This window comes from Pithys albifrons, chromosome 3, assembly GCF_047495875.1.
Source record: "Pithys albifrons albifrons isolate INPA30051 chromosome 3, PitAlb_v1, whole genome shotgun sequence".
In the NCBI taxonomy this organism is placed as follows: domain Eukaryota; kingdom Metazoa; phylum Chordata; class Aves; order Passeriformes; family Thamnophilidae; genus Pithys; species Pithys albifrons.
Window position 1 is genome coordinate 49,128,902 of NC_092460.1, and position 61,136 is coordinate 49,190,037.

General features: G+C 51.9%; 6 protein-coding genes across 7 annotated transcripts; 4 read left to right on the forward strand and 2 right to left on the reverse strand.

The window, feature by feature from the left end:
• Positions 1-1,929: 1,929 nt before the first annotated feature.
• LOC139670261 (urotensin-2 receptor-like) lies at positions 1,930-4,723 on the reverse strand. Its single transcript, XM_071551748.1, has one exon. It carries the CDS (start codon positions 3,074-3,076, stop codon positions 2,282-2,284), a length of 795 nt encoding a protein of 264 aa, XP_071407849.1. The 5' UTR covers positions 3,077-4,723; the 3' UTR covers positions 1,930-2,281.
• Positions 4,724-4,813: 90 nt separating this feature from the next.
• LOC139670262 (arf-GAP with dual PH domain-containing protein 1-like) lies at positions 4,814-14,712 on the reverse strand. Its single transcript, XM_071551749.1, has 11 exons — positions 14,469-14,712; positions 13,366-13,496; positions 12,591-12,682; positions 12,415-12,497; positions 11,602-11,714; positions 9,897-10,043; positions 8,035-8,118; positions 7,634-7,696; positions 7,054-7,125; positions 6,329-6,560; positions 4,814-6,242 (listed from the first exon to the last, which is right to left on the reverse strand). Exons 1-11 carry the CDS (start codon positions 14,557-14,559, stop codon positions 6,214-6,216), a joined length of 1,137 nt encoding a protein of 378 aa, XP_071407850.1. The 5' UTR covers positions 14,560-14,712; the 3' UTR covers positions 4,814-6,213.
• Positions 14,713-15,758: 1,046 nt separating this feature from the next.
• NOL12 (nucleolar protein 12) lies at positions 15,759-19,199 on the forward strand. Of its 2 annotated transcripts, none has more exons than XM_071549857.1 (6): positions 15,759-15,894; positions 15,986-16,091; positions 16,187-16,235; positions 16,683-16,825; positions 17,735-17,841; positions 18,451-19,199. In XM_071549857.1, the coding sequence occupies exons 1-6, from the start codon at positions 15,818-15,820 to the stop codon at positions 18,605-18,607; spliced, it is 639 nt and encodes a 212-aa protein (XP_071405958.1). In that variant the 5' UTR covers positions 15,759-15,817; the 3' UTR covers positions 18,608-19,199. The 2 variants fall into 2 exon arrangements, with proteins under 2 accessions (XP_071405958.1, XP_071405957.1); XM_071549856.1 differs by having other exon boundaries at positions 15,760-15,894; positions 16,683-16,858.
• A 12,176-nt stretch (positions 19,200-31,375) lies between these two features.
• TRIOBP (TRIO and F-actin binding protein) lies at positions 31,376-46,038 on the forward strand. The gene is made up of 14 exons (XM_071551750.1): positions 31,376-31,615; positions 35,333-35,389; positions 35,744-35,812; positions 36,265-36,354; positions 37,204-37,313; positions 37,755-38,319; positions 38,933-39,043; positions 41,052-41,199; positions 41,625-41,736; positions 42,207-42,366; positions 42,709-42,822; positions 43,132-43,218; positions 44,207-44,370; positions 45,078-46,038. Exons 1-13 carry the CDS (start codon positions 31,610-31,612, stop codon positions 44,366-44,368), a joined length of 1,791 nt encoding a protein of 596 aa, XP_071407851.1. The 5' UTR covers positions 31,376-31,609; the 3' UTR covers positions 44,369-44,370; positions 45,078-46,038.
• A 5,278-nt stretch (positions 46,039-51,316) lies between these two features.
• H1-0 (H1.0 linker histone) lies at positions 51,317-52,294 on the forward strand. The gene has a single exon (XM_071549858.1). It carries the CDS (start codon positions 51,536-51,538, stop codon positions 52,103-52,105), a length of 570 nt encoding a protein of 189 aa, XP_071405959.1. The 5' UTR covers positions 51,317-51,535; the 3' UTR covers positions 52,106-52,294.
• A 1,393-nt stretch (positions 52,295-53,687) lies between these two features.
• Positions 53,688-59,231, forward strand: GCAT (glycine C-acetyltransferase). The gene is made up of 9 exons (XM_071551751.1): positions 53,688-53,934; positions 54,023-54,153; positions 54,747-54,848; positions 55,358-55,504; positions 55,807-55,961; positions 57,284-57,366; positions 57,727-57,898; positions 58,319-58,440; positions 58,878-59,231. The coding sequence occupies exons 1-9, from the start codon at positions 53,733-53,735 to the stop codon at positions 59,027-59,029; spliced, it is 1,266 nt and encodes a 421-aa protein (XP_071407852.1). The 5' UTR covers positions 53,688-53,732; the 3' UTR covers positions 59,030-59,231.
• The last annotated feature ends 1,905 nt before the right edge of the window (positions 59,232-61,136 follow it).

A 61,136-nucleotide genomic window follows, 5' to 3' on the forward strand; every position in this document is an offset into this window, starting at 1 on the left:
TACCTAAATAAAACCAGCTAATTAAATCTATGCTAGGTAAGCCTGGGAGGGCATGGAGTGAGGGAAAGGTCCTCAGTTGTACTAACTTTGGCTGTACCCATCTGAAGAGGCTGGTCCAACCCATGACAGAGCTCTGCTAGGTTGCCTTGGCACATCATGCTACTCCATGGAGACAGCAGAAGAAAAGGCTGCCTTGCTGGGTGTGGCAGGGTGTATAGAGGACTCTCCATCCAAATCCTTCCTTCCAATAACTGCAGAAGCACAAATAGTGTTGTGTTGTGGCACTTGTGGGCAGTACCCTGGAGGGGTCTGGTTTTATTCTGCCCTATGTGTACGTCTGTCCAGAGCTAGGAGAGGTAGCAATGTCCAGCTGGGTTAGGAGATGCTAAGGATGTGTGCACCATGCTTTTGTTACCCATTCCCTCACATTAGCCTAGATGAGCCAGAGCACTTCTCAGTCTAAACGGCAGCTAGACTCAGGAATGTGAGATGATGAGGCATGTTTGATGTTACTGCATAGCTGCCTCAGGGGCTCTTCTAGTCTAATGCTACCTTGACAACAATGATTACTGCTGTTGAGCATGCTGTGCTTGGTGGGCATGGGAAAGGTGGGATCTGCCCTTTTCAAGGTGCACAGCAGTTACCAGGTAGGTCTGGGACAAAAAGCCCAATCTTTGGGTCCTCACTAACAGGCTTGGCCATGAACAACAAAGAACACTAAAAATTTGGTGTCCTACAAGACTCCCTGCAGAAATTGCTGGGGCAATTTCTCCCATTAAATTGCTGCAGAGTAACTGGAGAACAGAAATTCTCTCCTACAGCAGCACCTCCTGTTCTTACTTCATAATTCATGAGGCTCTGTGAGATCCTGTGTCCTGTGTAGGTACTCAAGCAGAGGCAGTCTGGTTTGCTAGGAATTGTGGGGCTGAGTAGGAAGGGAGAAATAAGATGAGAGGCAGAAACACTTGGAGCGTACAAGCAACTTGAGGTTTTGCAGCTGGATCTCTCTCAGAGCTCCATGTTGCCCAAAGCCAGCCTGCTCTGAATGATCACATCACACTCTTTAGGGCTACATCTGTAATAGCACCCATGACATCTCACGTTGCCACCCAGTGCAGAGGCATGGCTTAGGGACTCTTCTCACAGGATGATATGGATGAGGCCACCCATTCTGGAGAAGAGAGTTTAGCTGCATGGAAGTGAGCCACACTAGGCTAGATGGCCTCAAGACAAGAGACCTGGCCCAGTTTACATAGTGGTGTTGATACAGTCTGGTATACTGCGTTACTTTTGGTAGACCACAGCAGGGCCATAGTGCTGGTGAAGCCACCATGAGCTGTGATGATGGACACAGCATGGAGCTCTCTCTTTGCAGTTTCCTCTTCTGGGCTGATCTTAAAAGCTAAGCAAATATGCTGACCTCCCTGAGCTGTGCTTCGTGGAAATCTCTTAAATGCACTTGGCAGTCTTTCTTTAGAAACACTCTTCAAAGATTTTTTTGTAAAGGGTGCATGAAGAAAGCTGAGTGGTAGCTTTACCACAGGCATATGAACCTTAGTCAGGTCTGCTAGCGTGGCTGCTTCTTAAAGTGACTCACTACTCTTGTGAAATCTATGACTCACTGTTGTCCTGACTTTGTTATGGCTTGGCCCGTTGCTAAGGAGGATGTAAGGGGTGGCACGGGTTCCCCAGCTGTATAATTTAGATGTGTCAAAGCTGACTGCTCCCTTCCACCCACTCCCCTGCCTTGTGCAAGGTGGAGGCTGGTGTGTGAGGGCTGAAGGACCTGTGAGGATGGAGTCAAGGTCCCCAAGACAAGCATTCTCCCCCTCCCCCCAGCTGAGCAGGATGAGCATCCATGCAAAGGGGAAGACACTGCAACAATGAAGGAAGACACTGCATGCTGGCATGGAAAGTCATGCACTTTTATTTCTCAAACTGAACCCAAAGGTTGATAGATGTTCCCAACCTGGGGCACTGCTCAGCCCTCGCTTTCTCTCAGAGATCCTGACAGCTCCCTGAAAGCCAGGGGGAGGCTGTGGCTTCCTGCAGCCTGCTGGGACGGTGCTGTGGGCTGTGCCATGACCATGCCACCATGGCCAGGACACCGGCGGCAGCCGCTGGTGAGCAGGGTGTAGAGGAAGGGGTTGACACAGCTGTTGCCATAGGCCAGGCAGGTGACACCAAAGTTGAGGTAGGCTTGGGCAGTGGGGCCGATGCCCATCCCATCCCGCTGGTACAGCCCAGCCAGCTGCCAGGCCCAGAAGGGGAGGAAACAGGCTCAGTAGGCCACCACGATGGCAGAGATCCTGGAGAGGAGCCGCCGGGAGGGGGCCCGGCCAGCCACCGGCAGCCCCAGCGCCCATGCTGAGGACTGGTACACTTGGGCCACGCGGGTGTAGACAATTCCCAGCACCACACCGGGTGCCAGGACGCTGGTGGTGAACAGCACTGTCAGATAGAGCCGGAATGCTGCTGGAGTCCAGGTGGGGGTGCAGATGCGCTTGTGGGGGACGTCCCCCTCCCGCAGCTGTGTCATCACCATCATGGGGGCCGTAAGCAGGAGCGAGAGGAACCAGAGGACAGCACTGGCCAGTTTGCGGTAAGCATTGCTGACCCTCCTGGCCTGCAGTGGCCTGGCCACTGCCCAGTACCTCTCCAGGCTCATGGCGGTCAGGAGGAAGATGCTGGCATGCATGGTGAGGAGGTCCAGGCTGAGCAAAAGCCTGCAGCCCACATCCCCGAAGAACCAGTCATGGGCAATGTAGGTGCAAACCACAAAGGGGATGGTGGAGAGGTACAGGAGGTCAGCCAAGGCGAGGTTGATCACGTAGACCCCCAAGGAACCTGCTGAGTAGCCCACCACCCTGCCAGAGGCCACTGCCACTGTGTAGATGTTCCCCACCATCCCAGTGAGGCACATGACCAGCAGCACTGCACCCAGTGGTCCTGTGACTGGGCTGTCCCCTCCCAGGACGCTACTGTCCTCACCCCCACCACTGCTTTCCTCCAAGAAACTGCCACCCTTAGAATCCTCTCCAGGCCTTGCGCCGATGAAGGAAGGATTGTAAGACATCTTTGTTAAGGTAAGCAGGAGCAAGTAGAGCTCTGAGAGACCTGTTCCTTCCTCCCTCACTGTGTGGGACAAATCTAGACTTAACAGCAAAGCAGCCAAGGGAAGAATGGCAAGAGTTCATCAGACATAGAGAGGATGAAATCTATTTCTCACCTCCAACCGCCCAGTCCATTTTGCTGATCTTGTCCATCACAAGCTCTGTCCGGTTGTTTCCTTTAACCAACAAAAGGACAAGAAAGGGACACTGCCTTCCCCTTCAAGACCAACAGGTGCAAGACAACCTCTGCCAGCCAGAAGGAAATGTCTCTTCTCTTCATCAACTCCTCAATTGTTGCTTCTCCAGTGTTTGTTGGACCCACAGAAATCAGCAGACTTGGTGAACAAATGGATTTCTGCTCCCACGTCTGTGTCGTCTCAGCTCAGACAGGCTCTGGAGAAGCGATCTCTGCCCCCTGAAACAGCCCCTCGAGAGTTGCCTTGACCACTGCATGGAGGAATGTGTCTGACTCACAGGTTCACACACCGGTGTGAATGCAGTCCCAGTTTATACTGGGCTTTTAGCCACTAGCAAAGGAGCCCTGCTGGCTCCCTTGTCTCTCTGGCAGACATGATTTCTTCCCCTATATTTTTCTTTCCCTGCACCTTTCTCCTGCTTCCTCTTCCTTCTTGTTCCTGTTTCCCTTACTTTTTCCCATTTCCCCTTGCATACTTGTCCTCATTTGAGAGAGGAGATAACTGAAAGACAAGACTCTGTAATGTGGCAAGGATGGGGAGAAAGCATCATGTTGTGGCTTTAGAAGGGAAACAAGGGCCAGCCCTGGAAGTGCAATAGGCGGGGAGCAGCCACACCAGCCCTTAGCCAACCCAGGCTGAGAGAGTCTGTCCCCAACTCCTTCCGAAGGACATCAGGGCCCTTTGAGGTGTAGACATTGCATGTAGTCCCCAGTTTGCAAGAAGGTCCATCAGATGGTAGGACATCTCACATTTTCTGTCCTGGCCCTGTTTCACCTTTGCTCTCCAGTCAACAGTATGCTCCTAAAAACTCAAAGGGCTGGGTATTTTAGACCCAGTCTTTCCTCCCTCTCCACGAAGACCATCCTCCTTCTCTAAGCTTTCCCCTCCTTTCCCCCCAGCCCTTGGACCTGCTGCCTCCCCTCAGGGCAGGGAACAGAACCACATTAAGTAGGCACCATCACCCTATGCTACCCTGCTCTCTCCTTGGCCACATCTGGGCCTCCTGTCTCAGAGAAGACACGGTGCAACAGAATTTGCAGAGCAAGGACAGATGCCCCATACTAAATGTGCTCTGTTGCTAGTTCATAGGGCTTCTCAGACCACTCCACCCATACTCTTTTGCACCCTAGTGGCTGAGTCAAATGCCTCTGCTCATCTTCATCAGCAATAACTCAGCAGCAAACAGGAAAATGAAGCATCCCATCAGTACTCCCCTCACTGAGCAATTGTCTTTAGTTTTTAGGGAAGTCATGCTCCAGACTCAGAGAGATCAGCAAGCTGCAGTGAAAATACACTGTTAGGTGGATATTTCCATTGCGTCATGGCAGCAGGATGAGTGAAGTTCCTTCTCATCCAGGAGGCTGGTGCTCTCAACAGATTGTGGCAGTCAGAGCACAGAGAGGCATCCCCAGAGAAGAAGATGGGGACCATGACTTTGCCCATTTGGCTCTGATGGGAATAATCACAGTCCACATGCCCCGGAAAATACAAAGAATAGCTATGGCTCTTTGCACTAATTGTTTGTTCTTTTTCCTGAGAAACCACTTCATACCTTAGCAGTTAGGTTAACTAGTTTTGGAAATTAAAAAAAAATTAAAATGGGATTTTTTCACTTATTTCTTTAGGAGTTAACTAAAAATACTGGTTGTCTCATTCATTCTAGTTAGCTCCCCTTAATACATGAGACACCTTCACTCACACTGCCTGTGTAAAACTGCAAACACATCAAACACTACAGTCACCAGCAGAACTCAGCTGATCCTTCCAGTATGTGAAACACAGCTCTCCCAGGGGAGCTTTAAGAGATGAGTTTAATACATGACTCACAGGGTGATTTAGTGTTTTGGGCTAACTGCTATATACACTTTCCCTGTTATACTGCTGCATAAAATTATATGTATGTATGATATACAAGATAAACCTATGTAATGTGTGCGTCAGAATGAAAGTGCCAGGCCCTTGACATACAGGGAACAAGGGAGCAGAGATCCATGCATTACTATATTCAGACATCAACCCCTAGGCTCTGCTAGAGACAGACTCTGAACTCTATACATGCTACAAGTTGCTTTCTGCAGGAGCCAACCTCTCTCCATTGGTTTGACTAGAGACTCAAGTTGGACAGCTGAACTTCAGTGGCACGAATATCCCTCAGTTATCTTCCACAGGCAGTATTCCATCTCCCATCACTTTGTTATGTACACACATACATTATCCACACCCTCAAATGTATAGTCACACGTTATTTTTGAGACAATCTCTAAATCTCCTCTGTAGCAATCAGAGGAAGGTCTGCACACACATGTGGTCTGAGGAACCTTTTAAGCCCATACACAGTAGAGGGAAACTGGCCTCACATTTGGCTGTTAGGTTACATCTTTTAAGTGACCTTTCTCAACTACAGCTCTAATTGATCAAATATCTAGATGTTTCACATCTCTGTCACCAGCAGAGATAACATTTCTTTTAAAGGAACAGGCTCTCTTAGTCCAACAGCCCCTGCAATCCACTGGAGTGCCTGGCTCCATCCAGGCTGCTGATTTTTGCATAAGGTAGGTGGCTGATTGCAGTTTCATGCAGGAGTGATGATAGGTCCCATGTCCAACACAGTAAGTGCCAAAGTTTTCAAGGCCTAATTGACAGACAAGACCTGCCAGCATCCAGTCAGATCACAGCAATTTAACGGGGACAGGTTGTACTGAGGATTCAGACTCAGAAGGTCTTGCACTTGAAAGGAAGCAGCTTAACTGGGCCCTCAACACAAGTGGACATTCTATGGGGACAAAAGTGCTTCAAATGGTGCTTCAACAGCACTGTGTTTCTCTGATGTGAGTCTCATCTCCTCTTCTGACAGCCACAGGACCAGGTAGAGTTGAGTCACAGTGAGGTTCCTGTATGGCTTCCTAGGACTTAAACTTGAAGTAGGCTTCAACTGTAGTAAAGGAAAAAAGGCAGTGAATTAGGGCAATACTCCACTGGAGTGTTAGGAGGTGAAGGAAACAGCATCCAGGCACTTACTTGCATATTCCTGTGGTGTCATGGCCTGGTTGATGACACTAGCGAAGGCTTTGATCCACTCCAGTTGGTCAGTCTCTGTCTCACAGGTGAAGAGGTATTCCCGGTCAGGGGTGACAATGGTGATGCCATAGTGCCAAGAAAAGTTGCCTTGTGTCCCTGAAGGCAATCCCTTCTGGACACTGTATCCATTCTCTCTGCTGCCCACAAATACCTCACCCTTAGCAAATGCATCCTGCACATAAGGAGGGAAAGACAGTGATTTATGGAATCCCAAAAGAACCAGGGAATAATTACAATGCACCTAAGAACAGGAGGAGAGTGTGTGAGGACCAAGGATATGAGGGACCAGCAAAAAGCTTTGGAGGTGGTCAGGGGGATTCAGAGGAGCTCTATGCTCAAAAGACAGTAGTGAAAAGGAAAATTTAAGTGCATAGATCTAGAGAGGTATGAGAGAGGAACTGGTGCTCCTGCCTCTCCATGTCACCCCTCCATCAACACCTTTACACTGCAGCCCTCCCTGTTCCCCTTTTTTGCAGGCTGCAAAACAAACACAGAAAGCATGTGATGACCTAAATGGCATGGAAAGGGGAAAACCTGAGGTCCCTCCAGAGCAGCTGGCAAACCTGTGAGCCACTCTTACTGCAGAGCAAAGACTCTGGTTGCACTTTGACCCTGCCCTCAGCACCGTTGCCTGCAGCTGCCCAGCGGTCAGATCTCCCTCTCACCAAAGGATCCTTGAAGTACATGAGCCTGCGATGATCCAGCGTGAACCAGCGCTTCTTAAAAGCCTCTCTCTGCTGTGAAGGGAAGAGATGACATATGTAAGGGGACAGTGCCCTCTGCTGTGAGCAGCACGAATGGATACCCAAAATTCATCCCAATCACTTAAAGCAAGCCCCTGCCTCAACAGCAACCTCCTCCTCACCCTCTCTGAGCTGAGAGTGGGGGTCAGTATCGGATTTTTCAGTCCCAACTTCTGTCCCCAATTCTTGGACTTTGGTGAAGGACCCCGGAGTTGAGACAGGGGAAATCTAGACACTAAATACCTGTAAGATCATGCACACACAGACACATGCAGAGAGATCTGTCACTCTGGGAGAAAACAGGGACTCTGACTTCATCTACCTTCACATGTGTCCTTCCCCTACTTTAATTCTCCCCTCCCTTGGTGCACACACACCGTTCTTATGGGTTTCTAAAGAATCAGGGGGAATGGGGAAACAGTAGGGGGAAAATATTGAAGTTGGGAAAGCCAGCGGCTCTCTGGCAGGTCCCTGTTAGAGTTTTTCTGGCACAGCAGCTCACCTTGGGACCAGTCTTCTCCATGTATCCCTCCTTCAAGAAGTTTCTCGTCAGACGATTTTTAATCTGACAAAAAGGCAGGAGTAACATTCACTTAGCTGTGCTTTGCTATTCATTCCCCCCTGCCCTTCTAATTCAGTCACCTTGCCCCAAATTCAGTCACCTTCTAAATTTTTATTTCCCAAACTGTCTAGCCAGGAGTCACTTCTGCTTCCAAAATGCCCAGAAACAGCAGAAAGCAATTGTTTTCTGACCACCACAGGCCCTTTTAAACATACATTCTCATCCTTCTATCTAAACTCTGCAGTTTCCACTTCTGTACCTGGGCTTATAATAGTAACTAATGAGTTCTTTTGTCACATAAGCAGTGGGAGACTCAGCACTGAGCTCTAGCGTTGTCTTACCTCATTATCACTGGCAATAGGAAATGCTACCTTCAGATAATGGAACTGCACAGAGCGAATGGCGTTGAACCAGTCCACTACCTCCTGAGAATGGAAAAGCACAGGACAGAAAACTTAGCCAGAGCAACAGTGAGTAATCTAATTTCACCCAGCTCCACCCAGCCCTATGTTAACAATACATGCAGTCATCTCTCCCTTCCCAGCACTCTCAGCATCTCCCTCACAGGCACACAGCCAGCACAGAATCACAGAATATGCTGAGTTGGAAGGCACCCACAAGGATCATTGAGTCCAATCCTTAGCTCTGCACAGGACCATCCCTAAGAGTCACACCATGTTCTTGAGAGTACTGTCCAAATGCTTCTTGAACTCTGTCAGGCTTGGTGCTGTGACCACTTCCATGGGGAGCCTGTTCCAGCATCCAACCACTTTCTGGATGAAGAACCTCTTTCTAATTTCTAACCTAAATCTCACCTGACACAACTTCAGGCCATTTCCTTGCATTTTGTCACTGGTCACCACAGAGAAGAGATTAGTGTCTACCCTTTCCCTCACAAGGAAATTGTAGACTGCAATGAGGTCTTCCCTCAGTTTCCTTTTCTCCAGGCTGAACAGACCAAGTGACTTCAGCGGTTCCTCATATGGGTTCCCCTCAAGGCCCTTCACCATCTTCGTTGCCCTCCTTTAGACACTCTGTAACTGCTTAATATCTTTTTTATATTGCAAAACTGCACACAATATTCAAGATGAGGCCACCTCAGTGCAGCGCAGAGTGGGACAATCCCCTCCCTTGACTGGTTGGTGATGCTTTGCCTGATGGCCCCCAGGACACAGTTGGCTCTCCTGGATGCCAGGGCACTGCTGACTCGTATTCAACTTGCCATCAACCAGAACCTGCAGGTCCCTTTCCACAGCAGTGCTTTCCAGCATCTCACTCCCCAGTCTGTCTGTACATCCAGGGTTGCCCCATTCCAGGTGCAGAATCTGACACTTTCCCTTGTTGAATTTCATATGGTTGGTGATTGCCCAGTCCTCTGCTTTGTCAAGGTTTCTCTGCAGGGCCTCTCTGCCTTCAAGGGAGGCAACAGCTCCTCCCAGTTTTGTGTCACCAGCAAACTTGCTTAGTATCCCTTCCAGTCCTGTGTCCAAGTCATTTATGAAGATGTTGAAGAGCACAGGGCTGAGGACAGAGCCCTGTTGAACCCCACTAGTGACAAGGTACCAGTCTGATGTTACCCCATTCACTATTACCCTCTGTGCTCAGCCCATGAGCCAATTGCTCACCCACCACATGATGTGTTTATCCAGCTTTGTGCTGGACATTTTGTCCAGAACTGTCCTGTGAGAGACAGTATGGAAAGCTTTACTGAAATCCACAAAGATTACATCAGTTGGCTTCCCTTGATCAACCAGGTGGGTTACCTTGTCATAGAAAGAAATCAGGTTTGATAAGCAGGACTTTCTTCTCATGAAGTCATGCTGGCTGTGACCAATGACTGTATTGTCTTTCAGGTATTTCTCAATACCTCCCAAAATAATCTTCACCACAACTTTACTAGGCACTGAAGTGAGACTGACAGGCCTGGAGCACAGCTGACCCATTCCCCACATACACAGGCAGCACATCACATGTTCTACAGCAGCTCCTCCCACACAAACTGACTCAGCCAGTGCTCCTGCGCTGCTCCCTGCAGCAAAACTCTCCCACAGATGCAAAAACACAGAGCCAGAACCCCCACCCTGTTACCTACAGCAACTCATACTCACATACCCCATCCTACCCATGCTTCATACTATTTAATATCAGCAGCTTCTCAAAGCACTTCAATGGCTTTGCAGTGTTTGATGCTAAAACCAGATACCTTTCCACTTTCATGGTAGACAAATATATTCCGTGTCTTGTTGTCTTTGAGATAGGTGATCTGCAGGCCATTGGGGTTCCCAATCTTCTCTGGCTGGAATGTAGCATTGATGACATCTATTTTAACATTAATTTTGGGTTCTTTGGCCTGAAAACAGAATGGCATTGATCATGCATGAGCCATCTAGAAGGAAGGAGACCTGAGCTACTGAGTAAGTGGGGTAAGACAGGGTCAGAGGATCTTAAGATGTAATGACTGACCCTTCCCAACAAAATGTATCCCACACTCCCTTCACTGTGTGTGTGTGTGGTGTGCTTACGACCAAACAGTGGCCCAACACATCCAATTTAGATTTGAGTTGCGCCTACTCTGGCAGTGCCAGTGAAACACTGGAAGTGCATCTGACTTTAAACCTGAGCCAGTTTAAAGGCTAATTGACCTCAAAAGGAAAGAGCCTACTTCTTGAATCATAGAATCATAAAACCACTTGGGTCGCAAGCGGCCTTTTTGACCACCTAGTCTGACCTCCCTGCAATGAGCAGGGAACTCTTCAACTAGATCAGGTTTCCCAGAGCCCCATCCAATCTGATCTTGAACTTTTTCAGGAATGGGGCATCCACCGCCTCTCTGAACAATCTGTTCCAGTGTTTCACCACTGTTATTGTAGAAGAATTCTTCCTTTATATCTAGTTTAAATATAGTTTAAAACCATTGTCTTTGTCCTATCACAACAGGCCTGTCCCTATCTTTCTCATAAATCCCCTTTAATACTGAAAGGCCACATTAAGGTCCCCCCAGAACCTTCTCTTCTTCAGGCTAACCCCAACACTCCCAGCCTGTTTTCACAGAATTGTTCCAGCCGCTTCATCATTTTTGTGGCCCTCTTCTGGACCTGCTCCAAGAGGTCCATAACCTGTGCTGAGCACCCCAGAGCTGGATGTAGTATTCCAGATGGGGTTTCATAAAGGTGGAGTAGAAGGGGAAAATCACCTCCCTTTACCTGTCTTTGATACAGCCCAGGATACAGCTGGCTTCTGAGCTGCAAATGCACATTGATGGCTCACGTCCACATTTTCATCCACCGTTATTTCCACATCCTTCTCCTCAGGGTTGTTCTCAATCCCCTCATCCTCCAGCTGGTATTGATACCAGTGGTTGCCCAAGGCAGGTACAGGACCTTGCACTCAGCCTTGTTAAAACTCTTTGTTAAACCATATCAGCCCACTCCTCGAGCTTGTCCCGATCCCTCTGGATGGCACCTCCTGCTCCTCCCTACCCTGAGCCATTCCCTGCCTTGTGACTGCATATTAGCACTTGCCCCACTTATTTCAGGGAGATGAACAAGCAGAAAAGTAACCTTCCTCAAAACTAACCAGAGTACAGGGTTTTGCCAACTTGGCTCACAACAGAGTGAGATTGGTTCCAGGGATGGTGCAGGATTACACATCCAGGCAAATGGATAGGGATGAAGTGAAAGGTCAGTCCTTTTCTCAGCAGTGAGGGAAGCACAAAGGCAAAACATGAGGAAAGTGTCCCCCTGAGAGTAGAAAGGGGACCCCTCTTCTCTGTGATGTTTCTGTTATCATCTCTGGGCTGGGACGAGCAAGGCAACCTCAGAAACATGCGTAGGAAGTCAGAATATCACTGTGACCCTGCTGGTCTGGGTGAAGTACTCACTGAAGTGGGAGTTGACCACCATACTCACATCCTGCTTGGTGAAATACTTCAGACATCCCTCTCTCTCAGACAAGAGGAACTTGCGGGGTAGGAACTGCCCGTTGTCCCGACCTCTCTTCCAGAGGATGCCCTCCTTCACGCCTAGGAGCAGAAAAGCCACTTTTAATAGCAACCCCTCATGAGCACTGTAGGCATCAGAGAGATGCACACAGTCAGGGATCCCCTCCAAGATAAAGCACATGATGGACTATTGCTAAGAACAAACACTTGAGAAGTGTCACCTCTGACTTACAACTGAAGATGGTGGTGTTCCTGTGTTTGCAGCAACCACACACTCACCAAAAGATATTCCCAGATTATTCCCACCTCCTAATCCTGCTCCCACTGCTGCCTCTGAGTGCATGAAAGCTGTCTCCTGTGAACACCAAAGTCCTGGCCCATGCAGACTCTGGTGTGGGACCAGAACTCTTCTCACTTGACTTTGCAGGTCTTTGGGCTCCAGTGCCCTTTGTCACAGCAGTGGCAGTGACATTTCAAAGAGAACACCCATAGAGGGGGTTGCATGCAGCAGGACAGAAATTCATTACTGCAGAGGTCTGTCTCCACCAGGACATCAAATGCCTTTGAAAGACTGCAGCTGGTAATACCAGGCTTGGACACAACTGGTGGCAGTGCCAGCCTATGCTGCCCACAATTTAATCCCCCCAAAATATTGCCCTGTGAGTACCAGTTGGGTTCTCAGGAATACTTGTGGGATTTGCAACACTGACACTTCATGATGCTCCAAAGTTTCCAGCAATGACAACAGGCAGGATATTCTGATGCTGCGCTCTGCTCTTACCATCAGAATATGGCAGCTGTTTTCCCGGCTCAGTAAATTCTTTGCGTTCGTATTTGGCCCGTATCCACTGTTCTCTCAGCACTCTATGGAGAGAGGTGACAGGTAACTCAGAAACTAGCTAGAGGAACTGCCAAAGAATTGCTCTTCCCCCTTTTCCTCTGTATGCAGCAACTTACTGGCAGTCATTGTAGGCTGGCTGGTAATAGTAAATAGGGATGTGAGCTTCATATGTGGCTTTAGTCACAGCATTCCCATTCTTGGCCAGAAACTGCAGAGTTAGACAGAGAGTTAGTGGTGCCTTGCCTTTGATGCAGACTCAAGTTGGATCTTTTTCTCTCCTGATCCACTACAGGGCTAGATGCACATCAAGCTCTAACAGAGCATTCTCTTTCCCCATCATTGCAACATCCCAGCAGTCTGGCTACAGGAAGGTGGGTCTCAAAGGTCTCATCTACTCTCAGACGTTACACTGATTGCACCTGAATCAGCAGCATGCCATAAATGTCATTTTCATGGGGCTGGGTGCACACATATTCAGTGGATTTGCTGCCATGCCCTACATCTCCTGGAGAGTTTAACAACAGCTCTGCAAAGACATCTGGGAGGACATTCCAAACCTCTTTGGTCTTTTTCCAGCAGCAAGATACAGACTATTTTCTTTGAATCTCCAGAAAATATTTTTAGTCCTCTGAAGATTAGTGACTTAAGGGAACTGTAACAGGGAGAAGTCAAGTTTCCATAAATGCCATTGTATCTGGAAACTCTCTTCAGAGAATGGAGTTGCCCATGATCTTCCCCTAACTGAATATCGGGAGCATGAGTAGAAAAGGGACAGATCAAATCAGATTAGATGTCCAACCCTGTGAGGCCAAAGAGCTAATTTTCCCAAGACACTTAGTGTATAGTGTAAACCTAACCCACCTGACATACCAATGAGAATAAAGACCTCACCTGCACCTGAGCATCATCCCAGTGGTCCATCTTCAGGGATTTGACTTTGCTGATGCTAGGGATGTTGCGGTGAATTCCTGAACAGCTGAGGCATATGAAAACACCCAAAGTAGAGGATGCCCAGTCAGGATCTGAGAGTATAAAAAAGAGTATGACTAGAAGTGGTGAATTTCCCTGGGATATATGCCTCACCTGAGAATGTTGTCCTGAGAAACAGAGAATGGGGTGACCACAGTTTCTTCTGAGCTGATTAACACGCAAGGTACAGATGCCAGTCAGGAAAATACACAGCTATTGATTCCTCATTCTCCCTGTTTCAAACACTTTGTCTGAATCTTTATTAACTTATATCTTGAAGAACTTTGTGTAAAGGTTCACCCAAGATGAAAATTAAACCACCTCTGGGAGAAGTCTCCAGGAGATGTTTAGTGCATCACAGCAAATCCCCAACAATATTTAGCTCATGAAGTGGAAAACAACCTTGAATCTAAATTTTTCCTGGAAGAATTTAATAAGATAAAATGGTACTATTTAGTCCAGTCTTAATTTGGCTTGGATGGTACACTCCATGTGCCCCTTTTGGGTGCATAATGATGGGTGGGTTTAGCAGCACTTGTAGGACCTCAAACTGGGTACCCTTTTGCAAGGGCAAGCCCTTCACTAAATGAAATCTCCTAGGCAACTGTGGCAGATTGTCATTCAGAGCTGAGTCATGGAGGAGACAATGCCCTCCTGAATCATGCCTTCTTTCTGAAGCAGTTAGGATTTCACTGGGAGCTTTCCTGTCAGGTCCTGACTGGGCATGACCTTGATTTGTAGTTGAGATCTAACATGACTACAACCCACAGTGCTGCAGCTATGCAGACCCTGCTTATCTGGCACTCCCACATCCCTGTCCTTCTTCCCACCAGTGCTGTGGCAGCATCTCCTTCCTGCTCCCTTGCCAGCACACCTTCAGGGAAAGGCAAGGAATATCCAGAGCAATGCCTGCCCTTCCTCTCCACCCTAGGCTCCTGTGCAGTTCAGATAGCACCAAACAGCTGCTAGAGACAGTCCCAGCTCCTTGCTTCCGACTCTTCCTCCAGCATCCCTCGAGGACTCACCTGGCTTCCCGCAGTCTGCGCACAAAGAGTTTTCTGGTCTTTTCCACACCTCCTTCAGGGTCCTCATGCTCCGCTCGTTTCCTTCAGCCATCACCTCCAAATGGTATCCCTCCAGGCAGGGCAGGACAGTGCCAGGAGGGCAGCTGCCTGTGCCTTGTGCACCTGCAGGCCAATCCAGTGGGTTGCCCAAGGGAGAAGGAGACACCAGAGAGACAAGCTCTGGCAGATGGAAGGAAGAGGGGAAGGCAAGAAAAGCCCGAAGGTTAATGGAAAGGATACAGCGGCCCGTCGGTGCACCTGAGCCAGCTGCACACAGGCAGGGCCAAAGAGGTTGGAGGCTGAAGTGCACCCAGACTCGGAGTGAGGAGGAGGAGACCTGCCCCATGGGCGTGGAGGGAAGTGCAGCTATTAACCACAGAACTGGTTTTTCCGCATTTCTGCTGGTGAAAGGACAGGCCAGGAAAAGAGCACAAGCAGCAAGGCAGCTGATAAAAGAGAGCTGGCCCTGGACAAGCAGCTGCCAGGCGGTGACAGGACTTTTGTCAGGACTTGCATCAGGACTCATCACACTCTGTGGGCTGGGGGAGTTGGCTTTGGCTGCCCCTGCAGCACTTCAGGAGCTTCCACCAAAGTCATCTGGCTACCACACAGACATTAGACCCATTTTAAAATCAGTAACAGGGGGGCAATAAAGATTCGAGAGTTCAGTCACAGTCACTCTCAGCCATCAGCCAAGAACATGGCAGTTTTGATGCTCCCCAACTCATGCCAGCACCTCTCACTACCACTACAAAAACCACGGCTGTCCAGCCAGGTCCTACATCTTGAACACTTGGTGTCAAAGCTGAGACTCGTCCCACAACTCCCTTGCCCAGCTAAGAGGAGCAGCACAAGCATCACTAACACCAAGCAATGACAATAGTTTGAAATAAACACTCAGAGCTTTATTGGAGGAACTTCAGTTGAAGAACTGCCAATTTTAACAATTTGGAGAAGTGACCTTTATTGAAGAGATGTAATCCTCTCAGGAGTGGCGGAACGAGTCTCCGGGTGTGAGATCGGGTGCTGCACTGGCATGTCCGCACACGGCAGTGCCAGAAAATCTTCTGGCAGGAGGGAGCTGAAGAGGAATGGAGCTGGAAGCTCCCATGCTTAAAGCAAGCCCCTGTCCACCCCAGGAGGGGATGCTACAGCAAGGTCAGCCTCCTGCCACGTCCCTGACCCTGGGTTCTCTCCCTCTCTCCCGCCCGAGCCGGGGGTGAGCGGGCAGGGCAAGGCAAGGGCCGCCTCTCGGCCCCGCGGCGGCGGAAGGGGCGGGCGACGGCGGCAGCAGCAGCGTGGGTACCGCCATGGGCCGCAAGAAGAAGAAGGGTCCGGGTGGCCGTGAGGGCCGGCTGGTGGTGACTTTCGACGAGGAGAGGCGGAGGTGAGGCCAGGCGGGCCGGGGGAGGGCAGGGGGGCAGGAGGGTATCCCCCGGTCGCTAAAAGCTGGGGACGCTCCATCTTGCCGGCTGTAGGGAGTACCTGACCGGCTTCCACAAGCGGAAGGTGGAACGGAGGAAGGCGGCGCTGGAGGAGATCAAACGGAAGCTGAAGGAGGAGCAGAGGAAGATGAAAGAGGAGGTGGGAGAAGGGTCGTGTCCCCCGGGCCATGGCGAGCTGGGAACGGGGCAGGAGGGGCGGCAGAGGCGCGGCAGTGACCTGTTTCCATTCCTCAGCGGCACCAGGAGTACCTGAAGATGCTGAGCGAGAGGGAGGAGGCGCTTGGTACGTGCTGGGCCCGGGGGTGGGAAGGGAGAGGCGTGCCTGTGGTCCCACAGCCTTGGCTGGGTGATAAGGGCTGGGGAAAGGGGAGCTCTCACATTGTCCCGCAACAACAGCTACTCGCTCCTCCCATTGTCCCCCTGGGAAACCGGGTGGCGACTGAGTGGTGACCCCACAGCCCTCTGGCCCTGGGGCAGACAGGAGGTCAGTTGGGTTGTACAGAAGGGAAGGAGGCAGGAGGACATCCCCAAGGTGTCATCCAGGTCGCCTCAGCAGGGAGAAGGACCTTGACTTACACGCTTGTAGTGCTGGTGTTCAAGCCCCTCTGCCCTTTAGCCTTCTCGCGAAGGCTGCGTGTCACCCCTCCCCAGCATGGCACAGCAGGAGCAAGTGAGTGTGTCTTGTGAAAAGTTGGGCACTTTGCAGTGCAGGATTTCTTTGTCTCCTCAGATGAGGCTGATGAACTGGAGCACTTGGTGACGTCTCGGGCAGAATCTGTGAACATCGACCACCCAAACCACATTGTAACAGTGACTACCATCAGCGACCTTGACCTCTCTGGGGCACGCCAGCTGGGACTGACCGCTCCTGTGGTAAAGCCTCTTGCTACCTCGCTCATTGATCAGGTATAAACATTCTAGGGGCTGGCGAGTGCTCCCTGAATATGCCCAAAGACTTGCAGCTGACTGGGAACAGGAATGAAAAGGGAAACTCATAGCTTTCATATTTTTCCACAATTTATGTTGGACCTCTAACGAGGAGGAAATGTCCTGTGTGAATAGTTCACTTAAAACTTCCCTGAAATACTTTACTTGTCCCAATGACCTTGATTAAATGAAAGGTGTCACAGGACCGGATGGCAACAGTGTAGTACTTTAAAAGCCCTTACAACACAAGCAGCAAGATTTCAGACTTTGCTGCATGAGCTGTCCTTCACCTCTTTCCTTTGTCCTGTCCACAAAAATTACTGTTAGCATGAGAAGGGATTTCTCTCTCCATGAGCCTATGCTTGGACCACAAATAAGGAAACCGTTTAGTTCTGGTTGTGGTCACTTTTATTCTCAAAATACATTGTAACTGAGATCTTATATTGGTTTTGTAGAAACTCTCAAGTGCTTGTTGACTTGATCTCTTCTAATCTTCATGACTTGTGGCTGAATTTGGGTTCTTTGGAGAAGTGTCTGTTAACCTTTTGCATTTGTAAGGTCACCTTCTAATCTGCAAATCCCCTTGATTACTGATAGTAATTTAAGAAAAAAGCTGAGATCTTTGGTTCATAATTTGGACTTCAATTGTATGGCCATTAAGATCATGCTGAAGTTTTTTGCTCTTAGGGTGGATTTCTGTAGATCACTGGTTGTCCCTTTCCAAGGGACTGTGATAAGAAACCATGAGACTTGGACAGCAAGGGATGTGGAGAACTAAAAAGTCTTCATCTGGGACAGGATGAAATCAAGAAGGCAACAGACATGCCAGAATCACAAACCTGCTTTCTTTTTAAGGGAAAAAGTGATGGATCAGAGGAAGAGAAAGAGAAGGGGGAAGAGGTGGTGAACAAGCCTGTAATAGCCATGCCCAAGAAGTCCAGAAACCCTTTCCTGTCTGAAAAGTATGTATAGATTGATTCAGGCCTTTGCTGTTAGTCTGGAAGCTGATTCAGAGGATGTTTCCGGATCCGTGCGGGCGGGGCGGGGGGTTGCTTTGCGTTCGCCGCGGGCAGGAGCCAGCAGGGGCCGCTGGCGGAGCACGGGCTGCCCGGACACTCCGGCCCCGTCCCAGGGGCTCTGGTGATAGCGGCTCCCAGGGGCTCTGGTGATAGCGGCGGGAGGACGGTGGGCTTCGTCCTCGCCTCTTTATCTAGTCCTTCATCTCGGCACCTACTGCAGGGTGCAGAGCTTATTTCTAGGGATAAAGGTCAATATTTAAAGCTTTGGCGTTCTTCACATTTTTCAGTATCCAGGTTTTACAACTACTCTGGGGATGTGGAGAATTACTTAACTCTATAGTGTCTGGGTAGTCCACTGCTCATAAAATTAATTTTGGTTGTTACTGCACTTGGAGATTTGCAGGTTTCATGCAAAGCTTGGAGTTCCTCTGGGGCTTGCCATGGTTGGTATCCACTCCTGCTAGGCTACACAGGGCTCTTCTGCTGTTGTCGTGTCACCTTGTTTCTGCAGAGTTTAGAACCCAGACATTTTTCTCTTTCTGCCCTGCACAGAATCTCTTCTCTTACTGCCACACTGCACACGCACAGCCAGAAAAAGACAAAAAGAAAGAGATCCCAACGCAAGAAAATCCAGAAGTCCAGCACAGGGCGAACCACCAAGACTCAGCGACGGAGGCTGACAGGCAAAATGGGCCGTGACCAAGATTAACAGAGAAACTAGTGTCCAGACCACCAGCTGGGACAGTGCTCCACATCTGGCCTGCTGCTCTTTGGGGCCATGTCGTTTGGGGCAAGCACCTTGTTTACTTGGCGCTCTGACCAGCAGTGAGCCCAGTTCAGCCTTTCTTAAGCCTCCTGAGCACTGGCTAGGGTGACTAGACACTACCCATTTATTTCTACAGTGATCTCCAGCTAAGTGTCTGGGTGTCACAGAGTCTCTCAAAAACTTCTGCTCAAGGTTGCATTTGCTATTTGGTGTAACCCTTCTATTGTTGGGCCTCCCCTTTCAGAGCTGATACTTGGCTTTGTCAAAGAAGAGGATCTGGGCCAGAGTGTAACAGCCACATCATCAGGACAGTGTACGAGACTTGGAAGAGCTCTGCTTCCACTCCTGCATCAGTGCCCTGGAATTTCTGCTGTGCAGTAAATCCCTTTTCCATAGAGACATGGTGTCATCTTGTCTTGTGTGTTTCTTCACTAGTGCCACAACCTGAATGCAGGGGTATTTTTTCTTTTGTACCTGTGCCAGGTGAAATTTGGTAACTTTGTGAATAAATCTGAAGTCATTTTGCTAAGAAAAAGACTCATTTGTGACTTACTTGAAGCATAACAGGAGCTGTGCTCATGTCAGTACCATCTGGAAAGAGAGGGAGCTAATTCCTGATGCTTAAAGGATATTGAAATCCACTGGTGCTTGGAAGATGGAATAGCTGGGAGCTATTTCTGTGGTAACATAGAGCCAACCAGAGCAGGAATGGCTCATTCCATTGTCTGCTGAATATGCCGATCTTAACTATGATAGCTCAGAGGAGTATGAAATGCCCTAATGCCCTTGCTGTGTGTGGGTGGCCCTGTCAGGGGTGGGAGTGGTAGAGGCTGCCCTTGCTCTTTACCTCAGGGCTGCTGCAGTTATTAGCAGCTAACTGCCTTTTTTCTTAGGACTTCAGTGTATGTTTTTTAGTGTGGTTGCCTTTGGCAGGGGCGAAAAAAATTTTATGTGGCTGGGATTGAGGAATACTGATGGCAAAACTGTGAGTGAATCCTTCGAGGAGAGTGGGCCCAGTCTGCATGCTGGACTCTGTCCTGGAGTATCCATAGGAAATGGCCATTCTGTCTTTGTCAGCCAGGCCTCCTTCCATGCCATATGTGTACTGGCAAGGAAATGACAAAAGGAAGAAAAGGCCTGTGTGTCCAAAACCCACACCAAAAAAATCTGCAACCCAGCAAAGGGCAAGTAAATAGATTCCTTATGCCAGAAATAGGAGGGAAAAGAATAAACCAGGGCCTGAGGCTTCATGGAAGAACATCAGAATAGTGTTGATGGCCACCAGCCGCTAAAGTGAATGGCACCATCCTCATGTATCTCGGTCCTTTCTTAGAGTGTGCATGCACAGATTCTTCAATGTGTTGAGGAGGGTACGATCTCAGCACTGACAGCAGTGATGCAATTTCTGCTAAAGGGATGGTTCTGGAGGGAATTGAGTGACTTGTGCTCATGGTAAGGAATGGGATCCTTTTGCACCTGCCTTTCCCTTCTGAGAAAGGTAAATGCTGGGGAAGTAGACACTTATCCCATGTGCCACTAGTGCCTTGTGTGCTTAGATTCTGAGTCCCATCCTGGGATGAGTTCTAGGGCACCAGTGCCGAATAACCCTGGTCACATCAGTAAAAGTGTGTGTGGTTTCCTTGCCTCCAAAACAGTTCTCAAACGCTGCCTTAAAGGCCACTCCAAAAAGGTCATGGGGTTTAATGCATGACCTTATTTATCTACTTGTCTTACTTGGGGTCTCAATGTGTTGTTTGGTTTGAGAGGGATAGAGGAGGGAAGCCAAGAGGATTGCAGCTCAAAGCTATAGGACAGAGTGTGCCACCTGTGGTCAGGATTGTACTGCAGCTTTCCCTTCTCTCCAGGACGCAGTGCCTTTGTGGAGTGACCATGGACAGAAGGTGACTTGCACTTCCCCATCCAAATATTTTGCTCTGGAGCTTGAATGGTCACTGTAAAGCAAATGCACCATCCCTTTGTGAAATCTGCTGAATTGTGGAATATGGGTCAGTTGCCTTCCCCAGCCTGTAGACAGCCTGGCATGGTAGTTGGGACAGAGCTGGATGACCTCATTGTAATCCTGATTGGATGTTAAGAGTGACCTCAGCAGCACTTCAGTTTTGGTCATTTTGCTGCCAGGTGATCTAGAAGAATCTCACTTCTAGTTTGCTGTTTCCCTGGCCCTAATAACATTTTTCTCAAGTGTCACCTGAAATCTCCAATGGCCTCTTCCATCCTCTGAAAGCTTCCAGTTCCTGCTGGAACATGAGTTTTCAAATTAAAAAAAAAATAGGCATATGGTAAAACAGAGAACAGAACTGTTAAATCCTATACAGCTTGTTCACTGCACTATTGATTTCTCCATTTGATTGATTAAAGCTTTATTTTGGAATGTAAATTACTAACTCAGCCCTAGCCAGCTGTCTTTGTTATGCACAGGGTCTGCAGTCGGGCTACCCCAGGCTATGTTGAATCAAGGATATGAATTCCCACACTCAAATTAGTGACTTAAGTTTTTGCCAGACACATCATAGTTTATACCAGACTCTGGCTTAAAATTCTTGTTTGATGCTTTACATTGTTTTCAAGATGGATTCGAGTGTTTAGAGTTCCCCTCACCCCACCCCCAACTGCTCATAAACAAGTTCAAGCCATTCAGGAGAAGGCCACTTTCAAATGTAAGGTATTCGCAAAAATCAACATGCTAATGCAGCTTCTGCTCCATAAAGGAAAAGCAGGGACCAGTAGCTCCCTGTGAAATCCCTTTTCCACAGGCTTTTCATGCCTGTCTCTGCAGCTGGGTCAGCTCGGGCACCTGCACGTTACTGTGTGTGTGCCCCAGGCGTGTACAGAGATGCAAGGCTTTGATGTGGGCTGCCACGCTGGGGTTTCCATGCATGATGGCTTTCACCGGCTAGACTGTGATTCCACACACATGCGCACACAAAAATATAATTGGGATTACAGTGGATCAAAACTAGACTGAGAGCCAAAAAGGTCAGATGGGGAAAAATTGGAGCACAGCAAAAGGAAGAATGTTTGCAGCCTGTGCATGAGCTGTGTGATAATCGGTGCACTGTATTTATTGCTTTTGTAGCTTATCAAGCGCAAGGCCGTATGCAGTACATGCTGCTGCTTCCAGCATTGTATTCCAGAAATGAACTCGAGGAAAAAAGTTACTGGGAGAGTGACAAGAACTTTTGGGGACTAAGGGAGCTGAAAAACAGGTTGTTTGGGGAAAATATGTTTGAAGAGTGGATTGCAAACCGCTTTCAATTAGTAAACAAAAAGTGAAATTGAATTCTTTTGTAACACTTGCCAGGGTCAGGAAGAGAAGGAATTTGAATTGTAGGAGCAATGGAGAACTTTAAAGATGTTCTACTAGAAATAGCAAGGGTCAGGCAGGGCTTGTGCTTGTCAAGTAAAGTCCAGGTTAGACAAACCTCTCTGGGCACTGCCGTAGGTATAGGCATGACCTCCTGTTGGAGCTGTGCTGGGAACACGGTGGCATTTGCCTCTCTCAGTACTTGCGGATGAGTCCGCTGCTTTGGCACCTGTTTCAGGTTCGGGCTAATGAACTGCGGGGGAGCAGTGGGGCAGACCCTCGGCAGGCGGTGGGGCGGTCCCTGGGGAGCTGCAGCCGAGAGGAAGGGCAGGTGGGAGCCCGAGGTATGAGGGCGGGGGGCTGAGTCCCCGGGCCCAGCCTCCCCCCAGCCCCGGCCGGGTCGATCTCCCGCCCGCTGCCACCAACACGTGCGTGCCCGCACCCGTGGGCGCCATAGCCGCGCGCCTCCGCCGGCCACTCAGAGGCCGGTATGCAAATCCCTGTTCGGCCGCAGCCAATGAGAGGGAAGGGGGTGTGGCCTCGCTCCCCGCGGTTCCCACGGCGAGCTGCACTGAGGGGGGAGTTCGGCGGGCGGCGAGGTGCTGGGAGCCATAGGGAAGCTGAGGTACTGGGCGCACTGGGAGGCGTGGGAGCTCTGAGCATGGCTGACTGCGTGCGGGTATGCATGCATGCCAGAGGCCCTGCAGATCACAGCATTATCCTGGCAGTAGGCCCCAAGGGATGTGGGGAGCAATGATTTGCCCATCAGGCACTGGGGTAGCAGGGACTTCAGCCACGGCTGGCAGTCCTTGGGCAGGGGAGGGAAGCAAGGATGGGGTGTTTCCTACTGCATCCCTGGCAGAGGAGTGCTTAGGCTCCTATCTTTCATTTTGTGTGAGCAAGTCAAGAAAGCTTGCCCCAGTGTGAGGAGGGAGGCTGCAAGGCTGGCACTAGAGCAATTTGCTGTATTGCCAACGAGTCCACCGAGAAACAAAAGTTATAACTTGATATCGCCATTGACGGTTGGCCCTGGTTGTTTTGGGGAGCAGCCACAGGCTTGCTCAGCTGCTCTGTCCGTATTTAGGGCAGCCAGTAGTGGCATGTTCACATCAGGGATGCTGAACTGATTTCTTTCTGTTGGTGCCTCCTCTTCGCAATTTAGGCAGTCCTCCCAGCACAGATCACACCTTCAGATCCAAGGGCTCACTCTCAAACCCTGCAGAACAGAAGAGGTGATGGTGGGCAGTACGCTTTTGAAAAAACAGGACAGATTTGTGGAGCCCAGCTGTTGTGCTGTCAATGTTTGTTGCTCTTCAGTTTTGTAATCATCTGTCCTAAAAGTCTCAGAAATTTTCATGGGCTCAACAAGTTTAGAAAGAGTCTTAGTAAGTTTCCAAGTTTCCTAAGCTGTTTATAGCCATCCCTTTTTGAGCAACATAGTTAAGAAAAAAGGTTTTCTTTTTATGCCCTCTAACAGAGCTTGAAGAAAGAAAAGTTCCATCAAACAAAACAGTAGGACATGCATATCATTCCCTCTGTTCACAAGGACTCCCAGATTGGGGGGTATCAGCAGTCATTTCAGGGTGCAGTGCAGTGCCCTCCACTAAAAGCAGTCCCTGCTTGAACACACCCTTTTATTATCTATAAGGATCATACTGATCACCTTGTACCTGGGTACTTTTTGATTCCAGTATTGACAGCTGAGAGCAGGAAACTTCAGTCTGGGAATAACATTCCTGCTTTTACAGGAGCTTGAGGCTGGAGGACCCTAAGCTGTGGTCTTCTGCTGCTCTTCCTTCCTCCTTTTCCTCCTGGCTTCCCTCTACCAGCAGGCTAGCAACCAAAAATCTTCATCCCTGCTATGGAACAATGTCTGGTTCAGTGGATGACGTGCCCTGCATGAACTTTGAAGCCAACATATTTGCAAGGAGCCTGTGTCAGCACTGTTTCCGAGCAGCAGGGGCTCACCAGCATGCTGTCCAGGTGAGCTACTCCATCCCACCTGGAGGCTATGGATGCTTCATTAATGGCCCCTTTGTTCTGGGACTCCACCTGCTTTTGGAGAGATGGAAATCCCTAAGACAAAGGCTCAGATGAGATTTCTAGATGTCCTGGGGGAAAACTGCATGGGGAGAGAGTCTTTCCAGGCACAGGAATCCCTCTTTAACTGTGCCTAGACTAAAGCTGGGAGCCACCTTGGCAGAGAAGGTCTGGACATTGGGCAGAAGGGGCTTAATAGACCCTGGAAGGGAAAGCAGGGGTGTCACAGATGCAAAGCTATAAGTAGAGGAGACTGGCAGAGCAGGGACCCACCCTGGATTAATCTCTGCTTGATGCCTGCTGGCATTTACAGCTTTCCTCACCTTAAATATGGTCCTGGTCGATTTCCCTGTGGCCTCCAGCTGTTGGCTTGGCGCCAGGGCTGAATTCTGTCCCTAGGGCAGCTGCAGCTAGCTCTTCCCTGAAGGGTAGGCAGGAGAGGGATGAATCTGAAGGGACTTTGGCCTCTAGATACCTGGACCAACACAGTTCTTTAGGACAGGACTGGACACACAAGCTACTGTCTCTGACTGGGCGACAGCTGGTTTCATGTTCACAGAGGGTTTCGTGTTGTTTGCTGTCCTCCAGGAGCAACTGGCCAGGGATGATGAAATAGTAATGAACCTCCCTCTCTCTTTCTCGCCCTCTCCCTCTCTTCTCCTGGCCCTGGGCCCTCTAAGGTTACCTCAGCTCTTCACCCGCTATCTGCTCAGAGCTGTCACCTCTGAGTGAATCCCAGTGCGGGCAAGATGCTGGAGGGAAGGCAGTGCAGACAGCTGACTCCCCAGAGCCTCCCCCACTGCTGCTTATAAGCCCCACAGATAACAGGGCCAGGGAGGATGCTGAGACGCCTGCAAGCCTTGACAGAGGCAGAGGCTGGGACTACAGCATTTTCTGCAAAAATTTTCCTTCCTCTTGGTTCTGTTGCCTCTTCCTGAGCTGTCTGGTGGTGAGGGAGAGCAGCTGCCAGCAGCGTCAACATCAACATGGGAGTACAGTTTCCCTGAGCCCTTATGCAGTCTCTGGGATGTCTGCAGCATTCAGCATCAAACAGAAGCATGCTGGGCCTCTCTGGCCTCTTGAAATAGGAAAAAAATCTCAACGGTGGGCTGGATGAGATATAAAGAGCCCTGGAGGGAGGCCAGGTTGTTCTCAGAGAAGGTAGAAGAAGCAGGCATTTCTGAAGGGCAGCCTTCATCCTCATCCTTGCCACGCTAACAGCATCACTGCGACCCCTTCCTCCTCACAGGAGCATGCTGCGGAGGTCTCAGGGCACAATGCCTGCAACGCAGACCCAGGAGAGCTCTGGGATGCCCTTCATATTTTAGCCCCACAGTGTGAGGTGTACGTATGCATGGGCCCAGCGGAGGGGACAGAGCGGTGAGTACCAGCCGGGAGCCATGCTGCTCCAACCAGCCCCTTCTGTGTGAATGATGGAGGAGGGGGAGTGGGAAGCCAGGCAGTGGGAAATCAGATGCCTTCTCCCTATGCTCTGCACACTGGTGCCTGGGAAAAAGGACTGAGAAACCCCCATGTCATGCTCTCTAACCGTTCCTCTTGGCTGTCCCAGAAGAGGATGGGAGGCCCTTGAAAGAGTCTCCTTCATTCCCTCCAGAGCAATGCTGGTGATCCCAGGCTGGGCTCTGCCACCTTCTGCCCATCCAGTAGAGAATGAGCCAGTGTGGCTTGGGCTGCCAGTGCTGCCACCCACCCCTGAGCTCTGTAGGCTCTGCTGACCACCAGCTGTCCTCTCTCCCTGCCCCACAGCTGGCACGAGAGCAGGCGGTATCCCCCACTCAGCCCCGGAGCTGAGGGCGAGCACAGAGAAACTGGCACCGACCCTAGCGCCTGTGCTGAAGCCAACTCCACGCTTGCCAGGGTGAGATGGGGATCTCTTGTGGTTTGGGTTATTCTGGTCTCTCCAGCCCCCTTGGCCGTTCAATGCCACTTCTGCTGGACACATTCAGAGGGTTCCTGGGCACACAGGTTGAATTTGCCCCTCTGGCTCTCCTACCTTGGGCAGATACAAAAAGAAGCCCATCCTGTACAGGGAGTTGGATTTGATGGTCCTTATGGGTCCCTTGCAACTTGAGGTACTTTATGATTCTAAGGTTCTGAGATGCAAGGGGGGATCACCTGAGACTCTTAGTCCCCACAAAGGAGACTCTCGCCCTAAAGAGCACATGAGATTCACTCTTGGATTCCCTCATGTGAACTTTACTATATTGTTTCTTGCCATTGTTAGTCTGGGGACATCTTACACTCATGCAGCTCCTCTTCTGGTTCCTTTTTACCAGTAATTTTGAGCTGAACAGGTTGTAACTTCTCATATATGCTCTTGCATCCTTCAAACCCACAAAAGCTACTGATCCCCATCGCAGAGATCTGCCCTATTTTGTTTCCCAGGAAGGGGAAATGACCCAGTTGTGGGACAACAGTTTGAAATCAGGCAAACGGGACATGATGAGCTACATGGACCATAAGGAGGAGGTGTGGTCACGAGCCCCACAGTCAGACAGACCCAGGTGGGCTCAGCCCATTTCCTCTGGATCCTGGGTGAGAACTGAAGCTCAGGGCCTTAGGAAAGAAATCTGCCCACTGAAAGCAGGTACTCCCGTTTGCTCTGATGTGAGATCCTAGTTCTGGTTTGTTTTCTATCCAGGGGTCTCTGAAGTTCATGGCAGATCTCTATGTACATTTGGCATCTCTTTATCCAGTTCTGGTCCCAGAAGGTGTTCAACACCTCCATGGGCACCACGTGAGAGTCCATCTCTGTGTGTGCTGACCATGAACCATGGGTCTCACATGTGTTCTCTGTCTGCATGGTTTGGCATGCTCTTGGCTTGCAGTGCTGTGACCCAGCACTCCCACCCTGCCTGGAGGGAGTCTGGGTTTTATTTCTCCCCTCCTGGACCATTTCTAGCTCTCCTCCGAAGACCTGCTTTGCCGTGGACGTGGTGGCATCCCGTGTTGCTCGTGCCTCCCCCAGTAACAGCCTTCTCCCCGTCCCAGAGCACCGTCCTGCTAGCCAGAAGCCTGAGGAAATCTGGCCGAAATACCGGAAAACCGACCCTCCCTGGGCATCCACCCTGCCGCGTGCCCCAGCAGGCTCCCTGCCGACCCGCAGTGACACTTTGGGTGGCAGTGGACACCTTGCTGGGTCTCGGGTACGGGAGTCCCGTGGGCACTCTGGCAGTGGGGGCACAGAGGGGCGGCACGGGCTGGAGAGGCAGGAGTACACAGTGCTGGCAGACCTGCCCAAGCCCAAGCGCCTCAGCCAGCGGGATGCTGTTGACCGCTACAGTTCCCGGACACTCAGCCCTGGCCGAGTGGAGGTGGAGAGGATATTTGGCTGCGAACGCAGGTGAGAAGCAACTGGAATCCACAGTGATCAGAGGTGGGAGATTGTTCCTCTATGCTGTCAGGAGGCCCCCATTTCCAAATCATCATGCCTTGGAGGAAGAGCAGGGCTAGGTGGCAAAGATCAGCTTTCAGCTGTGCTTACATTTCCCTTGAAGCAAGGATTGGGTTTAGGCTCAGCAGTATCCAACCTGGGGAGCTCCCCCATTGTGGCAGGTAGCTGAGGGCATTGGAAAGGTGGAATGAAGCAGCACTGCTGGAAAGGAGCAGTCCACCTTCCTCAGCCCCACAGCCACCTTCTGGAAACTGCAGGATGTGCTGCAAAGCAAGGCTCCCCATGGAAAGAGAGAAGGAAAGAGGTGTTTCCCAGTCCCGGCGTCAGTGGTTCTGCAGGGATCCAGCATCTACTGTAGGAGCTGCTTAGGAAAGGATGCAGGATGCCAAGAAGCACCCAGTAGCTGGTTAGGTCTTGCCTGGAGAAGCTCCAGTGTTGGTGACACGAGGCAGGAGGAGGGGACATAAGCAGGGACTGGGGAAGTCCTGGGCAGGTGGGTGGGATGTGAAGGACCAGATGGAGGAAATCTTGAATAATAGTCTGAATAAAACATGGGTGAGGCAGCAGGATATGAAAGCTGAGATGGTTGAAATGGTCAGGACAGGGAGGCCTTACAGCACACGGTATTTGGGACGGATGGAGGTGTGTGGTGCCAGGCTAGGGTGTAACAGGGTCTGCAGGGGCTCTGCCTCCAAGCTGAGCAAGGTGGCAGCTGGACAAACTGTGTGTGTTCACAGGAAATCAGAGACACTGGAAGCCTTCCAAGCTCTGGAGGAGGGCCGTGTGGACCGGCTTGATGGCAAGACACCAGTGCCACCCAGCAAAGGCCACCTAGTTCGGAGGCAGTCCAGCCCCAGCCTGCACAGGGAGGTGAGGTTTGGCTGCATGACAGAACCTCATACCAACTCCAAGCTGGGTTCCTTTCTCCAGCCACATTTTCCTCTACTTCTGCCACATGCTTCTCTCTTTCATTCCCCTGCTCCACCTTTCCCTCTAATCACAGCCCTCCCTCTCTCATGGACTGGGACCCTCAGCTCTTAAATTGCAGAAGCGCTTTCACCGTTTAGGTGCAAGAGGCTTCTTTTGAGTATGAGATGGCTCCATGCACAGTGATGCAATTCCTCTCTGGGCAAGCATTTAACCAAACTACCTCTTAGCCCTAATCGCGTCTTGTTCTGCTCATCAGCATTCTTTTTCAAGAGGACTCTATACTCTCTCTCTCCCTCATGACTAGAGTCAGCGAGTCTCCTGGCACTTCGAGCAGCGCAGCAGAAACCCCAGGGAGTCCCTGCGCTCCTCCAGCCCAGTTCGTCACTCCGAGAAGGCCAGCAGGAACAGGGGGGACTCCCCGCGCCCTGCCAGCCCTGCCTGGCTGCCGGAGAGAGGCAGCCGAAGCCCACGCTCTGCAAGCCCAGCCCATAGGTTGGAGAGGAGGGCAGGGGAGCCTGTGAGCCCACCCTGTCGCTCTGAGAAAAGCTGGAGAAGCCGAGGGGAGCCTGTCTGCCCCCCAAACTCAGAAAGGGGCCGAGCCACCTGGCAGGCAGGGAGTACATGGCAAGCACTGGAGAGGAAGAGCCAAGGGAACTCCCTGCACCCCACAGGTATTGGGAAGGTCTCAGATAACAGCAGGCTGAGCCAGGCAGGGCCACCATCACCACAGTCTCTCAGTCCTGTGAGAGGTACAGAGAGCACAAGGAAAAGCCAAAAGGAGATCTCCCCTCCCAGCTTGGTGCGGGTGGCAGAGAGGCAACGGGTGAAGCCAGCGGAGCCACTGCATGTTTCAGGGCCTAGGAAGCCATCCGACTGTGGCTGGCAGAGCCTCAGGGAAAAGCTGACATCCTCCCAACCTGGAAAGGGCACCAGCAGTGACTGGAAAGGCCGAGGCAAGCCCCTGCGCCCCACGAGCCCAACACGACCACTTGAGCAGGACCGGAAGGGTCAGGGGGATGTCCACCAAGCACAGGTGTGGGAGAAGGACTGGAAGCGCCAAGAGACGACTGTGTGCCATGCAGATGTGATGCGCCAGCTGGAAAGGGACTGGAAAAGCTCTGCTAGATGTCTCAGTGTAGGACTACGGCCAGATGACAGCTGGAAAAGGCCTGAGAGTCCAGCACAGCACCTGGAGGAGGACTGGAAGGGTCCTGAGCACAGCCAAGACACAAGCAACACAGAGAAGCCATTGGAAAGTGACTGGGGGAATAAGAGTCTTCTCATTTACCATGTGAGTAGGGCAGGAGCCAGAGGTGACAGGGAATTTGGCAGGTATAAAACTGGCAAGCACAGAGTGAGTGGGTCCCCTGGGTTGCAATTCTGTGCACCGATTCCCTCGAATCCTCTGCTTCTCCAGGGAAGCCTGGGACTGGAAGGAGGGAGGATAATTTTTCCCCTGGCTCATGCTGAGAGGCTTTAGATGCTCAGATCTGGGAAACTGAGGTGAGAACTAAATCCCAAAGGCTTCAGCTCCTGCTTTCTCCCCTGCAGCCCCAGCTGGGTGGAAGCACCTTCCCACTGCAAAGCAGCACCGGCTCCTCAGGAAGCCCACAGCCACATTTGAGTGCCAGTAAGAAGCGCAACAAGGTAGGGGCCAGACCCTGGGAATGGTGAGGAAGGGCAGCTGCCCTTCCCTGGGAGTCACTGTGGGCAGGACCTAGGTCTCCAGCACTTGACCTGAGCAGGCTCAGTGTGGTGCTGCCTTCCCATGACCTCCTGGACACCGTGCTCACTAACACTCCCCTTCACTTCATCCTTTGCCCATTTTTCAGGGAAGGGGAGGGTGTGGGAGAGAAGGAACTGAGTCACAGAGCCTGTTTATAAAGCCATAGAAGGGTAAGCAGTAGACCTAGGACTAAAATCTCAGTGTAGCTGCTTTCCTTCACTTTATTATTGCCTGGTGCTATGATGGCACCAAGGGTTTTACAAGGATGAACTGGGCTTTAGTGGCATGAAAGAAGATACAGTGAATTGTGTTAACGCTCCTGGGATACCAAAAATGGCATGAGAGCAGCTTTGGAGAGCTGCAGAAAATGTTTCTGGACCCCATGTAGCTGGCAACTGCACCCAAGTTCCTGCCTCTGTCCCCTGCTGCATGCATGTCATCTCAGCCAGGTTGTCCTCTGCTAGGACCTGGCTTTGTGCTATACTTAAGGACTAACTGCAGCCAGGAAAGAGGCTGCCAAAGGCCTCTGAAACTCAAAACAGATGACATCCCTTCCCTCACTTCATTACCCTAGGCCAGAGAGGAGCCCAAAGCCCTGAACTCCCCCTGTACAATTGGGTCAGATCACCTCACCTGCATCAGGTTTCTTCAGCACTGAGCTCTGGGCCAGGCAGCTTCTCTTTGCCTTGCAGCAAGAAGCATCGCCTCGGTGTGATTGCACAGTACAGCCTGGCATTTCGTGATGTGGAGCCCCTGCCCCTTTTCCTTTGGGACCCTCTCTAGCAATTCCCCTTCCTGAGGCCCACTGCCTTTCCAGAGGCACCAGCGGCAACCCCCACATGACCTGCTACCACCTCTGCCAAGAACCTAGGGGAGTTCATTTGGGACACCAGGACATAAAACTGAGCAGCCTCAGGAGCCAAGGCAGGGATGCCACTGTATGCACTGCTGAAAATCCCTGCCTGCGAAAAATCCCAGCCTGAGAGCAAACCTTGCCTGGGTAATGACAGTCCCTTCCCGAGGCAGCAGCGGATCATCCCATCCCACCCAGGGCTTCACGTTTGCCCGAGCCTGCGGGGCGGGAGTGGGACACGGCTCAGCCCCAGCATCGCCCTCGTCCCGTAGCGCCCGCAGCCGCCGCCCTTTCCGTGCGGACCGGCGGCCGCGCCCGCCCCGGCGGCTCCATTGGCTGCGGGCGGCCGGGGCGGTGGCGCCGGCTGCCATTGGCCTGCCCGGGTCCTCCCAGGAAGTTCGGGGGGAGGAAAGAAAAGTTTTTAGGGTGGTTTTCTTTTTCTCCTCCTCCCCCCTCCCGCCCCCCCTTTCCTTTTCCTTTTTTCTTAATTAAAAAAAAAAGGAAAAAGGCGAGCGGGGAGCGCGGGGCGGGCGGGCGGAGCGGGCATGGTGGGGCCGTGGGAGCCGCCCGGCCGCTGAAGCCGCCCCGCCGCCCTGGCTGCGAACGCCCGGCCCCGCCGCGACCCCGGCCCCGGCTCCGGGCGCGGCGCCCCCGCCATGACGGTGAGTGGGGACCGGCTCGCGGGTTCGGGGCTCGGCGGGCAGGAGGGCGCGGGAGCTTCTCCCCCTGAGGCTCGGGGCACAGCTCGGGACTGGGAGGGGGCACTGAGCCCCCCAGCTGTCAGCCGCCAGCCCCGGGGGTCCATCCGCGCCGGGGGTCTCCGGAGCCTCTGTTCCCCGGCGTCTCTGGCCCCGAACTCAAGGGCTTTGGCGGTGCCTCCTTGGCTCCCTTTTCCATCCTCGACGGGCACCACCCCAACCCGATGAGCGGGAGCGTGGACCGGGCTGAGGCCAGAGCAGCTCACCTCATCGGTGACCGCAGCCGGTTGCGAAATTCGTGTATCCCCGGGCGTGGGGAGCTCCTGCTCCCTGTGGGAAACAGATGCGGTTTGGGGCAGGGAACATCCCACCCCTGGGGCGAACGTTCATTGACACGGGAGGCTGCCGGCCGCGGGAGGAAGGATGTTGAGCAAAGTGGGGTAATGGAGGTGACAGGCTGCGCTGTGCCCACCGGCGTTTCGCACGGGGGCGGTGGGAGACGGAGAGCCTGTCGCCCGCTGGCTCTCGCTGCACGTGTAGGTTCGGGAGCGACGTGTGTGCTCCACCCTGGAAACTATTTTACTTTCACCGAACTGAGCTGGAGTGGTTTTGCTTTGTGTTTTGGCTTGGGGCCTGCGCCTTGTGGAGCGGGTTCCCTTTTTTGAGGAGAGGAGAGGAGACACTGTGCGTTCCGGGAGGCTTGAGAGCCCCTTGCACCATCTCCCGGAGATGAGGGAAAGCAATGCTCCAGGACCTGCAGTCCTGAGGAGCTTTTGTGAGCAGGAAGAGCAGGAGGCATGGTGATGGCAGAAGCTGGTGATGGAAAAATACATCTAACGATCCTGTTTGTCCACTTGGACGCTGAACTTTCTCAGCTTGCCACAGTCTTCTCCTCCACTTCTCCATCCCAGCGCCTCAGTACCACCCAGGAGCCATTCCTTCACTCCCACCCTGTCCCTTTTCCTTCTTTGGTGTTTACATTCTTCAGATACTTAGAGGCTGTTATCACCTCCCCTGTAGCCCTTCTTCAACCAGAACAGGCAGCTGCCTCTCTTTAACCTGCTGTTGCAAGCCGCTCTTTCCAGATGTCACCTATGTCCCCAGTTGCTTGAAACCCCTTCCAGTGCCTCTACTTGACCAGCTACAGGGCTGAACATAAAAATCCAGATGGGTATGGATGCAAGTGGGCAAAATTGCTGCTGCCACCTCCCAGGCCAAAGCCCTGCCATCTGCAGCCACAAGCTGTGCTGCAGGGCCATGCATTTTGCTGGGGGTGCATCCTGCCACATCATTGCATCTCCGGCACCCGGATCTCTCCCAGCAGCTCGGCTTTCCTGGATGTTTCCTCCTCCCACTGTTGGGCCATTTCCTCTGGATGAGGGGTTCTGTTTGAACCCCGCTCTCTTCTCTGTCCGTTTGTTGAGATTTTTATGCTGGATGAGGAAACTGGATTTGGTTGTGGGGAAGGGAAGATAAGTGGCTTTAAGCACTTTGAGCATCAACTGATGCCTCAGCTTATGATACTGGCCCTACTATGACAAGAATAGTTCAAAAACGATTCTATAGAGCTGTGGCTCTGTGTCTGAGTGAAAGAAGTGAAAGCAGAAGAGCTGTGCAATTTGCAAGGTTGGGAGAAGCCCTCCTGGGGGAATTTTCTGGCTTCAGTACTGTGCTGGGGACAGTGGTGCTGGCAGGAGTTTGTGGCAGTTTTCCCCGTGGCATGCATCCTTTTAATGCTAATTATTTTGGCACCTAATGATTTGGGATTGTACATCCTCAATAAGAAGAGACCCAGCTGATCCGTAGACAGCCCCAGCCAGCAGTTCTTTTGCTCCCTCTCTCCCTGTACTGTTGTTTTTCTACCTTTGTGGAGCCTGCCCATCTCTCTTCTGTTGAGTGCACGTGCATCCCGTGAGGGAAGGAGGTTGCACTTTGATGTTTTGCCTCCTTTCCTTCTTTTCCACTGCTCAGAGTTTGGAGCTGAAGCTTAAGTCACCAGATTGGAAGGAATAAGGGGGAAAAGGGTGGAAATGCTGCCATGGGGAAATAATTAAATTTTGGGGTGTGTTCTCAAGGCAGCAGTGAAGCCACCAGGATGTCTGTGTTAATGGAGATGCATGCACCCCCTCATCTCCTAGCTGCCAGCAGTGCCTGTCACCTCAGCAGGAAGTGAGGTTTGGGAGCTCTTTCACTCTGGTTTTCCTCCCTTCTCAGGGATCTTAGGACTGCCAGATGCTTCTGGCCAGGCCTGAAGCTGGAGCAGCCGCTGACCCTCCTCTTGGCAGGTCTCCCTTCTGCTCGAACCAATAGGTGGGGCCGTCACATTCTCAGCTCCTGCCACCCCATAACCTTGGGTGTAACCCAAGAGCAGCAGCTCAGGGAGATGAAAGCAGGGGAAGGCTCTTCCTGACCGTGTGGCCAGGGAGCTCGGCTTGTGGGGCAGCTGTGGCCAGCCACTGGGCTTGTTCAAGGGGTATGGAGTGGCCACCCCTTCTCACTAGCTCAGTCTTAGCTGGTGGTTGTGACACATGGGGACGGCTGGTGGCTTCGGTGGGACTGGCAAGTCTGGTGCTGGTCCTCTGGGAGGTCCAGCTCTGGTACTGTCCCTTCTTGAACATTGTCCCTGCCTGGGTTGGCTGCAGAAGGGCAGATTGGCAAACTCTGACTTCCTGCAGAGAAGAGGCATTGGACTGAATTCTTTGGTGGTGCAACTTCCCTGAACCCAGCAGTGCTGGGAGGAGGGACTGCCTCAAGCCTGTTTGGCTGAGGGCAAAGCTAGGGACAGAGTCAGCTCCCTGGTGTTTCACCTTGGGAAGGAGATAAACTGGTTGGGATGCTGCACCAGTGGCATGAGGTTAGGAGGAGGCAGGGACAGAAACTTCATTCTGGCATGGGGTGATGGGGGTGAAATTCTCTTTACCCTAATCTTCAGTAGCAGTGGCTGGGCAGAAGGCAGGCTGTGTAGTTGGAGGGACCAGAAGGAGCTGGGTAGGAGAAGGGCCCCCAGAATATCAGAGATGGTTGGGCCTTGGAAGGGGTTGAGTCTTGGAGAGGGAAAAGGTTCAAGCACTGGTTGTGACTGACTTCATCTCTTCCCTGGGGCACATCATTTAAAAGCAACATGTTTTCACAGCTGTTGAATTGCCTCCTGTACATTTTCGGTGAAGGCTGTTTTGTAGAGAGCTACTCATATCTTTAATAAGTGTTCGGTGGTGAAGTTACTGGAGGGATGTAGCTCTGGGGCACAGACAGCCAGGGTTTGGATAAGGTGTGTATGGTTCTTTGTGACTTTGCCTCCATCTTTGAGGCAAGCCCTATCAGTGGTGGTAGAGCATTCCCTTCTACCCACTCTCCTTGTCCCTGCCTCCCCCTCTCTGAATAAATACTTTTGAAGCACCTTGTGGAAACCTTCCTGCTTCATATTTTCTTTTATTTATTTTTTTAAACCTCTTTCCTTATCTCCTGCTTCCTCTTACAGGAATGACTGCCTGCTGGTGAGAGCTATGCTCAGTTCTCCTTTGCCATGAGGTCATATAATCCCAGGATTTTCTTAAAAGCAGTGCCAGGGTATTCCCACTGTTGTTCTGCCCATGGGGACTTGCCTTTCACCCCCTGGCATGAAAAGCACTTTTGTGGGTCAATCTGAGACAGTAACTCTCTGTTTTGTCCTTTTCTCTCCAGCCGGACCTCCTCAATTTCAAGAAGGGATGGATGTCCATCCTGGATGAGCCAGGAGAGGTAAGCCTGAGACATGAGTCTGCTTCTTCCCCTAGTCCCAGCTGCTAGAGATCCCTGGTGAGCCAGCTGATTTCCTTCCTCCTTGCATGCTGAGGTCTCTCCTGATGGGAAAGGTGATGGGAAACCTTTGGTGGAGGTGCCTAGCTTTGTGTGTGGACATGGAGTTTCATCGAGTGCCTGTCTCCCAACTGAGAAGCACAAGGGGCATCTGGGAGGGACATAGAGGAGGGAGAAGAGAAGGCTGAGAGGTCATAGCACAGAGCATCCCTTCCTGTTCCTATACTTTCCCTGGTAACTGCCTATCCATTTCCCTCCTGTCTTTTCCCTTCCCTCCCCTGCCTGATCGGCCTACAGTGGAAGAAACATTGGTTCGTGCTGACCGACTCGAGCCTGAGGTATTACCGGGACTCGAATGCAGAGGAGGTAAGCATGGACAGCCTTTCTCCAACCCTTTCTTCCTTCTTGTCCAGGGGGGAGAGGAGCGCAGCCCTGGCATGACCAGTGTGCTCCAGGGAGAAGCAGCAGCAGTGTTGTGTCGTCCTGAAGGATGCTGCAGGTGGCAAGCTGCTCTTTGCCAAGGCATGATGTGTGGTGGTGAAGCTGGGGGGGACTGTCAGTGGTGGGGGATGAGAAGAAGGGCTGTGGCTGGGCATCTCTGGTGCTCTCCGTCCACACTGCCACCTGCCTTTCGGTTAGAAGAGGCCACGCTGTGCCTTAAAACTGAGCCTGGCTCCTGGAGAGCTGAGCCTAGCTGCAAGAGAGCTATGGGCCAAAGGCAGAGGTGGCCTGCACTTTGGTTGGAGTGCTGGCAGGTGATGGAGGTTTTTTCAAAACTGAGTGAGCACTGATGTCCTAGCGGGTGGCTGTGCTTGCAGGCTGATGACCTTGATGGAGAAATTGACCTCCGCTCCTGCACGGATGTGACAGAGTTTGCGGTGCAACGCAACTATGGCTTCCAGATACACGTGAGCATCTGGCACTGTGTGGGCACAGAGCTGTAGCACCAAGGGACACTGGGTGGGAATGTGTGCTCCCTCCCTGTGCCAAGGTGCTGAGAGGCAATTCATGAAAATCTTTTGCCAGGAGAATGGCCCAGGAGGGCTGGTTTGGTGACACATGGGTGGCAGTACTCAGGGACACAAGTGCTACCTGCCTGCAAAGGAAAGAGTAGGAAGAGGCTTTGCAGTGCTAGCTGAAGGCTGTGCTGGAGGCAGTCCAGGAGCCAAGCAAGCTAAATGCCAGGAGTGTTTAATTGACCTGTTGGCTGAGGCAACCTCTTCATAGCTACAGGGAGGGAGTGGTGAGCACTGCAGACCTCAGTGTAGCCTGGCTGACTGCTCTGAGTGACAGCCTGTACCCTGGATCCAGCTCCAGTACAGTCCTGTCCTTAGCTCTTTGCTGTAGCAGCAGGAGGTGGCTAAGGCTGCTAAGACAGCACAGAAAATGGTAGATGCTCAGGGCTGGGCACTTCATGGTCTGAGTTTGCCTGTGGCCTGCTCTGTACCCCAGTGCTGGCACCCAGATCCCAGCATCTGCACAGTTGGATTGCACCAGCACACATTTGGCCCAATGTGCCAGCAAAGTTTCTTTTGCCTTTGCTTGGAGATGGTCTCAGAGAATGTGTAATGGATTTCCTTTTAGTGTGTCTCCTCTCCCACCCCTCCACCTGACTCCAAGAGCCTGAGACAGTGGGTTGCCTTTCTAACACTCTTCACCACGTGTGCATGTGGGTGCTTGTGGGTCTCAGGGAGCGAGTGGGAGCTTCTGCACCTCTGCTGGTCACTGACAGGGCCTCTGTCACCTCCCTATTGCAGACAAAGGATGCCATCTTCACCCTGTCAGCAATGACCTCGGGCATCCGGCGCAACTGGATTGAGGCCCTGAGGAAGAATGTGCGCCCAGTCAGTGCTCCAGATGTCACCAAGTAAGAGCTGCCCTGTGCTGCTTCTCCTCTTCCCACTTGCTGCCCCTCTACCCTGGCAGGCAGGGACCAGGAAGGCCCCTCTGGAAATTCCACCACTCCCAGATCAGCCCTGCTCTCTGCTTCTGAAAATGGCTTCATTACACCAGCCGGTGACAGGGATCGGCAACCTGATGACTTCCTCTCTTGCACCTGCTTTTTACCTCCCCACATCAGTTTAGACTGGTTTCTCCACCAGCATAGCTGGAACTGGGGTAAATCCTCCCCATCCTGTCGAGGAACCTATTTCCCTGAGGGAAAATAGGGACCAGAGCTCCATGCTCAGGGTGGGGTTTTGTAAGGCTGGGCTGAGTGAAAACTGAGACTTGGGCAGTTTGCAGTGCCTCTGCTGGCATCCTTTCCCAAATGGTACCTCTGCTTCACCAGTTGCTGCTCTGGTTTCAGGCTCTCTGACTGTGATAAGGAGAACTCCTTCCATAACTGCGTTCCCCAGAAAGGATCACTCCGGACAGAGGAGCAGCAGCAGCCAGGCTCAGCCCTGGGCTCTGAGGGGAGCTCGAAGGGCAGTCACTGGAAGGCAGATGGACAGCGCCATGCCTTTGACTATGTGGAGCTGTCTCCCTTGCCACAGGACCCTGGGAATCAGGGGTCCACTCAGAGGACAAAAGGGAGCTTGAGGATGTCTGACCGAACCCCCAAGTATGAGGAGCTGGAGCGGGATCTGGCTGTCCGTTCGGAGGAGAGGCGGAAATGGTTTGAGACTCCTGATGGCAGGGTCTCAAACAGTGATGGCCCAACAGGAGACTCTTCTCGCAAGATCAGGGAGCAGAACCTCCCCACTCCTCCACTTTCAGAAGACCAGCGGGCTCATCTGAATGAGGAGATAGAGAAGAAGTGGCTGGAGCTGGAACGTCTGCCCTTGAAGGACTTGCAGCGGGTGCCCTTGACGGCACTCCTGAACCAGAGCAAGGGGGGTCATGGAGACACCAATGAGGTGTTGAAAAAGGAGGTAAGAGCATCCCTCCCCTCTGAAAACTGGGATTCTGGTGGCCCCTAGTGTGGTCCTTGGCAGCAGGAGGCTCTGCAGAAGAGCAAGGCAGAGGTGCAGGCTGATGTTCATTGTTTCTGGCTCTGTTTGCCACCACTTGAGTGCATGGAGGCTTTTGCAGCCCAGTAATGTGAGGCCAAAGGCTTGCTCTCACACACCTGAAGAGGTTCCCCAGATCACATTTTGGTCCAGGATAATTCATTTGATGGCGCTGCTTGCATGGAATCTGTGTTTCCTGAGAATACATCCACAGCCTTTCTTCTCTGGCTGCTTCCAAGCCTGCAAGCTCTTCACCTGCAAGCCTTTGAAAGGAGTAATGGAGTGGTGGTTTTCTCCAGCATGGATCCACCTCTGGAAGCTGGGATGTCTCTTCTGTTCCTTACAAGCACTTATCAGGCTGGAGCTGGCTTTGCCAGTTTGGTCCCTAGGCAGGCTGCCAAGGAAGCAGATGTCTTTACTGGCCGTGAATGGTCCTCCCCATCCCTAAGCCCAGGGTTTGGATATGGCGTATTGGTCAAACCATGGCACTTTTCCACCCTTGGCTGAGTATCTCTCACTCTCCTCCCTGGCACAGATCCAGTCACTGCGGGCACAACTGGAGTCCTGCCGGGCCAGAAATGAGAGTCTTCGGGAAGCAGCAATATCCCAGGGAGACAGCCATGTACCCCGAGGGTACATCTCACAGGTGAGCAGGGTGCAGGACACGGACCTGGAGGTCACTCCCAAAACCAAACTGGAAAATGCGGGGACTCAGCTCATTGCAGAGCAGGTATCGCTAATCATTGGGTTGCCATGGTGACCCTAACTGGACCCATTTTTAATCAATGTTAATTACATAACAGCTGGTGCATTTTATCGGGCCTTAAAGGGGACGGAGTTACAAAGGGAGAGGAGAACAGTTAGGGGAGAAGTGCAGGATCTGTGCCCGACTTTACACGTACGCCCTGTGCTGGCCTGGCCTCCTGGGCTGGGGGGTGAGCCATCCCCCAGCTCAGGAGTGGGTCAGCAGCTTTCTGCCGAGCCTCTGGTGTGCTCCCCTGTGGTTTGCTGCTCACCACATGTGGTTCTTGATAATGAGGGCTCCCAAGTGCCTTGTTAAAAGCAGTCAGTCAGGCCCTGGGGACCTCCAATCCCTGTCAGGACCGCTCAAGCCCTGAAGGTCACTATGACTGCGCAGGCCATTTGTTGGGGAGAGCACGTGGGAGAGCCTGCAAAGCAGAATTTGCTCATGCCTCAGCCTCTCTCTTTGCTTTGTTTATTTATTCTTTCCCTCTTACGGTCTCATGCAAAGCAAGCGAGTCACATCCCAGAGGGATTTCCTGTGGAGGGACTGCTGTTCTGTCATGCAGTAGGGTTTTCATGCAGTAGTGTTTTCAGTATGTACCCTATGTGTTGAAAGATACTGGGTCAAGGAGGTTGGCAGGGCAGGAAATTGGGGCTGGCTAAGGCTGTTGCAGTGGGTTGGCTGTACCTAGTCCAGATAAAGAAACCCACAAGTTCTGTAGTACACAGCTGGACACTTACCAGTCTCTCTGTCATCTTGATTTAATATTTACAGCTCACAGGCTTCTTTATGGTCAAAAAAAAAGGAAAAGCAGTGTGGAGGAATTCCCTTATCTTTCTAATAACTTGTCTCAAAAGGCCAGTATGTCACATTTGAGGCCAAATTTGGCCTTTCCCCGAAGGATTTGTTCTGTGTGATAAGCGCTGCAGCCAGTCCATGGACAGATCACCAAACTGATTCCTCACCTTTTCCTCTCCTTCGGTTGATCCGTGAGCTTCCCTTGTCTCAATACAGAGGAGTAGCCAGCAAGGACTTTGGTTCACGCATTTGTGTTGCAGTGTCCTTTGTATCAGCATTTGCTTTAGTGCAGGGGGAAGGAATAGGATGCCAAGGGGCTGTTTTCATGACTTCCTAGCTCTCTGCTGATGTCTTTGAGGCCCAGACTTTTAAGAAAATGGCATGGTTTGCTGATAAACAGATCCTTTTTGAGAGGCTTGGGGTGGTGCTGGCAGCATCTGGAGGGGGAGCAGAGATGTAGTGGCAAGGTGGGAACCATTTTGCTTTGCTCTATCTTGAGTTAACCACAGCACTAAGCATAGAAAGAACCAAATCCTTGGTCTCTGAGCCATCAGAAAGGAAGGCAAGCTGTGTGAGGAGGATCCCTAACCATGAGTCTGTAGGGAGAGCTCTTTGGCAGCCTCTGTCAGGCCACAGGGCAGCGCAAGGTGTCACTTTTCAGGAGAAGAGACTCAGTTTTCACTGATTCCAAGGGATGCTGCTTCATTTAAAAGGCAGATACTGAGGTGCAGTTTCCTCTGTTGGTCTTCTTCAGCCAGGCAGTGCAGCCTAGTGGAGGGTCAGGACTGCGATGTCACATGTTATTCCTAGCTCTTGTCCCAAGAGCAATGTTCCTGTCTTGCTGCTTTAGTTTAAGAGCCAGAAGAATGTTTCTTCCTTTGTAAAATGCAAAAGGGTTGCCAGATGTGTGTCCCTGTCAAATAGTTGTGTCCAGGGATTAAAGTGCCACTTCACTTTCAGAAGTGGGTGGTAGTCTCACTTCTCTCAAAGTCTCTCTGGAAGTGGGTGACATTTTTAAAGGCAAATGTCAGCCCATCCAGGTGCCTGTCATGGCCCAAGCCCTTCCATTTTCCTTCCTGGTGTCTCACCCTTCCTGTTCTCCACACAACAGGAGGCCTGTGAGCGCAGCCTGGCTGAGATGGAGTCATCCCACAAGCAAGTGATGGAGGAGCTCCAGAGGCACCACCATCGGGAGCTGGAGCGGCTGCGGCAGGAGAAGGAGCGGCTCCTGGCAGAAGAGGCAGCAGCAACAGCAGCAGGTAGGAGCAAACACCAACCACACTGTTGATCTTACTGCTGTGAGGCTGATGCTCCTTGGAGCGTGAGCTTTGGTGCTCTTTGGACCTGTCGTGCTGGTGGAGATGGAGTGGTAAAGGTACTGTGAGAAATGGGGTCTTGCTTCTGTGGATGAGTAGGAGTGGGCCAGCACCTTCTTGTAGGTGGACAGGGCTGACAGAGGTGGTAAGAAGCTCCCGCACTGTCCTGTGTTGGTCTCCTTGGCAGCATGGTCATCCTGGGGTGTGAAGAAGGTGGGGGATGCCCTGAGGGCAGAAAGGAGAATCTGCAAAGACAGATCTGAGTACCTGCAGTGGCAAGAGCTCAACCAGTTCCCTGGTGTGGTTTCCCCAGATGTACTAAAGCTGGCACAGCCTGATGCACCATCTCCCATTGTTCCCCTCTGCAGCCATCGAAGCACTGAAGAAAGCCCACCGTGAGGAAATGAATAAGGAGCTGGGCAGGACACGAAGCTTCCAGCAATGCAGCTCTCTCCCAGAAGCACTCCAGAAGCAGCATCAGTAAGAAAGCACCTCTCTTGCTCCCCTTGCCCTGTAATGCCACCTTGTGCCAGTGTTGCTGCACCCCATCTGCAGCTCTAGCCCCTGGCTCTTTCTCCTGTCATCTCCCCAGCTCCCCTCTCAGGGCAGTGGGTGTCCAGTGGTGACTGCCAGGGCTGCTGGAGTTGTAGGACAGGGAGGTTTGTCTCTCGGTTGGCTCTTTTCCCTATAGCACCTCCCTCTTCCCCAAAGCTTTTCCCCTCTGATTTTTTTATGGAAAGCTCCTAGAATTCTCCTGTATGTCTTGAGACTCCTAGAAGCGCCACACTCAAGTGCAGGAGTGTGAAAACTGAAGCCTTGGTCCCCGGAGAACATTGTTTTTTATTAGTGACTGATGTGGGCAAAGGCTGGCCATGACAGGGGGAAAGCAGTGCCAGTGGTCAGCAGCTGGCAGGGGTTTTAGGGCAGCAATGTCAGTGCCTCTTTCACAGGTTGGATGTGGATTCCCTGAAGCGGGAGCTGCAAGTGCTTTCTGAGCAGTATTCCCAAAAGTGCCTGGAAATTGGGGAGCTCACCCAGAAGGCAGAGGAACGAGAGCAGATACTGCAGCGCTGTCAGCAGGAGGGGAAGGACCTCCTTCGGAAAAATCAGGCAAGAGAAGTGCTTTCCCTGCCAGTAGAAGCATGTTCCTTCCTCACACAGCAGAGCCCCACTGTTAAAGCTCCCCTATTTGTTCATATTTCTTCCCTTCTGAGATTTTTATCATCAGAAAGAAAAATATTAAGAATTAGAGAATGTAAATATGCTTGCCTTAACTGTGGTGTTAAATACGGCAAGTGTATTCTGCTCGTTGTAGATGCTGCTGTCAGTTGTGGACAAAGGGTTACAAAATTGTATCTAAGCTGGAGTAGGGCTGGCATGGAGATGGAAGGCTCAGGACAGTAGAGAGGCCCGTTCCATGGCTACTCTGACGTCTTTTGGCTTTGCCTGCAGGAGCTGCAGACCCGCCTCTCAGATGAGATTGGGAAGTTGCGAAGCTTTATTTCATCACGGAGCTCTGGAGACCGCTCTTCGCACAACAATGAGCGGAGCTCCTGTGAGCTGGAGGTATGTCAGTCCCCCTGGGCTGTCCCACTGCATCCATCCCCTGCCCATGCTGAGGGGCTTCTCCTCTCAATGGTTTTGGCTTGGAGCAGGTGGGAGGCGGGCGCCGGATGGAGCAGTGAGGATGGTGCAGGAAGCAGGAACGCAAGCTTCTCCTCCACCACTCTCTCAGGCTGCTTGTGCCGTTTCCTGCCCCAGCCCTTCTGGCCCTTCCTTCCTTTCCCACCATCGCGCTTGCGCCAAGACCTGCCAGCCCTTCCGAGGTGGTGACGCTTGAGTCACCTCTGGTTCTTCTCCCACTTTCTGGCACAGGTGCTGCTGCGGGTGAAGGAGAATGAGCTCCAGTACCTAAAGAAAGAGGTGCAGTGCCTCCGGGAGGAGCTGCAGATGATGCAAAAGGTGGTGTTTTCTGGGAGTCATTGGGCAAATGGCAGGAGAGGGGAAGGAGGGGACCACTAGGGCTGCATATCAGAGGGTTCATCTGGGTTTAATGGGTGCTCAGGACAAACACTCTTGTGCTCCTTGCTCACTACAGAGCACATAGCAGTTCTAAACAGTATGGGCTGGCATAGACTTACCTTGTAGAAGGGAAGCATCACAGAGACTTTGTTGATGGTTTCCCCAGATATATGCACATACAACAATGGACAATCCAGGAGCCTTTCTTTTCCAAATGGGAAACCTGGATGAAGTCTGCCTGGCACTCTGCTTCCCCAAGTTGTCCTCTTTCTGGGTAGATGTATTTCCTTGGGCATTGTTTTTGGGTGTGCTGCTCCCTCCACTGGCAGCAGCTCCCTCAGAGGGATTTTCAAAGACCCTTGCCAAAGGAGAACCTAAAAGAGGCTTGGAGATTCAGTGATGCTCCAGGAGTTTATAACTTTTCTTTTTGCCATATAAGCAGCTGGGTCCAGCTCTCTGAATGGCCTGCATCCCTGGTAGTGTTTATTTTTCCCATATGGCAGCCTCACATGCACACTAGCCTGAGATTACCTCAGTTGGTTAAAACTTGGTTGTAATAATGGCAAGGTCATGGGTTCAGTCCCTTGTGTGGGCCATTGACGTAAGAGTTGGACTTGACGATCCTTGTGGGTCCCTTCCAACTCAGGATAGTCTGTGATTCTGTGAGTCATAGTGAAGCCCACATCACCTCCTCAGTCTGATGCTGCAGATCCCCACTGTTGTGGCACCAGAGTCTCTGCCTTCCTCCCTGGCCCAGGGTTTGTGAAGTGCTACCTCCATGCTCATCTTCTGAATGGTTTCTGCGTGGCCTGGATTGGGATGGACTAGACCCAGGGCTAGCTTTCTCCTCACCTGCTGGGCTCACTTTGCCACAACCGTCCCTAATACCAGGCCAGAGACCTGCTGACCCCTCTCCCTCCCCTGGCAGGACAAGAGATTTGCCTCAGGGAAATATCAAGATGTCTATGCAGAGTTGAATCACATTAAGGTGCGCTCAGAGCGAGAGATTGAGCAGCTGAAGGAGCACCTGCGCCTGGCCATGGCAGCTCTGCAGGAGAAGGAGTCACTGTGCAACAGTGTCAGCAAATAACGGTGAGCACTGGGGATGCTGTGACATCCCCTGCAGGTGAAAGTGGCTGAGACTGCCTGCTGCACATTGACGGGGGGATGGAAGCTGCCAGTTTCTCCTGTTCCACTCAGTCTTGAAACTTCAGGCTTATAAACTCTTCCTTCGCTGCTTCTTGCACCCCTGGTCCTCCTGTTAATCCCCAACATTGTCCCAAGGGCATCAGCCTCCTTTTCACTGCATTATTTTTGATGCATCGAGTGCTGCTCAACCAGGCTGGATGTGGGAGCCAGGCAATGCTGGCCTTCGCCCTGTGGGTTGGGTAGCAGTGTGGGGGCAGTTACACACTCCCTGCATAGACAGTGTTTCTGCTCTGCACCTTTGAAGTGGTTTTCCTATCACAGCATGGAAATTTTAGGTCTGCATCAAAGCAGCCCCGACTAGACCCAGCCCTTCTCCCACACTCATACGCAGACCATCCCTGCCATATCTGGGAGGGAAGTAGAGTGGAATGAGTGCATCCTATTATCCAGAGTGCTTCTGCTTTTGGCTTGGATGCCATAGTCATTGGGACTGGGGTCACCCTACTCCCTCAGCGCTGGCTGATGGACACTGGCATGAGTGGGTCTGCAGCAGGGCACCAGACAGCCATCTCTCTGGGGAGCAGAAGGGACAGTATTTCTGTGCTTGGTGGAGTCTTTCTAAACCATTTCTGTTTCATCTTTCTCTCTAGGTCTGCTCTACATTTGTTATCTGTTCTAGTCTTGTATTTGCTCCATTCCTCACTTGTGGGGAGAGGGAGGTTGAATCCCATCTGTTATCGCCTTGGTGAGGAAACCCACACGCCCCCAACCTCCACACTCCCCTCCCAAAGCTTTTTTGATGAACCCTTTTTGCCTGCATACCTGAGCACATTGTTTGGACTGGCTCCTTACATGCACCTTCTTCAGGATTTTATATGTGAAAATTATATTTTATGGAGGATTTTTTCCACACCAGGAAGAAGGGGAAGAGGAGGAGGAAAACTTTTACTACATCACCAGCATTTTTGAAACCTGAAAAAGAGAATCTGTTTTTCCCCCTTCCCCAACCCTATTGCTCCCAGCCACACAGCCACCTTTGGCACATACTCCCTCTCTTCCAAATGTCTTCAGCGTTTCCTGGGATGTAGAGCAAGGACCACTCTTCCCCCTTCCCTTGCCACCCCCAGGGACCTGTGGAGAAATTATGCAAGCCATAAGAGGGAGATGCCAGGGCAGTCTGCCATGGATGTGCTTGCCTGGGACATTTGAAAGAGGACACCTTGGCAAGAGTCTGCATGATCGAGCTCTCTCTGTGACTGTCCTTTTGGCTGCTTCAAGAACACAAGTTGGCAGGAGCCAGAGCCACGGGGCTTCTCCTTTCTGGGGAAGAGGAGCTGTGAGGCTGCTACTGCACCTGCTGGAGCCAACCTCCCCAAGGTGGCAGCTGCTGCTGCTCTGCTGCACCCTTCAACTTTTAACTTAATAAAATCTTCCCCTTTCGCTGAGAAAAATGTGTTCCTCAGGAAGGTTTGCCATGTGGCCCTAATCCAGGGGGGATGGGAGAAAGGGTAATTTTCAAGGTTTTGAGGCATAATGTCCAGTTGGTTCCCTCCCTCAGGATTTTGTACAGGAAAGCAGCAGGAGCACCTCCAACCCCTGGCCAGAGAGCAGGGAGCCCTGCTGTGCTGTTATCCAGCTGTCTTCTCCACCTTTGAGTTTGAGAGGGAAAATAATCTGCTTCACCACACTGCTCCCGAAATTTCGTATGGACCATCAGCCTCATGGAGGAAGAGCTGAGCCTGGGCTCCATTAGTAAATCCAGTTTTGGGAGGGCACATGGCACTACAAATTACTGGCAGACTAAACAGTGTATACAGGTCCTGGGGGAGATCAGAGGGATCTCAAACATTTTAATTCTCCTGTTTTTTGGGTGAAGCATACTACTTCTTTGTCTGGATGGAGGACCTAGGGGTGACTATTTCTTGTTCAGCCCCATCCCAATGTAAATGGGAGCTGTTGCTTTACGGAGAGCCTGCTGGCCATTACAGAAGAGCCCTAATTGCAGGCATATGGCAGGGCTCAAGGCAACTGAAGAGGGAAAGATACAGGGGTCAAGGAGGATCCTTGAATAGAGGCAATAGGTTTCTCAGCTGGGAGGCTGGAGTACTGTGAGATGTGGGGATGGAAGCAGATTGTAAGAATGTGGTGACAGCTGAAATGAGGGGAGTTATGGCAGTACCCTTTGCTCACCATGTGATCACCTCGCTGTAGTATTGGCATCCCCAGGGGCTGGGAGGTGCAGGTAAATAGAGCCCCACTCTTCCTTTGGGAAGGGCTGCCACAACTGCTTTCCTTAGGTATGGCAAACCATTTTATAAGTCAGAAATTCTGGTGGTAGGCATTAGTCACATGTACAAGGCCCTTGGGCAACTTAGTGGATGGTGCAAGAGTCCAGAAAATTAGCTCAGCTCCTCACTGCATTCATGGAGCACAAGGGCTTACTCTTGATAGTTCTTGACCTCCTGCCTCTGGCCTAGAAACCCTCCTGTCCCTGTGCTACCCAAGGTCCAGGCTTTTGTTGGCCTCCCAGCAGGACATGGCTGTTGCCACTGAGTTTGGGATGGGGCAAGCATTTGGCACACAGGGAGCTGGGATGGGAAGGAAGGCAAGAGGTGATAGAGCAGCTCAGGGCAGCTGCTTCCAGGCTTGCCATATAGATTGTTAGGAACCAAAAAAGGAGTGAGGAAGAGTGGGGTTCAGGGCACAGTGTTGCAGACTGGGGGATGCCCGTGTGATTTCTAGGAAAAACCACTGAAACAACAGCCTGCATGGTTACCAACATCTGAGAGAGTAAACCCCCAAAAGTGGGACACGGAACAAGCAAGGGGTGAACTGCAAACCACTGTTTTGGGCAGTGCTCGACACCCTACTCACTCCCCACTTCCCTGAAAAGTTTAGTATCTTGTGTTTGGGTTGGTTTGTTGGGGTGATGTGTTGTTTTTTTCTGCCTTTTTGACCAGGGCTGCTAAGCCCGATAAATGTGTTGCGTAAGCACTGGCGAAATGTGTGGGTGTGTGACATGTGGTGGAGCTGCCCCTCCTTGAAGCTCTGTGGCTGCAGATCAGCCACCAGCAGGGAAAGAGCATCCCGTCATTCCAGGGTGATGGAGGACACCGCCTCCAAAACTGGCGCGGTGTTAATCAGGCAACCCCTGTGTCGCCTGCATCGGGGAGATACAGTCACCTCATCGTCTCTGTGGCGTTATCTCCTGGGAGCAGGGAAGCTGGGTGGGGGAAGAGTGGTGGGGAGAGGAGATGACCAAAATGCCCGCAGATGGCAGGCGTGATGGCTAGCAGAGCCCAAAAAGCATCCCAAAGCAATGGCTGTACCCCATTCACTTGCCACTTGCTGGGTTGTGGCTGTGAGAAATGTCCCAGACTCAAGCACAGGGAAAACCTACAGCTGTACAGCACTGTGGTTGCATGAGAGCCTGCATGCCAGCTCATATAAGGAGCTCACCCTCAAAAAACTAGCTCATAAGTCTTTTAAAACAATGCTAGTCCAGCAGCCAGAGATGATGCCCCTTTACTGTTTATTTGTATCCATCAAGCCTGCTTTGCCAGTAGCAGTGGCCAGGCTGACCATGCTGCCCTGTACGCTGGGGGCTCAGGGCTGGAGCTTTGAGAAACAAGGTTGGAGCATCAGCCAATTTCCATTTTCATATTGAAAAAGCACAGAAACACTTGGGTCTGAGTGCCACCAAGACAAAGTCCCACTGCTGGTGGTTTTGAGACTCTTTGTAAATGGAAACTGGGTAAAATGAGATGTTGTCACTGGCAATAATCGCCAGAAGTGCCCTGATGAGCTTGGATGCCTCTGAACAGCTTTTCTGCCCCTGTAAGGCAGAGGTTGGGCAGGTCTGTAGCACATCCACAGCAGACATGGCTTGACCATTTAAGACAAAATCTGCAGCTGGAAGTGTGTAAATCCCCATGCGGTCTGGTTGAACACAGTGCAGGGAGGGAGGAGGAGGTGAATAGGATTACAGAGAGGATTCTTCTGTAAGGCTCTGTCCTCTGGGATTTGTCGGAGAAGTTAGCAGCGTTTAGTCCTCTGCTGACTAATGCCAAAAATCAGAGGCACAGGAGTCTTGGAGTGGTTAGGTAGCTCTTCTTGAGGAGAAAAGGGGGTGTAGAGAGTAACCCACCCCATCATGGGCATGGTGACAGGTTCCTGTGGTCAAAAACACGGGCATGAGCTCACTCAAGCTGTGCATGGTGGTATGAGTTGCCCTGGGAATAACTTTTCCTTCTGGATGAGACCCCCTGTAATGCCTGCAGTAGGATGCCAGTAGCACCAGACCGCACTTCTCAGAGAAAGCAGGACTTGCATTGCTCTGCAGCATCTGCATTCTGCCTCCAGCCTTGGCATCCAGCCAGGGACAGGAAAATCCTCTCTACCCTGAGCAGTTCACGTTAAGGATGCATTGGTAAAACAGTGCAGGGTTCAAGGGGTGCTTTCCAGTATCAAGTAGGGTGATTAGGAGTTACTTTGACTGGGTTACCCACCATATGCAAGGCCAAAAGCAGCCTGATGTGCTGTCACCACCTGTCCACTTTCCCTCTAGGAAATTGCCTGGGGGCATGGAATATTCCCCATGTTTTGACTGCCTAAAAATTAGGGAGCTAGTCTGGATGAAAGGGCTGGAACCCCCATGGTTAGGGAAGAGAGTGTTAGTTTGCCAGCAGCGGCACCCGCCGGAGAAGGCTGAGCATCCCAGATCAGCTGCAGGAGCTGCCCAGGTGAACAGCTGAGATTAGACCCCTAAGATGTCCAAAGTTAGGCAAAGTATCTGCCTCCTCCCTCCCTTGCCTCCTTTCTGCCCCCTCCAACCCCCGCCTTTGCCTCCCCATCACTGCACTATATTGATAATGACTGCCTGGGTTTTAAGGCTGGAGGCTCTGCGGTCGGCCTATGGCACTGTGCCAACCCCGGGGGCCAATTCCTAAACCCTCCCCTAAACCTCCTCGTCTATCCCCAGAGCCTGGTGTATGGGTGTGCTGCTTTTGACAGTTAAAAACTTGGATGCAAATAAAAGCAGATGGTGTCTTATCTGCATGTGCCTGGGTTGCCTATGTGCAGGCAGCTGGCACTGGCGGTTTATTCCCAGATACGAAAAATGAGAGGTCCTTTGGCTGGGCAAAGTATTGTACAGAGGCCACCAGAGCTCCCTGCCCGTGCTGGGATGGAAAGCTATGTATTCATTAGGTCTGAAATTCATTAGGTCTCGCCCAGGGGAGGCAAGAGGGTGGTTATTCCTCTTTACAATTAGGAGAAATTTTCTCCTGAAAAGTGGTTTGCAGGTGCTGAAAACCTTTCCCACTCCTCAAATCAAATAGGGCACATGAAGAAGGGAGGGAGGAACAAGGAGATGCCCTTGGTGGCCCTTCCATCTGTGGGAAGGCATAAGTGGCCTGAGTATCCTCCTGGGCCAGACTCTCACATAATACATGTGTACATCAGGTAGGAGGTACCAAAGGTTTCTATTTCTGTCTTTGTGTAGTGGTAGGACAAGGGGGAATGGCTCTAAGCTGAAAGAGGGCAGATTTAGATTAGACATTAGGAAGGAATTCTTTACTGTGAGTGTGGTGAAGCACTGGAACAGGTTGTCCACAGCAACTGTGGATGCCCCATCCATTGAAGTGTTCAAGGCCAGGTTTGATGGGGCTCCGAGCATCCTAGTCTAGTGAAAGGTGTCCCTGCCCATGGCAGGGGTATTGGAACTGGATGATCTTTATGGTCTCATCCAGCCCAAACCATCCTATGATTCTATTTCTTATTTTTATTATTTCAATTTTTATTATTTTGATTTCTGTATTTATATATGTATATTGAATTTTTTGTGTACTTCTGTGTGTCCCTGCCTGGTGGTTTTCATGGCCCTGGGCACCCAGGGCACATAGAGGTTACCAAGAGCTGCTCGCTGTCTATGTAAATGCTATGCTGAGGCATTGTCATGTTCAGAGGCACCAGGGTTCACCTCTGAGCACTGCACAGCATGTCAGTGGGCACCAGGTGGCTGCACCCACATGTTTTTAAGAAATAAGTGGAAAACATCGTCTAAATCCTACAGGCAAGATGATGATAGTGGCTACATTTAATCTCCTAGGAACAGCTGCCTGCTCATCCAGTGGGGAAAGGATGGCTGATTGCCACTGTTACATGTCCCTGCTCTGTCCCATCACAAGGAGTTGTGTGTGTCCCCCCAGAATGAGGGGACAGGCTGTTATTTGTGACCCCTCACCATAAACATGCAAGGGCTGAGCTGGTGTCCCCAAAGCACCAGGTGCAGAGCAAAGGGACAGAGGAGGGGGCAGAGGCATTTGGCTGTGGGGTACTGCTGCTGAGATGATTTTGCACCCAGTGCTCCCCTTTTCTCCTTGATGTGACTCCCAGTTCTCCTCTTGTGTCCTTCCTTGTCCCCTTGATGTCTTCTCCTGTGTCTTTCCTTGCCTCTGATATTTTTCCTGTGCATCACCTTGTGTCCCTGCTAAACATCCTTCCCTAACACCCTGTGTCCTCAGTGAGTGTCCCTCCACATATTTTCTTGTTGCACTGAGTACCCCACCATGCGTGTTCCGGTCTTCCCAGTGTCCCCAAGTGGTCCCCACTGTCTCCCCATGTCCCCTTCAATGTCCCTCCTCGTCCCTACCCAATATCCTTCCAAATGCACTTGCCCCTGAGTGCCCCCACTCAGTGTCCCCTCCAGCTGCTTGCTCTTCACTGACCCTCTCTGACCTCACCAGTGTCCCTCCTTGTTCTCATTCAGTGTTTCCCCCAAACACTGTTGTTGATCCCGCACTGTCCCTGCCTGTCCCTCTCGGCGGGCGTGGCAGGGGACACGCGGGGACACCGGCGGCGGGTGGCGCGCGCGGGGCAGTTCTCTCCGCGGTCCGCACCGCGGCTTTAAAGGGAGCCCGCGGCGGGCGCGGCCGCAGAGGCACCGGCGGGGTTACCGTAGGCAGCGCGGCACCGGCTGTGCTGTGGCTTCACACACCCACCGCTGCCTTCCAGCCTCTCCCCGGCCAGGGGCGGGGGTCCCCGGCCAGGCGGACCACGCTTCCCACCGTGAAGGCATAGCGGGGCATCGCGGAGCAAAGCACTCGCCATGAGCGACAGCCCGATCCCAGCCCCGGCTCCGGCCACCAAGCCTAAGCGGGCCCGCTCGGTGCGGCGGCCAGCAGCCCACCCCACGTACACGGACATGATCACCGCAGCCATCCGTGCCGACAAGAGCCGCGGTGGCTCGTCCCGACAGTCCATCCAGAAGTACGTGAAGAGCCACTACAAGGTGGGCCAGAATGCCGATGTCCAGATCAGGCTCGCCATTCGACGCCTGCTCGCTGCTGGAGTCCTCAAGCAGACCAAAGGGGTCGGTGCCTCTGGTTCTTTCCGTCTAGCCAAGACCAGCAAGGCAAAGAAGTCCCCGGCCAAGAAGAGGAAGAAGGCGGCCAGGAGATCCACTTCACCCCGGAAAAGAGCTAGGTCCAAGAAAGCCAAGTCACCAGCAAAGAAGCCCAAATCTGCCACCAGGAAAGCCAGGAAGAAGTCAAGGTCCAGCCCGAAGAAAGCCAAGAAGCCAAAGACTGTTAAGGCCAAGTCGCTGAAACCCAAGAAGGCAAAGCGGTCAAAACCCAGAGCCAAGTCCAGTGCCCGGAAATCGCCCAAGAAGAAGTGAGAAGTCTAGAGGCATTTCGGTACTCTCCCTGTTGGTTCTGTAAATAGCTGTTGCCTTTATTTTTACCCCTTTCTATTGCATTTTATAAAGAATTGATCTATTCCTGAATGAAAATCGCTAAAATAAGGCAGTTAACAAATGAAAAAAAGGAACATCTTTGTTATGGAGAGTTTCCATTTTTAAGAGTTACTGGTCTGGGTTTTTATTTTGATGTCTCAGAAATTTCTTGTGTGTATTGTCTTTGGGTTTTTTTAGTGCTGGGCTGCTTGTTGTGCGTTGGGAGTGATGGTGATGCCGATGCTGTGTGTCTCTTGGGGCTGTACAGAATTTCACAGAAACCAGACTCCTGGGGGGTTGTGTGTTTGCTGGGGCCAGGCAAAGACTCTGTCCACATTGGTGGGGAAGCAGGAACATATGGCTGTGAAAACCACAGCCTTCCCTTGGAGAAGGAAAAGGGGCTTCCTCCTCAGCACCAGGTCCCCACCATAAGGATAAGGGGAGGCATGTTGGGCTGCTGGATGTGAGGTCTGGCTGGTGCTGGAGATAACCAGCAGCCAGACAGGCAATGGGGCTGCCTGCCTGCCTGCAGAGCTGCCTCAGCACAGCTGGGTGGTGGCAGGGGTGGGATGGAGGAGGTGGAATGGGGCCAGAGTATGTCCACATCGACTTTCAAGAAGTTGGAGGTGCCCATCAGGTGGGAAGTGGGATCACCCTGGGTAGAAAGGACAAACATGGCTATAAGTGGCTTTGCTCCCTAGAGACAAACATCCTGATCACAGCAGTGGCAGCTCTGTAGGTAGGCTGGGGTGGGCAGCCAGGGCAGAGTAAGGCAGGATTGCTGGGCTTGGCGCTGCTGTCACCCAGGGCTCTGGCTTTGTTCCTAGTCAGGGCTGGCAGGACTCCAGGGCTTCCCTGCCAGAACTCCTCCCTGAGCAGGGCTGGGTGATCCTGACAACTAGGGCTGGCAGGGAGCCTGTGGGATGGCCCTGCTGCTCAGCAGGGTCAGAGCTTGAGGCAGGAGTCACCTAATCCTTCTCGGCTAGCAACACCTAACAGTGGATTATTGGTTGCCTCAGCTGGATGCACCCAATCCTACAGACCCTTCATTCACTATCCGCAGTGGTGGATACCCATAACCCACCTAGCTGTGAGGATCTAAGTCCCCTGTTCTGAGGACCCCAAATCCCTTAGATGGAGGCACCTTGGGCTTGTTGATCCTTAAGGTCCATGATTTGCTGTTGCTCCAAAATCCCAAAACCCCTCGCGCCCTAATACATGATGCCCTAAATACCATGGATGCAGTTTCTCTAGAATTCCTCAGACTCCGAGCATCCCAAATCGCCTGGTTTTGAGGTGCCTAAACGCCTTGGGACAAGGCCTCTCCTCCAAAGAAGATGTCAAACGCACCCAGGAGAAGCTGCAGAAGCGCCTTCAAGGCTCACAAGTCCCGGCGCCTCCCGCACCGCTCCGCCCCCTCCATTCCCCTTCCCGCCCCGCCCCGCCCCGCCCGGCGGGGGGCGGTGTCCCGACGGCCAGTGGCCATTGGTCACTAATTAAGCCGTGGTTAATTAACGTCGCTTGGCCGGCGAGGCCCCGCCCCCGGGGCGGGCTGCACTAGAGCCGGGAGATGTGGCGGGCGGCGGCGGTGCGGGTGCTGCGGGGCGGCGGGGCCGGCGCTCCTCGGGCCGCGTCCGGAGCGGCGGCGGCTCAGCTCCGGCAGCGACTGGAGAGCGAGCTGGAGGACATCCGAGGCGCCGGCACCTGGAAGAGCGAGCGGGTCATCGCCTCCCGACAGGGTCCCCACCTGCGCCTGACGGGCGGTGGAGGAGGTGCGTGCTGCGGGACGCGCCGCGTGGAGGAGGGCTCTCGGTCTCTTTCCCCGGTACGATGGCCCTGCTTCTCTCGCTGTTCCCGCAGGGATCATCAACTTCTGCGCCAATAACTACCTGGGCCTCTCCAGCCACCCCGAGGTGATCCGTGCCGCCGTAGAGGCCCTCGAGAAGTTCGGCGCTGGGCTCAGCTCCGTCCGCTTTATCTGCGGTACCCAGGTACCGGGCAGCATCCCCTGCACCGCGGTAGGCTTTCGCAGGGTGTCCACGTAGCCTCCCCTCTCGGCACTCGCGTGGGTGCACAGGCCTAAGGTACACGTGGCCAGATAAAAAGAGTCTGCTTAGTCCTCACTAGCCAAAGATCTGGAAATATGCCAATTTAAACCATTACAACACCTGAGTGAGCAAAAAACTAAGCACCCCTCTGAATTAATAAAGTTAATGTCTTTTTCCCTCCCTTGTGGGTTAAAATTACAGTGAACTTGACTTGAAGTGGGTCTGTCAGACCCACCCAGGTTTATCCCTGATGGAGCCCTTTCAGAGTGTTGGCTGATTAAGTGCAAAGAAAACTCAGAGCTGCTCCCCTGTGCATGGGGAACTTGGAGTTTCCCTGCTGAGCTTTTGGCATCCAAACCCATAGTGGTGTTTTAGGACTGCATTTGCTGAATACCACTAACTTCTCCCACGCACACACACCTTTTCTGGATAAAACCTGGTTGTTTCCTCCCCTTGCAAGTCAGCATTTAATAGCAGCAGGCAGGCAAGAACTTGTGCTGCTCCACCGCAGACTTTCACTCTGCTTTTCTCTGTAGAGCATACACAAGGACCTGGAGGAGAAGATTGCACGTTTCCACCAGCGGGAAGATGCCATTCTCTATGCCAGCTGCTTTGATGCCAATGCTGGTATCTTTGAGGTTCGTAGGGCTTCCCTTGGGTTGTGTGTGGAGGAGGGAGGTGCCTGCCATGCCTTCCAGTGGCTCTGATGTGAGCTCTGTGCACGGGAAAAGGTGGCAGTGGCTGGTGGTGAAGGGCCCTGACTTGGGACCCTTGGATTGGGGAAGCCATGCAGAGGCATTTAATCAGCCCTCACCTCTCCTGTCACACAGTGAGCTCCAGCTTTTGGGAAGGACTCTTGTTTCCTTCATCTGTATTCCCCCTTAAAGTGCAGGTGAGAGAAGGGGTGATCCACCAAGCTTGCTAGGGAAAGGGACTGGTTTTGAGCTCAGAAGCCACAGGCAAGAACATGGCCTAAAGAAATCAAGGGATAAGGTGGCTGGGAAGGGAAGTGGAAAGTTTAGCAGTGCCAGGAGAGACGTGACAGCTGCGATAATTTGCTGCCTTGTTCTCTGTACTGTGAGAGGCTGGAAGGTCTCAGTGAGGTGGCACACTGGAACAAAGGATCCTTTCTGTTTGGCATGGACAGGCCCTGCTTACTCCAGAGGATGCAGTGCTGTCAGATGAGCTGAACCATGCCTCCATCATCGACGGGATCCGCCTGTGCAAGGCCAACAAATACCGCTACAAGCACATGGACATGCAAGACCTGGAGGCCAAGCTGCAGGAAGCACAGGTATGGAGGTCTGCTCCTACCCCAACACAAGGACACTCACTTAGCTGTGCTACCTGTGCAGTAACCAGCCCTGAAGGATGAGCTCTGACTTCTCCCATGCAAATAGGCGTTGTTTTTGCTGGCAGACACAGGTAAGCACACACAGGCAAGGTGGCAGAGCAGCTGGATGCAATGCAAATCCTCCCCATGTCAGTTAGATACATCCAGTCCCTGCAGGAGTTACAGTATGTCCGGATCTCCTTCGCCAGCCCCTCTCCTGTGTGAGATCCTAACCCCTGGGAGTGCCTCTTTCCCTCTAACAGAAACATCGTCTGCGGCTGGTGGCCACTGACGGTGCCTTCTCTATGGATGGTGACATCGCACCCCTGAGGGAGATCTGCCAGCTGGCCCAAAAGTATGATGCCCTGGTCTTCATTGATGAATGCCATGCAACAGGCTTTCTGGGACCCAATGGCCGGTAAGTAACTGTTTCAACCCTGTTTCTTCCCCCTGCCCTGGCTATTTCTGAAGCAAGGCCAAAGGTGCTGATGGCCAACATACTTTTGTGTGAGGACATCTTGGGCCACCATTTCTTGAGGGCTTTGTACCTCCCCTTTGGGGCATCTGAGGGCATTGTAGGGGATACTTTAGCAATGACCCATTCCAAAGTGACAGCTGCTCCTCAGTGTGTAAGGGATGGTGTGACCATCTCATCTGCCTCTCCTGGTAAACAGTTGGGACTTCCTGATTTTCAAATCCTTCTTCTCTTGGATACTGATTTCAGATTCTTGGGTTTGTGGAGCTAGATTGCACAGATTGATTAGTTTCATCAGGGCAACTTTTGCCTTCATCTCCTGGAGATCCTCCACATGCTAAGAAATGCACTTGATGCAGGTGTTTGCCAAAAAGGGATGCTTCATGTGTTGTTTTGAGAACTAAGCAAAGAAACCTGCCTCATTTAGTCACCAAGCCCACAGCAAATGTTTCATCCTGCATCAAAATGATGGTGCAAAATGCATCTATTGAGAGAAGGGATACCACTCCTGATGATATTTCATCAATAATGAGAGGTAGCTGAACTCTAACGTATTCCAGACCCTGTAGTTGGTACTGAACTTTATGAAATTTAAGTCATCATAAGGAAGGAATCATATGTCTGTTTTGTAATCTTCCTTCCTTGGGGCATGGTTGCCATCACATGGGTTGAGGTAGACCCTGTCACTCTGTCCCAGTGGTCCTTGTGGTCCCACCATCTGCAAGAACATCTGTTTGACTGCACTGAGGTGTGTAAATGCACAGTGGCTTGAGGAAGAGGGGACAGTTACTGACTGCTTCATGAATTGTGCTAGTCTGGATGTGAACCTGGTGGTGTTGTCTACAGCACTGTGTTTCAAGACAGCTCACAGCTGAATGGCCATGCCCCATCTTGTCTTTTTGGGCTGAAGGACATGAAGCTGCAGAGCACATTTGCTACATCTGGTTAGTTCCACTACTGAAATCTACATCAACAGCTGGTGTTTTGTTTGGACTATTAAACTTCTATGTGGGAAGTTTGAGTACTCTCCCCTCTGTAAGGGAGAAAGAACCCATGCTCTCACTTTGCAAGGTGCCATCTTAGCCTTTCTGCAGGAAAGGAAGGTCAACACTTGGGTTGTACTATCATAGGGGGCTGTTCCTCATTTTCCTGAAGGGGGACACACCAGGGACCTGGCTGGTGGTGCTTTGTTTCCCTGGAGGCATCAGGCAACTTTCCTAGTGTGTGCTGTCACAGCTGATAACATGACATTCCTTTTTCTACAGGGGTACTGATGAGCTCCTGGGAGTGATGGACAAAGTCACAATTGTCAATTCCACCCTGGGAAAAGCTCTTGGAGGAGCTGCAGGTGAAGACATTTTCCTGTTCAAGATCCTTCATGGCCTTAAGAGCTCCACAGCATCGCATTTATGTTTCCTTCCTTTACCTAATGATACAGCAACAAATGCATGTTGTCCACTTCTGCTGGTGGCATGAGGCTTAGTTTGTTACTCTGCTGCAGGGTTAAGGGAGATCCTGCCATGTGCTTTTTCCACTATCATCTTCCACATGCGTTTGCTTGTGGTGTCACAGTGGCAGAAAACTTTGGTCAAAAGGCCTGGTTTGTACTGAAATTCCTGCTGTAGGGGCCAGGTTGGCTTTATTGAGAAGTCCCACTGAACAGGTCACCCTGGGATGCCTTGTCCAATTCTCTCTCCTCCATCTGCAGGCGGGTACACAACTGGTCCCAAACCCCTCATCGATTTGCTCCGCCAGCGTTCCCGCCCGTACCTCTTCTCCAACAGCCTGCCCCCCGCTGTGGTGGGCTGTGCATCCAAGGCCCTGGACCTGCTCATGGAAAGCAATGCCATTGCAAAGTCCATGGCTGCCAAAACACAACGGTGAGGGGGCTGTATTGGGGTGGGGGCAGGGACAGCTTCCTTAGGAATGGGTTGTCCATGTGTACTTATTCACCTCCCCCTCCCCTCATGGTGATAGCCGTGAAGGTAGTTTGTAAGTCAGAGCTCTGGGGTGCTCAGGCTAAGCTGCAGGATGTGCCTGTGTGTCGGACAGATGTGCAGGCAGATCTGTCACTTTCTGGATGCTCTGTGTGCTGAGACACATCTGCCCCTCAAGGATCTGGGGTCCCAATTTGCTGAGCAGGATGTGGCAGGAGGTCACTCCAGGAAGAGAGATCTCTTCCCCACAGAAGATGCACAGTGAGACAAACCTTACCCAGGGCTCCCTGGGGAAAGAAAGGCAGCAGTTCCTGAGCACAGGGGTGATGAGGTTTTTACTCATCCTCTTGTTCTCTTCACCAGGTTCAGAAGCAAGATGACAGCAGCCGGCTTCACCATCTCAGGAAAAGACCACCCTATCTGTCCAGTCATGCTGGGGGATGCTCGTCTGGCTTCAGTGATGGCTGAGGACATGCTTAACAGAGGTGAACCAGGGAAGAGAGCTCTGTATGCAGACACATTCCCTGAGGGAAGGGACAGTTGGTGGTGATGCCAGCACCAGCCCTCCTGAAGAGGATGTTCCAGCATGAAGTCTTAAATTTAAAGTCATCATAAGGAACTTCTCCGCTCCCCAGCTGCAAATGTCCTCCTGATCTCCCTCAGATGCTGTTGGCTTCACCTTATTTGTTGGGGAGGGGGTTTAAATTGGTGCTCTTGTCCTGCCATGCTGGACTTCATCCCTGTCACTGACCCTAACTCTCATTTCTGTGCTTGGAAGCAGATGGCCCTTAAAAGCTCTGAAGCCTAGAAGTGGTTGTTGAGAGGGGATGGAGGATCCAAAAGCCTTTCTATCACCCAGTACCCATCAGCCTGCCTCCCTCTCTCCCAGCCAGTTCTGACTCTCCCTGTGTTTTCTTGCCAGGTATTTATGTCATTGGCTTCAGCTACCCTGTGGTCCCCAAAGGAAAGGCCCGCATTCGGGTCCAGATTTCAGCTGTGCACAGCGATGAGGACATTGACCGCTGTGTGGAAGCCTTCACTGAGGTGGGACGGAAACACGGAGCGCTGCCTTGAGTGGTCAGCAAACACCTCCTCTGGCACTATCCCTGCCCACAACCAAGTGCCTCTGCTGGGAGAAAAAGCTAGAACAGCATGCTGCCAAAAGCAGGACCAATCCTGAAGGCATCACACGCTGGAGGAGGCTGTGGCTGTTGCAGTGTGCTGGCAAAGGCACTGGCAACCAGCACTGGTGTCATTAAATGTGTCCTGCAGTGCAGCGGATTTTGTCTGCCTCTTATTTTCTCATCCAGAAGCTGCACCCCATCCCCATCCTGGTGTGCTTGACCACACACTCTTCCCTGAAGCCTCAATACAGATGCTGAAGCTCTGCAGTTCCTGCTCTTTCCTGCTGATGGAAATACAGCTTTGCTGGTGTGCCCAAGGCTGCCTGCTTCATCTGCTCTCATGTGGCTCCAGCAGCATCACTGGCAGATCTGCCTGCTGCAAATCCCCACACAAAGGCAGGAGTGTTTTCCAAGCCCTTTGCAACCCATGCCACTGGCAGCTGGTTAGGGAAAGAGGACATGGGCCAGTCAAAACTCCTTTCTCTCCTTCTTGCTCTCAGGTGTTAGATGTGGGGCTTGTTTTGTCACCAGAACCAGCTGTAAGGCTTTGCCAGTTGCTGTGATGCTCCCAAGCCTGCCCTGTGAATGGCATCTTGCCCCAGAGAGGCCGTCAGGCAGCAGGCAAGCTGAGGTGGCAGAGGCCAGCAGCATGGCAAGAGCATCTGCATGTGTCTGGGGCTGAGGCCAGGGGCAGAGCAGGTGGCAGAAACGTGTGATTTTTCATGCATCAGGCTGGAATCTCTGGTTTTGTTCCTCCAAGCTGTGCTGGCAGAGCATTTCAGCAGGAACAAGTGGGTCCTGGGCATCTCTCGGGATTGCTTTGTTTGCATCACTTTTGCTCCACATCAGAAGTCATGCGTGTCCTGCCACTTGTCCAAGTGCTGAGTGAGTACCTGTGGGTGGAGACAGATTCCAGCTGAAATGGAGTATTCTGTGCATGGGTGCTGGGGCACTGGGTCACATCAGGAAAGACCTGCTATGAAATTGCTACATGCCATTGGGAATTCAGGGAGCAAGCTACAAGGCAATAGCATGTCTGACCTGAACGAGAACAACTGCAGAAAAAACCAGAAATTAATCTGGGGTTGCAGAGGGCAGGGGAGAAACACATTTTCAATAGGGCTGCAACCAGATCTTGTTGGAACAGCTGGTAGGGTAACTGCTTGCTGATTTTTTTAAATTTGCCTCCTGATAAGCTATGATATGGAGTTCCCTTTCTGTGGCACCAGGCACTACTTGCAGTGCTGCAGATCCTTTTCAACAGACAGTATTTTGGCATGGGGAACACAATGGGAAAAGGGTAGGAGAATGTGTTCAGGGCCCTCTTGCAACCTGGAAGAGTTGAAGCTTAAGCTGGATGCACTCTGGTACATGGGGGTTGAGAGCCTAAATTGAATCACTGTTGTTTGGAGATCAATGCATGTGCATCCCCCTCCTTACTCCTCCCAACCTGCACACCTCCACTGCACACCTGTACCATGTTCCCTTGCACCTGTCTCCTGGCGGGCCCCCAGCCCTGGTCTCCCCCCTCTCCTCTGGCCTTCTGCATGCAGCCCTGCTGACGTCTCTGCTCTGCTCCAGGCAGCCAACCCAAGCAGTTTAACCCTGCCCCAGCTTTGAAGTCCTCCTCAGTGGGAGAACAGCCATACAGATGTCTCACTGCTCAGCTGCAAGCCAGAGCAGCAGCAGCAGCCCCCCTCCTTTGATGCACACAATTGTTCCTGTGTGCACACGTGGGCTCCCTCCTCCTCCTCTTCTCACCTGGCGCATTGACCAACCTCTCCCCTCCATATCTCTCAGGCCCCTTGGCAGCCAACTCCCTGCCCTCTGTTCTGTCTCTGCCTGCTTCAAGGCCAAGCTCTGCAGCATGCTACAGAGCTGTCTGAGGAGTGCTGGAGCTCTGGGAAAGCAGGAGGGTCAGATGATGGCACACTGGAAATGAATAATGCAGCACCCATCGACTGTGGGCACCATGTTAATATTGCATTCTCAGGCAAAGCCTCCAGCTCTTTATTTCTTCTTTCTAGGCCTCCCAGCCTAGATCTGTTCTATGCAGC

Excerpts from the sequence above, each read along its gene's own strand:
- TRIOBP (XM_071551750.1), top strand. Across the intron at positions 38,320-38,932 it reads ATGAGGTGTTGAAAAAGGAG|ATCCAGTCACTGCGGGCACA; the intron begins GTAAGAGCATCC and ends TCCCTGGCACAG. Across the intron at positions 42,367-42,708 it reads ACCTCCTTCGGAAAAATCAG|GAGCTGCAGACCCGCCTCTC; the intron begins GCAAGAGAAGTG and ends CTTTGCCTGCAG.
- H1-0 (XM_071549858.1), top strand. The coding sequence starts at position 51,536 with ATGAGCGACAGCCCGATCCCAGCCCCGGCTCCGGCCACCAAGCCTAAG.
- LOC139670261 (XM_071551748.1), bottom strand. The coding sequence starts at position 3,076 with ATGTCTTACAATCCTTCCTTCATCGGCGCAAGGCCTGGAGAGGATTCT.
- LOC139670262 (XM_071551749.1), bottom strand. The coding sequence starts at position 14,559 with ATGGCTGAAGGAAACGAGCGGAGCATGAGGACCCTGAAGGAGGTGTGG. Across the intron at positions 11,715-12,414 it reads ACAGCTGCCATATTCTGATG|GCGTGAAGGAGGGCATCCTC; the intron begins GTAAGAGCAGAG and ends TTCTGCTCCTAG. Across the intron at positions 8,119-9,896 it reads TCTACCATGAAAGTGGAAAG|GAGGTAGTGGACTGGTTCAA; the intron begins GTATCTGGTTTT and ends TTCCATTCTCAG.
- NOL12 (XM_071549856.1), top strand. The coding sequence starts at position 15,818 with ATGGGCCGCAAGAAGAAGAAGGGTCCGGGTGGCCGTGAGGGCCGGCTG. Across the intron at positions 15,895-15,985 it reads TTCGACGAGGAGAGGCGGAG|GGAGTACCTGACCGGCTTCC; the intron begins GTGAGGCCAGGC and ends TGCCGGCTGTAG. Across the intron at positions 16,236-16,682 it reads CGAGAGGGAGGAGGCGCTTG|ATGAGGCTGATGAACTGGAG; the intron begins GTACGTGCTGGG and ends TTGTCTCCTCAG.
- GCAT (XM_071551751.1), top strand. The coding sequence starts at position 53,733 with ATGTGGCGGGCGGCGGCGGTGCGGGTGCTGCGGGGCGGCGGGGCCGGC. Across the intron at positions 54,154-54,746 it reads GCTTTATCTGCGGTACCCAG|AGCATACACAAGGACCTGGA; the intron begins GTACCGGGCAGC and ends TTTTCTCTGTAG. Across the intron at positions 54,849-55,357 it reads CCAATGCTGGTATCTTTGAG|GCCCTGCTTACTCCAGAGGA; the intron begins GTTCGTAGGGCT and ends TGGCATGGACAG.